General features: G+C 35.0%; 2 protein-coding genes across 7 annotated transcripts; one reads left to right on the forward strand and one right to left on the reverse strand.

Annotated features, from left to right (window-relative positions):
* Nucleotides 1-4,863: 4,863 nt before the first annotated feature.
* On the forward strand, nt 4,864-32,440 carry GNPDA2 (glucosamine-6-phosphate deaminase 2). 6 transcript variants are annotated; one of them, XM_060110470.1, is made up of 8 exons: nt 4,865-4,967; nt 7,940-8,101; nt 12,254-12,355; nt 13,416-13,598; nt 19,398-19,582; nt 25,179-25,353; nt 28,208-28,374; nt 31,524-32,431. In XM_060110470.1, the coding sequence occupies exons 2-7, from the start codon at nt 7,978-7,980 to the stop codon at nt 28,324-28,326; spliced, it is 888 nt and encodes a 295-aa protein (XP_059966453.1). In that variant the 5' UTR covers nt 4,865-4,967; nt 7,940-7,977; the 3' UTR covers nt 28,327-28,374; nt 31,524-32,431. The 6 variants fall into 6 exon arrangements, with proteins under 6 accessions (XP_059966484.1, XP_059966469.1, XP_059966453.1 ...); XM_060110461.1 differs by having other exon boundaries at nt 4,872-4,979; nt 31,524-32,428; XM_060110501.1 differs by lacking the exon at nt 7,940-8,101 and having other exon boundaries at nt 4,864-4,979; nt 31,524-32,440.
* GUF1 (GTP binding elongation factor GUF1) lies at nt 32,146-56,446 on the reverse strand. The gene is made up of 17 exons (XM_060110448.1): nt 56,086-56,446; nt 54,049-54,160; nt 53,746-53,894; nt 53,384-53,464; nt 52,407-52,484; nt 50,696-50,779; nt 47,075-47,139; nt 46,353-46,556; nt 44,749-44,888; nt 43,498-43,621; nt 43,015-43,147; nt 42,062-42,205; nt 40,984-41,117; nt 38,567-38,668; nt 37,589-37,708; nt 36,244-36,280; nt 32,146-35,415 (listed from the first exon to the last, which is right to left on the reverse strand). The coding sequence occupies exons 1-17, from the start codon at nt 56,248-56,250 to the stop codon at nt 35,278-35,280; spliced, it is 2,010 nt and encodes a 669-aa protein (XP_059966431.1). The 5' UTR covers nt 56,251-56,446; the 3' UTR covers nt 32,146-35,277.
* Between the last annotated feature and the right edge of the window lie 15,643 nt (nt 56,447-72,089).

Consider the following 72,089-nt stretch of genomic DNA (forward strand, 5'->3'; position numbering starts at 1 on the left):
TTCAACACTACTCTCTCATTAATTCATAAAATTAGTAACATAAAATCAGTAAAGATATAGGAAATTTGAACACTATCAACCAACTTTACCTAATTTACCTAACAGGGTAATCCACCCCAAAATAGAATTCACATTTTTTTTTCTAATGAACTTGAAAATATACCATATTCTGGGCCACAAAAAATCCTAATATATTTTAAAAGAATTAAGTCATACAAAGGATGTTCTTTGAAGAAAAATGAAGTAAAATAAAAAACAGAAAGCTATCTGGATAGCTTTGGAAACTAATATTTGGAAACTAAGAATACTCTTCTAAATAACCTGTGGGTCAAAAAGAAATCAAAAACGAAATTAGAAAGAATTTTCTGCTGAATGAAAATGAAAAAACAAGATATAAAAATTTGTGGGATGCCACTAAAGCAGTTCTAAGAGGGGAAATATACAGCACTACAAGTATATGTGAGAAAATAACAAAGGTTGCAAAACAATAATCTTAGCTTCCACTTAAGAAACTAGAAAAAGAAGTGAAAATTCAACCCAAAGTAAGCAAACCTTGGGAAATTGTAAAGATCGGAGTAGATATCAATGAAATGGAAAACAAAAAGCAATGCAAAACTCAATCAATCCAAAATTTGGTTCTTTGAAGAGCTCAATTAAATTAATAAACATCTTACCACGGTGATTAGGGAGAAAAAAAATGAAGATACAATTTACCAATATCAGAAATGAGAGCGGTGAAATCACTAAGGATTGCACAGATAACAACGGAATGTTACAGTGTTATGCCAATAATTTTGGCAACATAAATTTTAAAAATACTTGAAAGACAAACTGTCAATGCTTACTCAAAAAGTAATCAATTGAGGACTTCAGCAAAAATGGCAGGGTAAGGATATCCAAAAATTTATCCCCCCATAAAAACAAAAAGAAAACTGACAAACTATAAAAATCTACATTTCAGAAACCTGTGAAGACTACTGAAAGTCTTTCAGCAACCTGGGAGGCTTTTTCATGAAAGTTCGAGGACTATCAATAAGAACAGTCAGTTTTGTTTGTTTTAACTTACCCGTATCCCATCCCCTGCTCCCAGAACTATGGTAGCCTTGGGAAAAACAAAAACAAAAACAAAAACAAGTTTACATTCTAAGTACTATAGAGAGAAAAACTGGGCTGGAGCACTTTCAAACCCTCATTCCCCAAAACAGCCATTATTATTTTACCTCTCTAAGACAGAAGAACCTTGGAAGAAGCCACTGAAAGGCTTGTTTTATTTTGTCTAATTCAGAACTCTTGCCTAGTACTAAAGCCACTCTTGGGGAAAGAGTCATTTGTCAAAAACTATCCAGGCAAACGTTTAGGTGCTTCTGACTGAAAGTCTGTGAACATGACAAGAAAAACCATGCCCAAGTCAGCTTTATCTCAGCAATGCAAGGTATATTTAATATTCAAAAATCAATCACGGGCTTCCCTGGTGGCACAGTGGTTGAGAGTCCGCCTGCCGATGCAGGGGACACGGGTTTGTGCCCCGGTCCAGGAAGATCCCACATGCCGCAGAGCGGCTAGGCCCGTGAGCCAGGGCCACTAAGCCTGTGCGTCCGGAGCCTGTGCTCTGCAATGGGAGAGGCCACAACAGTGAGAGGCCTGCGTACCGAAAAAAAAAAAAAAATCAATCACCATAATTCACCAACAGATTAAAATGGAAAACCACACCATCATTTCAATAGATTCAGGAAGTGTTTGTTAAAACCTAACATTCTTGATAAAAAACAAAATAAAACAAAGCAAAACCAAAAACTCTCAGCGATTAGTGAAATGCCTAGTACTATGGCTGGGGCAGGGAAAATACAAAATGAGCCTAGAGTCTTTTTGTGTCTGGATTTTTGCTGCTATCATACAATCCCCACCCATTCTACTTCCTTCTTCCTAAAACATATCTGCTAGTCTCTTACTACACGCATAAAGCTTAAGTGGTTCCCCACTGCTTACAATATAAAGTCCAACTTGTATGCATAGCCTTCCAGATTCATTTTCTCTAGTTTTTGAAATACATCCTATCTGAGCCATTTGGTAGTCATTCAGAATTCCATATATATGCCTTTTACTTTCCTGCCTGCATACCTTTGTGCAAACTATTTCCTGGGCTTACAGTATCCCCCTCTGTATTCATTCTAGCAAAATCCAGCTTTCCCTGATCTACTCCTGACCCAACGTCAATCTATTCTTTACAGGCATACAGGGTAATTTTTGTTTTACATACAAATCTGATAATGGTATACCCTGCTAAAACCTTTTGTAGCATATAGAAATTGCATAGGCCATAAATTCCAATGTGTCATTTCTTATTTTTCTGTAGTATCTCTATATAATTACAGCTTTAATGTAACTTTTACTTAAATCTCTTCCTCAAGCCCCATTCTCATGAGAGCAGGAAACTTAAAACAGTTATCTTTCAGGTTCATTTAATTGTTTTAGTGTTTCCTTAGTCATTTCAAATGTAAATTCTGTCATTTCTATCCCTCTTCCCCACCTTTGACTTAGGATGGCATCTAAGGTGGGGAAGCTACTGGCATCTACATCGGTGGAGGCATCTGTTCTGGGGCCATTTTCTCTTCTCTGACATCCACTTAATGGATAGGTATTTCTTCTTCTGCATTTTGGTCTTCAGTATATATCCCCATTGGTGTCTGCTGAAACATCTTTTGTCCATCGGCCTCCATTTGCATGATACCTGTTGACTGAAGCACTATTTCAGGCTCTGTATCAGCTAACTTCAGCTCTGTGCCAGCTATCAGGATGACAGGGTATGACTGCTGTTTGATGCTTCTCTTTGTGACCTGTAGTAGACCAGGGCTGTCATCAGGCATATTTTCCTGTCACCTATCTACTTCTACTGTACTGCTCTTATGCCGCTGTAAATCTGTCACCTTCCCTGGGTGATAGCCTGTTAAAATTTTCCTACCAAACTCTTCATCTAAAACCTTGGTTCAGAGGATCTTTCTGTTAATCTTATCATTCCTTGGGGCTTTATCTGGAGGACAAGACACAGGTTCTTTCTATGCTCAGGTCATCCCCAAACATAAAGGAATATCTCAATTAGAGTCTCATGACTGAGACTACTTTCCTTTATTAGGATTTGCTGGGTAATGTCTGTATCCCCACAAGACTCTTAGTTCACTGACAGCAAAGACTGTGTGTCTGTTTTCCTCATGTTGGTGTCTGACACATAATCAGTAAATATTTATTGAATGGAAAAATGAGTGACTCAGCGTACTTGTCCCTGTCCTGTCAAAAACAATTTTTTTCTGTTTAGTATTAAATATTTTGCTTTTGATGGCAGTAATTTCTTGCTTTAATCTTATACAAAGCATGGCATATGGGCTGCAAGAGGTGAGAAACACCAACTTGGGAGAAAAGGAAGACAGGACATGAAACATTGCAATCAAAGCAGAATTAACCATTGTCAGCACTTACAGCAAGGACAGAACTTATTTTTCTAGTGTCAGAAACACATGAAGAAGTAAAACCATTGAGAAAGAATACATTTCATAAATATCCCTCTATGCTCCAATATTCCCTGCAAGGCTCTTTTTATTATTTGTAGGTCTTTTTTTACTACAGTAGATGCACACTAGATTTTTGTTAGATGATAAATTATAGTACTGGGGTGGTATTTAAAACTGTCTTTGTAAACTAACTCAAAGCTATAGTGCCAAAAAACTCTGTCCCCTAGTACCAGTTTGTGAGAAATTTTGCTGTTTGAAGTTTTATCTGAGAAAGGAACATTCTACTCTTGCCTAAAAAATGTGAGCCAGGGGGGTTCATTTGATCCAGAGGATGGATTTACAACCCAGGTGCAGAACTTCAGATAAGGAATTTGGGATCATAGCATTACACATTTATCTTAACTTTGTAGTGTCCAAGGAAACTTGAGTCTGCCTGTCACCCCATGCTGGTAGTCAGACTGAGTTCCTAACAGAACTCTAAACAGTGTTTCTAATGGGACCTGGTGAGGCCACACGACCCTTCCTTTGAGTGACTGCTGCTTTCTTAACAATAACTTCCCCGGCCCTGCTTCCTTCCATCCACCTCATGAACAAAGATCTATGATACTCAGTTCAAAGCAGATGCTGCTTCCTTTACCCCTTTCCTAGAATCCCAGCACAAGTTCGTATCTCATCAGAATTTCCTTCTAGAGTTTACGCTTACTGAGCCACTCCAAGATTTGCCTTTCTGCAGCATGTTAAATTTAACTTTGATGAGCTTATTGATAAAAAGCGCTAAGTCTTCCCTGGTGGCGCAGTGGTTGAGAGTCCGCCTGCCGATGCAGGGAACATGGGTTCGTGCCCCGGTCCGGGGGATCCCACATGCCGCGGAGCGGCTGGGCCCGTGAGCCATGGCCGCTGAGCCTGCGCGTCCGGAGCCTGTGCTCCGCAACGGGAGAGGCCGCGGCAGTGAGAGGCCTGCGTACCGCAAAAAAAAAAAAAAAAAAAAAAAAAAAAAGGCGCTTAGTTGTCATTGTGCTTGCAAAGTAGACATTCAATAGCTTGGGGTGGAGAGACATGAATTCATATTGCTATTATAAGCAGCAACTAAAGTTATGCTTATATATGAGCACTGTAGTCCTACATGCTAAATTTCATAAACCCAAAGAATCTACCCCATTCAACCTCTGAGAGATGAAAAACGAACACCGCCGAGGTGATGGCCCAACAACTTGAGACTCACGGTAAGTAAAGGCTTCCGGTCTCGCGCAACTCACAAAGACCTCTAGGCAGCTCACCCCGGCGAGCCGGAGGCACGCGCATGCGCAGCACCAGCGCGCATGCGCAGCACTCACAGGCCGCTCCGCCTTCCCATCAGCGCCTAGGTTTACATCCGGGTCCTTAGGTTTCACACTCCTCGCGCCGGCTGGTGTTTCTCCGGGCTGAGTGAAGGGTGTTCCCGCTGTTCCAGCGTCGGAAGAGCCGGTGGGTCCGCAGGTGAGTCCACGGGAAGGACCAGGAAGGGGAGTCGGGCGGGGACCCGGCTGGTCGTTGCACCCACCGGTGGGCTCCATGCGGAGACGGGGACGCGGGGCGGATGGGGGTCCCGGGAGCCTCGAGGCGGGGGCCGTGGTGTCCCCAGCTTTGTTCCCCTCCAGCTTGACTGGTCGTCCTCTTCGGGACAGGGCTTCCCTGGCTCCTGCTCTTTGGCGGGCCCCATTTGCATTCGTTAGGGTTTGCGGAGAGACGGGCCCAGCGGCTAGGCAGGTGAGGTGAGTTTGCAGCCCTAGCCTTCCGGGCAGGGGCCACAGCCTTCTCTGCTGCTTCTCGCCCCTCGTCGGGACCCTGACCTGGACCCCTGCTCTGAGAGCCCCCTTCCTGGTCGGGCTTCAGGAATCTTTTGAGGTCAGGTGTAGTGTGTTGTAGGGAAAAAGCTCAGAGCAGGGATTGTGGAAGCCTAGATTCCAGACTCTAGACAGATTCTAAAATAGCTGTGTAACCCAAGTCGTCTAGAAGTTCCCATCCAGCTTTAAAGTTCTGAGGTTTGTGTTTGGCTTTGTCCAAGGGACGCACACCCAAAATGAATCAGCACTAGAGGAAGATGAGGGCAGGGGTGGTGCTGTGTCATTTTTTGAGTTTTATCGGGTTAAGATGTCAGAGAATGGTCGACCGCAGCAGCAGTTCAGATGTGTGAGGATTGGCAAAAACTGGAAAAAGACACATTTAAAAATCTGAACACATGTGGCATTCTACTTTTCTCTGGGTAAGGTGATTCATTTGGGACTTTTGGAACTGAACTGTGGACTTGCGGAAGAGTTTAAGAAAGCAAAACGTGCCTGTACTTGGTCTGAGAGGCTTACTTGAACCTCTGTGCAATGAATTCATCATGTATGATGTTATTTTCCAAATTTATCCTGATTGTAAGAATCACCTGTGATATTTGTAAAAGTGCAGATTCCGTGGACCCCATTTCATATCTTTTGAGACACCATGTCCAGGGAAAGGTCTGGGGAATCTTTTTAACAGGCATCCTAAGTGATTCTTCCTTATAAGGCACTTTTGGGAAGCATGTATCTTTCAGTCAGATAGACCCTCTACCACTTAATAGCTTTATAACTTCAGTAATAAACTTGTGAGTTGCAGTTTTCTTTATCTGAAAAATGAGGATAAGTTCTTCCCCAGAGACTATTAAGTGAGTCTAAGTCCTTTGATAGTAGGATCCTTATCTTTGTCATTTTTGTGTCCAGAGCTTAGTGCTTGGCATTGAATAGGCACTCCCTCACAAGTGTGTTGAACTGAGAAAAGAAATAGCATGCCCCCAAACACAGAAGACACTTGGAAAGCTCTAATGCCATTCCCCCTCCTCACCTGACAGGTTTTTTTTTTTTTTTCCTCTTTTTATCAGTAGTCATTTTGCTGAATACTCTTATTAGAGATAAGTATATCTCTTGATGGTTAAAACAGCCAGGAAATGTTTCTGATTCTTTGGTGTAACTTTGAAATTGTTTCTGCCATTAGATTATTAATGAATTTAAATGGAGGCCAAGTCATCTGTTGGACTGAATTCATTGACTTACTGTGTAAATTATTGTCTGTAAATGATATTTATCTCTTGTTATTGTGCCATAACTCTAGATCATGGTGATTGTAAGTTTTTGTTATGCCAGAATCTAAATCATCATGTTCTTAAGGACATATTTAGATTCAGTGTTTTCATTGTAATAAGACCTCCTACTCCCACTAATGTAAAGATTTTGACTTCTGTATGTATGGTTTGTGGGTACAGAATTCAGGACTGCTGAAACCATTTGTGAAAGGATTGGTGTGGGTAACAAATCCATTTAAATATAAAGCTAAGAATTAAAATCTGGGAATTACGGTTGTAGAATACATTGTAAATGTTATAAATCTTCTGTAATCTTACAGAAATCGGGGTGGGAGGAAGTGTAAGAATGCAATTTTCACATCTTTCATGGTAGTAGGTCAATCCACGTTGTCTAAAATGGAATCATACAGTTTTTAAATCATGCTGATCTCTTAATATTTGTATAATATTTTTTCTTAACCTTAGAGTATTCTTTTAGGAACTGAAATTTCTTTTTGTGAAGATTTTTTTTCCCCCAGAGATCAGCAGTTTCTTTAGTTCACTTTATTTTCTTTTGCTTCAGTTTAATGCAGAAAGAATTCAATTCGTTATGCTTTTTGTTAAAAATAGCATGTCTAGTATGATCCTATTGTTAGAAATTATTTCTATACATCCTATTTATATGTGTGCATTAGATAGATACCTGGAATGATGTATACCAAATAGTAATGAGCATTATTTCAGAGTGGCAGGATTTGGGTCGATTTTTTTTTTTTTACTTCTTTGTATCTTTCTGTATTGATTGAAATTTTTTAAAGTGCAGGTATCACTTTTATACAGAAGGGAGGTTTGGTTATTACATCATTCATAGGGAGAGTTCTGGATTTTAGTAAGTAACCCAAAAGGTGCTGAGTAATCATAACTACCATTAATTTGCAATCAATAAATGAGTGCTGCTTTGTTTGCCTTTAGATTTGTTTTATGTTGCTTTATATAGTATACCTGTAGAGATAGTGCAGTGTGATGTCTTTATGGTAAATTTGCCTTGATATAAATTTCAGCTTTGTCATTTAGTAACTGTGTGAACTCAGTCAAATTGTGTCAGTCCCTCTACTCATCTAAAACTGGATGTTGTGTGTACTTCAGAAGGTTGTTGTAAGAATTAATATTTGTACTTAAATGACCTAGCCCACTGCCCAGAACTCAAAGTTTGTTCAAACGAGAACAGCCATTATTACTATTTTAAAAGTACAGATTGTATTTGTATACATGCATGTCTTTCTTAAGTATTGGCCTTTTTAAAGTCATCAATGTATTTTACTTCTGTTTGACTGTAAATTACTTAAAGTGCTCTACAATGGAATTTTCTCAGGTTTGAACTTATTGTCCTGGAAGCTGTGCATCACTATAATGAGACTTGTAATTCTTGATAACTATGACTTGGCTAGTGAATGGGCAGCCAAATACATCTGTAATCGCATCATTCAATTCAGACCCGGACAGGACAGATATTTTACACTGGGTTTGCCAACAGGTAATGCACCATTTTTTTCCATATTAGGTACTCAAGGTTGTGGGATTGAAGGCTTTTTCTTAGTAAAATATGTTTCCTGTTTATTTCTTGTCATATCACTGATTTAACATATTAGGATATAAAGTCAAATATATAGATACAGACATATCTGGTATCTAAGTTTCATTACTATTTGTTAAAATTCTGTCTCACCTACCACTCCAGAATGGAAAAGGAAATATAGCTCAGGTCATGGTCATGATATTTTTTGTACCTTTTTCTAGTAGTCTTTTGTTTGTATTTAGGGATGTTGCTTTCACTATTCATGCAATTTCTTGGGAGATTAGCCTTCTCATTGATCATTAAGAGCTACCTAAAATACGTACTACTGCCTCTTAATTTTACCTCATATGCCTCATATTATCTTATTAGCCCTTTGCTATTTCTGTGATTATTTTCTATTTTAGAAGTATTACAGGTGAAAAATTGAAGACGGGTATGTCTTCATGACAGAATGAACATAAGCATTAATTATACACTTTATTGGATTTAGTTCTCTGTTAAGGCTTTTCTTAAAAAATAACCAAGTAGTGCCACTGATACATGGTACTTTACTTGATATTGTTGACTTACATAGGAAAGAGTATTGGACCTGGAATCAGAGCTGCTACTTTCTTGGTGACTGAAGGGCATTTATTCTACACCATAATCTTGTTTTCCTTACTTTTAAGGAAGATAAGGAAATTAATAGCTTACAATGCTGTTATGAAGCTCAAATAAGAGCAAGTCCCTTGTATACTGTAAATACTATGTAAATTTAAGGTTCTCATAAGTGTGTTTTATTTAAACTATTTTTTTCCTCTTGCTCCTCCCCCCATATATGTCAACTGTAGAAAAGCTACAATCATAATTGTTTTTCACTTGCATAATTTCCATGAAAGATACTGTTAGCTCACCAAGTTGATTTTTTTGTTTGTTGTTTTGCTTTTTGTTTTTCGGTCCATGGCAGTAGGTGTTGGTAAGAATGGCAAAGAGGAATTTTTTAAAATTGTGCACACCAGAAATGGGCCCCTCAGCACCCACAGTTCTGATATGTAAGCCCCAGTCGTTGAACATGGCCTCTGTATCAGTTTGCCTTCTGTAAACCTAGGCCATGCTCAGACTAGCTGCCTTAATCACTTTGTCTTAATTATGAAGAAATAAACAGTAATTTGAGTATGGGAGCAGAAAGGCTTCAGAGCCATAAACGCCAGCAGTGCTAAACATGTTTTTGTGTATTTTGATATACAATTCTTCTGCTTTATTTTGGATAGTATTACTGCCTAATAATACATCTGCCAAGGGTATATCTCTGGAAAACCTTTGTTAACGTTTTCTACTTTTCTCCTTCATTGACCGATGACAGTGTTAATCATAACCCATCCTTACCTTCCCCCACCCCGTGCTTTTGAAATTTGAACATACATTTCTGTAAACAACATGCTATGTTGTAATTACGCCCCACCAAGCACAATTCTGGGGAATATCTGTTCAGTATATATCTTTTTTAAAAAATTTTACTTTATTTATTTATTTTTGGCTGTGTTGGGTCTTCGCTGCTGCGTGTGGGCTTTCTCTAGTCGTGGCGAGCGGGGGCTACTCTCGGTTGTGGTGTGCAGGCTTATCACTGCTTCTGTTGTTGCAGAGCACGGGCTCTAGGTGCGCGGGCTTCAGTAGTTGTGGCTCGCGGGCTCTAGAGCGCAGGCTCAGTAGTTGTGGCGCACGGGCTTAGTTGCTCCGCGGCATGTGGGATCTTCCCGGACCGTGGCTCGAACCCGTGTCCCCTGCATTGGCAGGCAGATTCTTAACCACTGCACCACCAGGGAAGCCCTGTTCAGTAATATATTTATTGAAGTAATGTTGACAAGCTTGACATTTAAGAGCCTGCATGCTGTGGGCCCAACCTGACTCCCAGACTTATTCCCACTGTTCCTCTACACTGAATCAGGATAGGCAGGTTACACTGCTTGTAGTTCAAAGAACAGGCCTGAACTTGCTGGCTTTACTTTCACTCATGTTGCTAGCATACTGTATAATAAGAACTTTATGAGCTCTGGAACCAGGCAGAATCTCTTGAATATCTGGCTTCACTGCCGTGTGTGTGATATTTGGCACATTCCTTAATTTTTTTACCCCAATTCTTCCACCTTCAAAATGGGAAAGATAATGCCAGTTTCCCAAACTTGTGAGATTTACATTAGCTAATGTATGAAACACCAGCATAGCATCTAGCACATGGTAGGCTTACAAGTGTCATCTCTGAACCTCCTCCCCCATCTTTTTTCTATTTTCAATTACAACTTAACCCATTCTTTGATTACGGGAATTTCACTTCTTCAAAGAATCAGTTGAAATGCCATCTTTCATACTTCCTCCAACGAGCAAGACTATAGTGTTTTCTTCTTTGATTCACTATACTACTCCAGACTTCTTATAGTTTATTTATATTTTTCCTTGTGATATAGTTACTTTGTACTTGTCTATCCGTATTCTGTGAGTTCTTTTAGGGTAGAAACAGTCATAATCTTTGTTTTATCTGAATCATAGTAAGCACTTGCTAAATTAGTTATGTTAGTAAATGAGTATTGCAAAGCAAATATATTAAAATGAAGTTTCTTTTACCAGTTCACCCTGTACCGTATCTTCCATTATTTTTTTTTTCTATTCAGCCGCTTTGATTAAAAAGTAGAAAATGAATGTGTTTTTTATCACTACTGTGACAACTTCTTTTTTTATTCATATGTCCTTAAATTATGGAGGGAGTCCTATAACTATTCTCTTGACACTGAAAGATACACACAGAAAATTTGTTATGCTTCTAGAAAAGGAGAAAGAAGAGCATACTTATCCATCTTTTATCCAGGTTTCATGTTAGTGGGCTGTAGTTCTTTGAGAAGGAATTGTAAGGTTTGACCACATACATTTTAAATTATTAATGACAATTTAAAACAATATGTGTGCTTAACTTTAAGAAAACCTATTAATCTTCTGTTCTGTGAACTTGTCTGTGTGATATTTAGCCACTTCTATTATTCTGTCATCTTAAATGAGAGTCAGTCTTTTTACTACTCTAGATTTTTTTTGTATTTATTGTTTTTTTTGTTTTTCTGTTTTTTTTTTTTTTTTTTTTTTTTTTGCCAGAGACTGCTTAGTTCTGCCATACTTCTTTCTCCCTGCCTCTTGAGTAGAAATTTTGTGTTTGGGTGTTTTATTTTGTTTTGTGATGGTGGGTGGACTAGAAACCAATACTCTGACTAGGATTGTGTGGGCCAGGTTGCTTGTTGTAAGAATGTAGTCAATCTAGTCTTCGAATTTGCAGTTAAAATGAAAAAAATACAGCAAATTTAAAAAACAAAGGGAGGCCATCCTCAAGTAGCTAAATTCATTTATCTTTATTTTGTCGTTTCATGGAGCACTATCAAGCAGATCTTAATTTTATAAAACATAAAAGAATCACATTTATAAAACAATAACGTTAAGAACTCAGATGAAGTATCCAAAGCCAAGATCCCATTTCCTAGAAATCATTTTACTTTATACATTTTAGCTGATATATGCTGAAAATAACACAAAATGAGAAACAGGAGCTCCAGTTAAAAACTTAAAGGATAAACCTCCTCACTCAATCCTTGCCACTTTCTATTTTGAAAGTAGAGGCAGTGTTTAAATTCAGCTCTGGTTTCCCTTTTAATTTCATTGAATGGTCAATAATTGACCTATTTATGTATCATTTATGCTACAAATCCCTCTCTAAATAGCTTTTTCTCTAAAGGTGGGACGTTCATTTTTCTTCTAATTCACATGTGCTCTCTAGAAGTTTCTAATCCTGGAATATACACCATTAATTCCAAATATCCAACGACACAAGAATAATTTTCCAAGCTATAATTTCTGCTGACAGATTCCCAGCTTTATTCAGCAAATTCTAGTTTACTAAAATATTAGGTTACCTTATAGAGAGACTAATTCAACATATATTTGTTAATTGAATGTGTATTGAAATTAATAATTGTTTGCCTAATAAATTAGAAATATAAAATACCATTAAGTAAGAAGAGAATAAGGTTAATAAAAACTTTTTTAAAAATTAGCTTTTCAAGTTATGTTAGAAAATGGAATCTTTATCTGTTTTAGGGAGTACACCTTTAGGATGTTATAAAAAACTAATAGAATATCACAAGAATGGAGACCTTTCTTTTAAATATGTGAAGACCTTTAACATGGATGAATATGTAGGTAAGCTATATTATTTGAATATATTATTTGGACATGTTATATTTTAAATAAAATAAATATATTGAGAATATTAACATTATTTAAATTTGTTTTGAATGTAATATGAATATATTTCTAGAGTATAATGTATTACCTTGCAGTGGGGTTGGGAGTTTATATAAAAAAAACTATTTTTGTAGTGACGGCATGACAGAAGGACCGTGAGACTAGAAATCAGAAGATTTGCATTCGTCTTCAGCTATGCCACTTACCAGTCCTGGCTCCATCGACTTTGAGCCAATTCATTCACATTTCTCATTCTCTCTTTTTCTCTTTTTCTTTTTTTCTTAAGGCAAAGTTAAAACCAGTGTTGTTGTGGGCATAAATTAATTAATATGTATGTAAAAGTAATTAGTAAAATATTTTTTAAATATAAGGCTACTTATATTTGTAGCCTTGAAGCTTTTATAATTTATTGTGACCTTGCTTAACTAGAAAGATCAGTGATACATATAAACTCTGTTAAAATTTAAATTTTATAGGTACACATTTTTAACGGTAGCCTGAGTCATTGTCAAAGAACTGTTGTAATTTAGTATACCTTGCATGTAAATAGGAATAACAGAGGAAGAACGTAGATCAAGATCTCAGTTGTGTGGCCATTTAATTTATGTTGGATTTAACATATAAATCAGTTTTATTGGTTAAAATTTTGTATTTGAGAAGGGGAATATAGTGATTACAGGCACATGAACTAGACTTCTGTGCTCCAGTCCCTCTGTGAGCTCTGTGACCCTGGGAAAGTTACTTTAATGTGTTTCTGTTCATCTATAAAGTGAGATTGATAATAGTTATTTCCATAGACATTGTACACATTAATTGAGTTAATACGTACATGTACAGTGATTAAAATAATGCCTGGCACATAATAAGCATATATTCCGTATAAAAATGCTTTTAAATTGAATATGGTATAGAAATGTTACATATTTTAAATAGCATTTATGGCTTAATCAGAAAAGTAAACTTTAGATTTATTTCTGGAAATAGTTACATTTTTATTTATTAACTTTGTATTTAGGACTTCCCAGAAATCATCCTGAAAGCTACCATTCTTATATGTGGAATAACTTTTTTAAGCATATTGATATAGATCCTAATAATGCTCATATCCTTGATGGGAATGCTACAGATTTACAAGCAGAATGTGATGCATTTGAAAAGAAAATAAAAGAAGCTGGAGGAATTGATCTTTTTGTTGGAGGTACGTAAAACATTTTGTCATTAATCATTTATTAATATTTGGATTAGGTGCTTTAAAAAAAACCCCAAACTTACCTTCGTGTAATGTAAAGAACATCTGTGACTGTCTGTAATACCCATTTATTCAGCTATTGATTTTTATTTTACTTTATTTTCATCAAAAAATAATCTTAATGTTGCAAGTGGGGATTGTTTAAATTATGGCTTGAGAAATAGGTCCTAATCCCTGCCTAATTACCTCTTTAGAACTGATAGTTTACCACATCTTAGAAAACGAGTGATAAATTTCTTTTCCTCAATGATACTCTTATTCTTTTACTGTTTCTTTAAAACCCCAACTCAGCTTTCTTATCAAATTACAGCGTTAAATCTCTGAAAGTTTGCATGTGGAACAGGTGGATTTTAACATTTCTCTACTGATCATTCAAATTGCTTCATTTTACTAAGAAATTAGTTAAGAATGTAAGATTTTTATCATCAGCCTTTAGTTAATATGAATTAAGCTGTATAATTGTCTTAATAAACTCTAAAGTAAGTGTTTAACTAAATTCCACTTGAAATTTATATATATATGTGCACACACAAACATACATATGTGTATGTATATTGTGTGTTCATGATCTACCATTGAAGAGGTGAAAGAATCTCTTCCTTTGTAATGACAATACAGTTTTCTGCCATCAGTATGAAGCATATGAATAGTACATCATCTAAACTGAAACCAAAATTGTTTTTTTTGCCAGATTCTTTAGTATTCAACTAAACATACTAAAGCTCTAAATTAACATTAGATATATAGAGATAGATATATCCATTAGATCTAGGTATATCTTATAATTAATTTATTAAAAGACTGCTCAAAATTATATGAATTAGATTTTCAGTAGACCTGTGTACTAAGGTTAATTTATGGTTGAGGTGGCCACGTATTGTTGAGGTGTTTGGTTGCCTTTGGAGAAAATTGTGTTTTATCATCAGACAAAAATTAGCATCTGTTTTGGCCACTTACTATCTGTGAGATCTTAGGAAATTTATTGATTTCAGTAAATTAGTTCCATATACTAATTCAATATAATTAAGTTATTTGTAAAACAGGATTATATTAACCATTTCAGAATTGATGAGAATTAACCACATTATAACATGTATAAAATGCCTTGTGCAGTGCTTGGTATGTAGTTGGTAATCCATTAAGTGTTACTCCACTCTGTCTTTGAGGTGTAGTTTCTGAAGTAATTTTTCCTTAGTTCATTGAATGTCCTGCTCTTTTACTGATTTACCTCTAAGGCTATCCAGCAAGACTGAAGTTTTTCTCTGAGGAAGTTGTTATCTCTACCTAGCAGAACTAATATCAATTACTTTCTTAAATAGACAGGATGGTTTTTTTATCTGAGCAAGAATCCAAGTTAGACTAGTTTGCTTTTCAAAATAGAAAGTATCTATTTTTTAAATAAAACTTGCTAATATTACTTCACTATTCCTGGAAAACATTTGCATTCCAGTTTTGTCCGTATTGCTCAATTCTGAGATAATTACCGTTTGTGCCTACCAATATCAAGGCCAAGGCAGTAGATATTTGAAAATGTTTAAAGAGTGCACTACCCACGCATTCTTTAGATTTTCTAAACTCTACCAAAATCAAGTAGAATTACTGTAAAATAATATACCTAAACTGTTTATCTTAGTTATATCAAGAAATGTTCTCACTCATTTACCATTATACAAAAAGATATGGCAATTATTAAAACTTTAGTATTAAAAATGGCTGAATGGATAACATAAATAGTATTTTTTTACTTCTTTATGTGAGGACTTAGTTTTTCCTGTTAATTTATTGACCTTACATAAGGATTCTTGTGACAAATCGCTTGGGGTCTCAATGCCAGGAAGTAGAACTTACTTGGGGGAAAAAAAACTGATAAGAACTCTTTAACTCCATTTTGTCCTTTTGCCTACTTTCCAGAAAATATTTTAGCTTAATGTAATGTTTAAGGTTTAATCTCTCTTTTCAGAGATTTATAGTAAACTTTCTTCTTTCCCCATAGCTTTAAGCCACTTCTTGTTTCTTTGTAGCTAAAGTTTTTCAGTGCATTTCCTCACAATAACCCACCTTAGTTCTACCTTTGAAATTAATGGAGCATAATCATAATTATTTATGTTTATCACTGACTCTTACTACTAAAAAGAACTTTATTTTGTTTTTTAACCAATTTTTGTCTTAAACTTCCTCTAGTTCTCCCCTTGCAAAAAAATTTAACAGGATTTCCTTTCCTCTTCCATTAACACCTTCATTGTAGTCGTGGGGTAATCCAGGGTCTGACAGTTTATATTTATCCAAGGGACATATAAGTGTGTATAGGGAACGGACGGTTGGCTTATTACATTTTCTTTGAACTTTTCCCTGTTTGGGATACCCTATTATTGGATCTGTCTCATGAAAGAATCTCATTTGATTCTTCACCTTTGTTGATCTAGGTTGTTATCATTGGATATTCAAGATGAGGCTTGGTATCTGGGTCTTACCACTTACCCTTCTTTTGTTCCAGGGTTTGGTTAATAAAAACACTAAGAACTGAGCCAAATGGGATCAAAATATCAGCTTTATTAAAGGTAAAGTTGGATTAGAGATTGCAGGTTGGGCTTGAGGCCAGAATGGGGTTTCCTACTCCTCCCCTCTGAATTGGAAATAGTAAGACCAGAGAAGAGCTCCAGAGTATTAATCCACCATTGCTCACTACTGGGAAATGGAGCAAGAGTTCCCTTCCCTCTATAGAAAGGAGAAAGGAGGGAATACATACTCAGAAGTTCTTCATCTGATGACAGAATTGTTGGGAGAAAGAATGAGGTATATCATGCAATTCCTGATCCATACCCAGCAATAAAGTACACAAACATGGAAATCTATAAATAGACTCTAAAAGCATTATTAACTTTAAAATTATCTTAAGATAATTTGTGTTTAAAAGGTAAAAATAAGACACTGGGGAAATTTTTAACCCTCTACTTTGGTTACACGATTAGATTCTTTGATTTGCAAGTAAATGTAGTCTACTAATGAGACCAAAAGTGAATTTATTGGAATAATTCTGGGGTAACTCACAGAATTGATATCAGAGTTGGAAAAAACAAGTCTTTAGAAGAACAAGAACCAGGAGCCTCAGATCAACTGAAGCAGGGACTCACCTGATCCTCTCTTGCAGTGCTGTCATCAAATGCCTCAGCTCTAGATGCCTTCTTTCTTTCTGTGTTCCTGGTCAAGTTTCAGATTTATAGAGAGAAATTCTGATTGTTTCAGCTTGGCCTAAGTACTTGTCCTTAGATCACAACAGTTTTGCCTAAACGATATGAGATATACGGTGTTATGATTGGTCTAGCCCCTGTTGTGAGGGGAGCAGAGCAGGGTAGAAGGGGGCAAAAACTATACTGAACATTCTGAAGAATACCAACCATCCATTCATTTATTCAACCATTATTTATTGAGGGCCTCCTGTGTGTCATGTGTTCTAAATAGTAAGGATACAGTTATGAAGAAGAGAAAGTCTACTCTCATGAAGTTTACCTTCTAGCCCACAGAACTATAGACACACAATCCAGACTCAGAGGTTTTAGGGATGTTTCATAAAGGTGTTGATATTTCGGGCTCCCGTGGGGTGCAGTGGTTAAGAATCCGCCTGCCAATGCAGGGGACACGGGTTCGAGCCCTGGTCCGGGAAGATCCCACATGCTGTGGAGCAGTTAAGCCCGTGTGCCACAACTACTGAGCCTGTGCTCTGGAGCCTGCATGCCACAACTACTGAGCCCGCACACCACAACTGCTGAAGCGCACACCTGGAGCCTGTGCTCCGCAACAAGAGAAGCCACCACAATGAGAAGCCTGCGCACCGCAACGAAGAGAGTCCCCACTCGCCGCAACTAGAGAAAGCCCGTGCACAGCAACGAAGACCCAACGCAGCCAAAAATAAAATAAATTAAAAAAAAAAAAGTTGTTGATATCTTAGTCTACACTTAAAGACTGAATAAGAATTAACCATGGTGTTTAGAGTTCCTGATTATTTTTAAGAAAATTTTATAAGGCTTTGTAAAACATTCTGAACATTTTTAAAATATAATTTTATATCAGGAAAAGCTCAACTTTTGATAGTTACTGATAGTAAGGGAATGTATTGACCCTTTTCCATCATGAACCATTCCTGATAATTTCAGCTTTGCTGTACACTTTTGTGTGACCCAAATCACAGGTGAGACCACTAATACTGATCTTTGAGGACCTCCTATTTTTTCTGGAACTCTTATTTTTCTGGTTCCATCCTTTCCTCTATAGAGAAATATAAATAAAAATATTTAAGCAGATGTATACTTAAAGAGGAAAAGCAGAACAGTTTTACAAATCTAGAGAGAGATGCATATCTGTGATTTAAAATAGACAAGCAAAAAATAAAAATAAATAGACAAGCATATATATACTTAATAGTGGAAACAAACCATACATATTAACCACATATAGGTCTGGCTTTATGTACTAGATTAAAAATTAATCCTATATTGTTAAAAATTCCTAGATTATTGTGCTTTGGTAGTTCATATTTGTGTCCTAAGGTTTTCAGTTCTTCATTCAAAACCAGGTTACTCTTTGTCGTATTTTACTTTGTTGTAGCCTGGGAAAAAGTTGTTAAAATTGTGTGTTAAGAGCCAATAAGATACACCTATATATCATTAAATATGCAGAATATAAATATAACAGGTATTTTGACCCAGAGAACTTGTGGGTTGATTTTTTTGATTGAAGTTGCCAGAAATCTGACTAGCAAGTAGGGTCCATGTATATAAAACTTGATTTACTTATGCCATAGAAAAATTCTTGATTTTATGAAAGATTTACCTCCAATTTCCTTAAAATAAGAAATGTCATATTCTTATCTATATTTTAGAGGCAGTCCTAGAATATTTCAGCTGGCAGTAAATCTCCTTAAAGCAGAGTTTTCAAATTATGGTTGTCACACATTATTAGGGCATGAAATCAATATGGTCAGTCACATCCACCATTTCCCTTTGTACGTTTTGTTAATGAAACAAAATGTAATCAAAAGCTTGAATGGCTCCTCGTAAGGGTATTATTTCATGCAATTCTTGTTTTAATTGTATTTATATGTGTACTAGATTGCAGTGTCAAATGTATTTCTTGCAGTAGGTTGCAGTCAAAAACGTTTGAAGAAAACTACTGCCTTAGATAATATCTTGTCCAATCTAAACATTTTTATAAGTGAGGAAACTGTACTACAGGGAGGTCCAGTAGTTAACTGCCCCATCTAGACTAGAACCAAGCAAGTTAAAGTGTGAATATAAAGACCACTGGGTTAGGAATCAGAAGATTTAGATTTTTGTCTTAGTATTTACTAAATTATTACCTTGAACAAATCATATATTATCCTTTAGCATCAAAGTTTCCTTTTGAGCTTAAAAAAGGAGGGAGGTGAGGTAAATAGATATGGTTAATCTGACTATATCACAAGATTGTTAAATATGTTGAGAGGATGCATGTGAAATTGCTTTATTATTATAAAGTGATAATTTTGCTGTTAGAATCATGCTAGCTCAATGCTAAGCATATGGAAAATGTTGAAATACTTGTTGAATCAAATACAGGAACAAATCTTTTACTGCAGCATTAGAAATTCAGCTATCAAATAAAACAAGGTAAGCGTGTTTATGACTATTTCTTTGGTCTTTAAATCATGTTGAACTTCGAGAAACCTTATTTACTTATGTATATATGTGTGTGTATATGTATTTCTTTTGAAAGGAATTGGTCCAGATGGTCATATTGCTTTCAATGAGCCAGGATCCAGTTTAGTATCAAGGACAAGAGTAAAGACTCTAGCAATGGACACCATTTTGGCAAATGCTAAATATTTTGATGGAGATTTATCAAAAGTGCCAACTATGGCTCTAACAGTTGGTGTGGGGACAGTGATGGATGCTAGAGAAGTAAGAATTAAATGTTCTTTGATGTTTTTCCTTGGATGTCTATAGACTTTGGAGAAATTGTGGTGTCAAATAAGTACTATTTTGGGTTTATCCTATTTACAGTATAAATTGTCTAGCTTTCAGTAATTTCTTTCAGGCTCATTGCCATGTTTAGAATTCAAGTAAATTAAGTCTTTGGAGCTGTAAACTAAAAATTAGGCTCCATCTCTTTTGGGGTACTGCTTTACTTGCCTCTTCTTGTTTCACAGTTTGAGGTCCTCAAATCACACTGATCATATAGTCTTGTGAAAGGACTGTTGCAACAAAGATGAAGTCGTAATTAACATTAAACTGCTTTGGGAGGCTTAGGATAATTTAGTGTAATGTGATTCTTGACTGTAGGAGGATAGCTCAGTTGGTTTCCAGTGGAAAAAGAACCCCTTTAGGGCTGGATCTGTTCTAAATTTGGTATGTTTAAGAAGGCAAGAGTTCTGAACAGTAGACTCAAGTTTTTTAGTTTTTAATTGGGCTGTCATTTCCTGCCCTGAGAATAACAGACCAAATTATAGTCAGCTCATGATTATAAGTGGTTAAATTATATGGAAACCCAAAACTCCATTCCCTTCTGGCAGCAGGATTGGACAGGTTCAGAGGAAAGAGTACAGACAAGGTATGGTGAATAAGTAACTGATCTTAATGTAAATATATCTAGACTTGAATGCACAAATAGAACTGTCATTCAAAATGGAGTTTTTTATCTAAAGATAATTGGTTTATGAAAAAAGACCTTTTAAAGACTGAAATTTCATAGTAAATAAATTGAAAAAAAATTAGAGAAATCTTAGTTCTAAAATATGAAACTGAAAGCTATGCAAAACGATTTCTTACATATACCAAAATTAAAGTTACAGTGCAACTCTTATGCTAATTCTTAGAATTAACAGAATTATTCAAACATTGATTTTTTTCTTTTGATTTTTCCAACAAAATTATATGATGCTATTTACCTCACAGTGTTCATTCCCAGCATGACTGTAAAGAAAATTATGTCAAAACTACTTTTATTATTTAGTAGTTTTCCCAAGGACTTTAGTGCTTTATTATAGTTGATTTACAATACTGTGTTAGTTTCCAGTGTGCAGCAGAGTGTTTCAGTTATATATATATTTTTTCAGATTATTTTTCATTATAGGTTATTACAAGATATTGAATAGTTCCCTGTGCTATATAGCAAATCCTTGTTACTTATCTGTTTTACATATATAGTAGTTTGTATCTTTTAGTCCCATACTCCTAACTTACCCCCTTTCCCGTTGGTAGACATTAGTTTCTTTTCTATGTGAGTTTTTTTCTGTTTTATATAGATCAACTTGTATTGTGTTTTAGACTCCACATATAAGTGATAGCATATAGTATTTGTTTTTTTCTGTATGACTTACTTCACTTAGTATGATATTCTTTAGGTCCGTCCATGTTGCTGCAAATGGCAGTATGTCAATCTTTTTTATGGCTGAGTAATATTCCATTTTGTGTGTGTGTGTGTGTGTGTGTACCACATCTTTTTAAACCAATTCTCTGTCGATGGACACTTGGGTTGTTTCCATTGTCTTGGCTATTGTAAATAGTGCTGCTAGATTTTTCATAGCATTCTTTTGAAACAAGTATCACATGATTATACTTAATGACTTTCTTTATCTTCAATTTTAATGGGCTTCATGTGTACAGATTTTCATCTGCCAGTGGTTTTAACTGTGATGTGAGCTGTTCTTCAATGTCATTTTCAATAACTGCAAATATACTTAAAATTTAAATCCATGTGTGGGACAGATGCCACTGTTGAGTGGAAAGTAGGTTTGAATGGGAGACAAACCTTTAAGTGGTCAGTGCATCAATAAGTATCTTCACATTTTGGCACCTCAGATAATGAGGACCTTCTGTACACAACCTGGAAGTGACAACCCAGAAGTTATTACAGGTTTCTTAAGATTTGGGAATTATCCACTAGGTAATGAACCACACAAGTCACTGCCCTCAATTTTCACTCCTTCCTTGCTTTGAGGCCTTACATTGATGTTCATTAATTGTGAAATGTTCTACTTCTCTAGCCCTTGCTTAGCTAAAATGGCACCAGTTTTCAGCTTTCAGAGTTCCATTTTCTGACCATAATTCTTCTAATCAAAATTATTTTTTTATTCTTTTACCAGTTTTTGTTTATAGCACTTTTTGCAGTTTATAATTGTTTCTGTATGTTTTGTTGTTTAATACCTTTCCTCATTAGTTTATAATCTCCAAGTGTTTATGAGTCATCTATATCTAGCACAGTACACTGCCTGTCACATAATAGGTATTCAGTAACTGTTGAGAGTAGTTTGAATGAATTATTTTTGCCCATAATTCATTTTGGACAAAGTTGGTTCTATCCACAGCTTGGCTGTGTACCTGAACCACCAGATCTGATTTTTATTGACTTTTGGCTGTTTGACGAAAGTCAAATTTACCCTCAAAGGATTAAAATTTGTTTTTACTGAGATATATTTAAAGATAATACTTTATAGTTTAAAGGTAACTTCAAAAGAAAAGACACAAATTGTTTTTAATTACTGTAGCATCTTTAGAATTGCTTATTATATATAATAATCTGAATGTTTATTCTTGTGATGACATAAGGAAAAACCAGTAAAACTTAAAAATCTTCTTTTGATTTTGTTGACTTACTGAATGTCACAGCAGTCACCAGTGATAAGTTCTTAATTGTTAAGACCATCATCTTTTCTACAGGTCTTATCCTACTGGGCTTCTTTTCATCATTTATCCCTATGGACTATTTCTTCCGTCATAAACCTCTACCATTCTTCTTTCTTTCTGACCATTCTTTCTCAGTATGCTTCCCTGGCTCTTTTTCCTCCATCTGCCTTTTGAATGTTGTTACCTAGGGGGTCATCTCCTAGCACTGCATATTCACTATGCATACTTCTGGGCAGTGACCTTTTTTGTGTGCGGTTTTGTTTTTTTTTATTAACACATCAATAGCAGTCACACTTTGGAACCCTGTTCTTGGTAGATTTAGTACTATTCTAAAAAGGTCAACTACGCTCAATACAGTGATAACTGCCAGTACATATCTTTAGCCAATTCTTTTTCTGAAGCTGCAGATTTCATATTTCCAGTTGACTCCTTAAACTGTTCAAAATTTATATTCATCTTTCTACCAAAATTGTCTCCCTCCCTTGGTGAATAGCAACACCCTCCATGAAAATTATCTGAACTTGAAACGTGTGTCATTCTCAGCTTCTTCACATCTAATCAGTCACCACATTCCACCATTTAACTTAGAGATAAATAAGGATCCAGCCCTCCATCAGAACTGCCTTCTGGTCTATATCAGTTTTTTAAGGATTATTGCAAACGTATCCTAAATCATGGCTATCTCCATTCTTTACCTTTCCTGTTCTGTATTACAGCCTGAATTTTTTTTCCAAAAACAGAGTTATTACTCATGCATGTAATGAAGAGTCTCTGATTCCTTGCTGCTTCATCACAAGATGATATCTAGCCTCTTTGGTATAAAATGCTCTGTATTATCAAAATTCAGTTTTCAGCCATTTCATTTCCCTGTGCTCAGCCTTACCAGATTACTAGCTTTTTATTGACCACCCCATAACTGTCTGAAATGCCCCCTTTTCTGCTTATCCTTAAGATTTGGTTTCAGATAGGGCTGCTCTTAAGCTTTTTCACAATACAAGAAATACTCTCCTTGAGAATAGTGGAGCAGATAGAGTAGAAATAATCACGTATTATCAACGTCAAATTATATTCCAAGAGGAATTTTCTTCAATTTCTGATTTTCCAGATATTTCTTCTTAATTCTCAATTAGGTTATATATGTCTTATTGTAGTTGTTAAGGATATGGATGCTGGAATCAGACCTCTTGTTTATATAGTAGCCTTACCAAGACCTTGGGCAGGTTACAGAATATCTGTGCCTCATTCCTTATCTGTAAAATATGAGTAAGAATAGTATTTATCTCATGCTGTTGATGTGGGTAGTTAAATGACATAATTCACAAAAAGTGCTTAAGTTCAGTGTTTAACTTTGAAACCACCAAATCACATTTTAAAACTCCTGAAATAAATTAAACTTCAGAAAATATCCATCATGCAGCAATCACTACATATTCTCATTTAATGTAGTGTGTGTTAAAATAGTTTTAAAAAGCCTTTTCAAGTGCTAGCATTGCATACTGCCAGATTGCATACTAATCACTTAAGGGACCCTGATTCTTGGGTCCTAATCCCAAAGATTCTGAATTAGAAGACAGGATGGAGCAAAGAACTTGAATATTTTGTTGTTTTTTTTCAAACTCCTCTGTAACATGTATCAGTCTTAAGAAAAAAATATTAATTTCCAGTAAGGAAAACTAATAAACCCATTAATCAGTGCTGTGCTTACCTTATTATATCAAGCATTGCTAATTTTTTTTAAATGCTTATAATTATAGGTGATGGCATATTAATTCTTCACTGAGCCTAGATCTCTATACTTAAGAAAAAGAAGTATCAATAAAAACAGTAGGAATTCATACATATCTTATTTCATTCATGGGCTTTGATACTAATCAAATATAGCTTGAAAATGAAAAGTAATAATCTTGATCAAAGAAATACAGTAATATCTGGTTCATTGATCTTTAATTTCCTCCCTGTTTTAGAAGGTCTGGTTATAAAATGTGAAATACAGAATTTTTACGTTGTTACAGATATTTTAGAATTACAACCACTTTAACATTCATTTTTTTAATGAGGAAAAAAATCATTTTTAAAGATTTATTACATTACATAAACTGTTTAACTTGTAAAAACAGGATTGATTTACTGCTAAAATTGTTAAAGAAAAGATTCAGACACCTATACACTCACTCACATTTGCACACGTTCTTTGACTTATCTCATAGGCTATCAGGGATTTGGGACACAGAGCTTGGATTTTCTGTACCTAAGGATGGTCTCAGTTATGTGTGTTTAAAGGACAGTTCCTGCATTTAAGTAGATTCTGAACCCTTCTTTAAATCTAGTTTTGTTCCAAAACAGCTTTAGATAGCACCCATTCAGTGAAACAATCTTTAGGCTCATTTCTCTAGATTACTTTTAAAATATCTGTTATTTCAGAGTCTTTTGCTTTTCCAAAGTAATATCTATTGCTTATCTGGACTAGAGCAATTTGGTATATCATTCCTGGTTATATAAATTCTTTGTTGATCTGTAACTCTGCTTTTGCAAAACAGCCCTTTTCTTTTTCTTCATTCTCCCAGGTCTCTCTTGCACATCAGTATTTAATGTGTTAATTGTCATAGGCATTATGGTATATTCAATAATACTCCATTACAAGACACTATTTTACTTTGTTCAGCCAGAAGTAGAGATACACTTTGTGCTTGCCTATTACCTTAAAGAGAAGAAATAAATACCTTGAACTATGAAGAAATATGGAGCTGTTTATTTTTATTTTAACCCTCAGAAAAATATTGGTGCTAAATTCTTTGTTTACAAAAAAAATAGAGCTTTTTAGTCATTTGGAACATGTTTTAAGAATTGACAAGTAATGTTCACGATTTTTCAGGTAATGATCCTCATAACAGGTGCACACAAGGCATTTGCTCTCTACAAAGCAATAGAAGAAGGAGTCAATCACATGTGGACTGTTTCAGCTTTCCAGCAACATCCCCGAACTATTTTTGTATGTGATGAAGATGCTACTTTAGAATTAAGAGTTAAAACTGTGAAATACTTTAAAGGTGAGCACTGAAATTTCAAAAGCAGACTGGGAGAATGTTCCATTATAGATGACAATTAAAACTTAGTATGACTGGGGAGTTACATCCTGCATTGTGGCCTATTGAAAACTGGCACTGTGCTGAGGATTAGAAATGTCTCACTTCGGATAATACTAGCTTTCAGAGTAATTTCCTAATTTTTTTTCTTGAAGAAAACCTCTTCAATCTATATTTTCAGTAAACAAGATGTTTCTTGAAATCCAAAATTAAATATTTTACTTTCGTATTGAATATACAAGATTAAATAGCCCAAAAGGAAATGTATATATGTCCTTTCTAATTTTTTCATTGTTTACCTGTCCCACCCTAATCTCTCAGCTATGTTTAGAATGAAATCAGGGGATAAGATGGGTTGCCCACTATCTCATTTAATCTTCACAATAAATTTTGCTAAATGTCAAACAGTATGGAATAAACTCTACAAGTAAGCAGGAGTTTGCCCAGACTTCTGCATATTTATCTTCCTTTTGCTTCTTCCTACAGTCTAGTTCAGTAATTTTTAAACTTTACCATACCATGTGTGTGTATATATATATATATATATATATATATATATATATATAAAACACCATATACACTTTCTGTGATAGGTGTTTAAGAGATTTTCAAGGACAATTTTGAATACACTCAGTTTAGAAGCCATTCCCTGCTTGAGTCAACTCCACATATAAATACACACACATAAACAAGCTGTATAAATAGGTACTCTTTACAAAGCACCTGTATTTATATAGCTGGTATGAAAATATTATGTAATTAGTCATATATATAGTTCAGTAATTCACAAAGTATGTAATAAGTGTACTACTGATACTATATGAATGAAAATGTTTTAAATCTTTTTACTCTAATAAAAGGTGTTAAAGGTTTCCTTAGTGTTAAGCACTTAGATTACTTCCAGTCATTTATATTTTTATTAGTTAAATTACCAGTTTTTTAACCAAGTCACAGATATACCAAATTAAACTGAAAATTGTTAGCTTGTTAGTAATTTGACAGATAAAAGCAGAGAATAGCTCATTTATGGGTTGTGAATAAGATAGAGCTCTTAGATGGTGTTTTACCCATATATTTCCATGTAGTCCAGGTTTCATCACAAATATTAGATTCCTTGAAAAAGTTAATAGAAGGAATCTTCATTATCCACATATTTTAATAACAGTTTTGAGGAGATTCATTTAACATTTCCATTTTCTGGCACCAGTAATCCCCAGATAAACCCCTATACTTGTCTGATTTTTGTCAGTTTGCTTTTTATCAGAAAATTTTTACATTTTAGTGAAGTAAACATTTAATAATAATAGCCAATAGTTATATGACCAGGTGCTATTCTAAGCATATTATACTTACTGATTTACTTAAATCTCACAATTCTATGACATGGGTACTCTTATAATTCCATTTATAGGTGAATTAACAGGCTTAGTAGGGATGTTAAAGTCACTTAGAAATTATTTTCCAGTGGAGCTGTATATATTTCTGAAGAGATTCAGGACATCAGCCTCTGTCAGGATGCCTCCTTCAATATGGAGAAAAATGGATTTGCGATATTGTTCTGGGCTATATATATAGACCTCATCTTACAGTAAGGTATTTTGATATTAGGTAGAATGACTGTTCATAAATGTATACATGTTATAAATGTAGTTTTATGTATTTGCCATATCCTTATTATTACATCACTGCAAGATATACTGGAGGAGATGAATCCCTTAGTTATAATCTGTAATTCTTCCAATACCATTCACATCACTACTCTTTCTTCTGCCATCCCTTTAAAAGTGTCAACAGGAATCTTAAAGGGTTCTAATTATTTAGCTCTTGAAGTCTAGGTTAACTACGTCTAAAACAATACAAATCATTAGCATCTGGAAGTTTATTTCAGTAAATATCTTTTGAAAGATATAAGTAAATCACAGGAAAACATTTTAATAATTTGTTTTATTCTAGTGTTTTGTTTTTTAAAAAATAAAACCTATGTTTTATGTCCTGAGATAATATATTTTCAAGACATCATCATCATGGTGAACATTCTTTTTGTTTTGTTTTATCCTTTTTAGGCCCTACTCCAATAGCTCCAATAGCTTGATAGAGGTTGAATGAATTCAGATTGAACCAAACTATAAAATCTATTATATTTAACTTTTCTTCTTCAAGCAACATCAGAAAGTCTGTGCATTTTTATCAGTACTCATTAGAATTGACTTCTGTTTATGATTTAAGTAGCAGTTATTTATTTTTATCACATTCATGTGTAGAACGTTGTCAGTTTTTACCTTTAGTCATAGCAAACTCTTGATTTATTATTCAGAAAGCAAGTACTAAAATTTCCAAGATTATTTTTAGTTTGGAACTAGCTTTATGTTATGTACAAGTTACAGCCAGTGTTTAGTTTTAAAAAAAAACTTTACAAAGGAGTTGAATTTTTAAAGTTTATCCTGATGTTTTAAGTTGTGTGTTTTTAAGCTCTCATGTATTCTTTCCATGATCAAAGCTTTAAGTGAATGATAGATGAATTTTATCAAGTAGAATGATCCTCAAAGAGCTGATACTCTGGAAGAGGTAGATCTTCTAAACCACATGGCTGAGATTACCACTGTCTTTGTTGTCCCCTCTCTTAGGTCTCTCCAATCTCCATTTTGCTGCTTTTTACATACTGGTTGTTAAAGTTTTCAGTTAAATATTGTTTTAAATAAGATTGGTTCTATTTAGAGATAATTATCTGGTAAATATTTTTCATTAGCAGATACCTTTTACAGTATAAAAAATTACCCTTTAATGTTTATTTTTTGTAAATGTAAACTATACTTTCCAGTTAATGTCATCAGCCAAGAAACATGGATTACAGTGCCTTCAAGTACATTGTCTCATGTGTTGTTATACCCGAAAGAAGTACAAGTATCCCTGCCTGAAAGTAGTTGGCATTCTTCATAAAACTGGCTCACTAAGTGATTCGAGAAAATAAAATGTAGCTCCATGAAGGTAGGGACTTTAGTTCTGGTTCATTGCAATAGTTCAGCATCTCAAAGGGTACCTACCTTGTACACTGGAGACACTTGGTAAATTCTAGGTAGTTGGGCAGGTAGATGGATGACACATGACATTGATACCATTTCAGTTTAAGTGCTAAATTATGTAAATCACTGTGAAGTCCAAGGGATGTTAAGGGAGAGATTTTTATAGTTAAATAGTAGTTGATGAAAACTTGAATGGAGCTGATGGGACTGAGAGCTGTAGAAGATGGTAACACTTAGATTTGAAGAGAATGCCATAATCAATAGCACAGGTGTAAGGATGAGCTACCACAGTCGCAGAAAAAGTTCCTCTTAACAGAGAACAAAGTATACCGATAAAATGGGGCTAGCTTATACTTTAAAAACAAAATTAAGAGTGAAAAGGCAAATGAGGGCTTGCATATCACTGGCCTTTCAAGAGGGTATTGGAGGGGAGGGGTTATTAGCCCTGAGAAAAATATTCTTATGTGTTAACATTTTTTGAGCAAAGAACAAATGCCAATAAATCAGTGTGCTTCAAATCCAGCCTCGGAGATAGTCTGCATAAAACAGTCTAATGAATGAAGTACTTGTTGGTTTGTCCACATACTCATGGATTTTTATCACAGGCTTTTTGTCTGCACTGGTAAGCATGGAAGGGTTGTTATATAACTTTATGGAACTGTCACTATAGAAACATTCAAGTATCAGAGATTACATTAACTCAGACATATATACCAAACATCATTACAAGACTTTTATGCACTATGTTGAGTACATTGCTTTCTTTTTTAAATTTTTGAGCTGAGGTTACTCCATTTTATAAATAAGGCCAGATGGATAAATGGCTGCCATATACCTGAGGTGGAGGCAGAACCGATCAAGTGCCTTTATGCTTAGTTTGGTACTTTTTATACATAATTCTTATATTTCCTGGGTTAGCTGTGCTCCTTGTTTTGCTTTCTTCAAACTCTTCCCATTACTTATTTTAACCTTTTGACCCTTCTGTCCCTCCAGCTGCATGGAAGGCTTAACTTCAGTCCCTCCACAGTCCTACGTCCAAGATTTTAAATTTATCCTAATCGTTAAGCATCCTTTCATGTCTGGCCGTTCTGCCAGTGCCCTTGATACTTTTCTGTCTTCGGGACCTTGAACTACAGAATCTTGGTCTCTGCTCCCTCCTTTTCTCCTGCCTCCTTTTTAACAATATATGTTCTAGATTCATTTTAAATTTAAAAAAAGCTTCCACAGACCATCTCACTGAATCTTCACAGATTTTTTAAAGTAAATGTTTCTTGAGCTTCCAACATGTATCATGGCCTTTATAGACCCAGGACTTAGAGCAGTAAATTTAAGGTCCTGGACCTCAGATTCTAGTTGGAGACATGGTAGGAAAAACATTTTCTAAGAGTGAAAATTGCTCTAAAGAAAGTGAAAGAGTAATTCATTATAAGGTGACATTTGGGCTGAGACCCAAGAAGCCAAAAAGAAATAATCATGCTTTGCTCAGGGAGAAGAGCATTCCAGGCTGAATGAGACAGCAAATATAAGGACCTTGTACTATAACCAAGCTTAGCCTTTCTGAGGTAATAGCAACAAAGCCAGGGTTGAGTATAACACAAAATGGGGAGAGTGGGGAGGACATGAGATCAGAACAATAAATGAAAACAACAGAATAAAATCTAAATTATATTCTAAGTGACCAGAGCAATTGGAGAATTTTAAGTTGGGAAATGGTATAATCTAGCTTCTGTTTTTAGAAAAATTGGACAATGGGAAGTGATGAAAGTAGGGTGCAGAGTTGGTAATCAGATTAGAGAAGAAAGTGGCTTCGACTAAGGGCAGTGCTGTGGAGATGAAGAAATGCAGCTAATTTGGGATATATCAATATTTTGAGAGTAGTGCCCACCAGTCTTGCTGCTGAATTTAAAAAGGAAAGAAAAAAATCAACAGTGAATTTCAGTTGTCTGGCTTTAGCAGCTCATCAGAGGATAACACCATATACCAATATTTTTTAAAAAATGGTTTAGAAGGGGAAAATGGGTCTGGATGTTGTTAACCAGTTTGAGGTGCTGATTAGACACTTAAGTGAGCTGTTGAGTTAATTAGCATTCTCTCTTTCAATTTCACGAGTGAATATTTTTCTCTCCTCCTTTTAAGACTGTTCCACTCCTGGTTTTTCTCCTACTACATGTATACTTAAGTGTTCTCTGCATGTCCCTTTGCTTATCTCTTAAAAGTGGGTCTTCACAGTTTGGATTTTAGAGTGCTTTTGCAGCCTTTCTGACAAAGTACACCTTCTTACTAACAAGTACCCTGTCTCCTCGATCCAGTAATCCCATTTCCTAAGAAAACCACATTATGAGTCCCTTTCCCCAGCCTCCCATGTTCTTAACAACCTGGTAAATTCAACTGATTTCTTTAACCTGAAAAATATAAAATCTTTAGTTCATTAATTGGGACAATTTATTTCCCCAAAGAAATACGATACATGTGCATTAAGACATGAGTAACTGGAATATATTTCCCAAGAAGCTTTAATAAAATTAAGGACAGTTTACAAGCATACCAATTATAAGATGAAATTTAAATTTACTTGGAAATTGATATTTAGGTTATCTTATTGTTTTAGTAAACCTCTCTGTTTGGCTTGTAATCAACCCCTATTGTAAATACACATGTCAAAATAGTGGAAAATAATTTGCCAGATGAATGGATAGGGTAATATATTAGAGAACTAATGTAACAACAGTTCTGAGCCCTTTGATGGAGTCTGTTAGATTAACTGACAGAGGGTCAAACTCAACAGACTTTTAGATGTAATTAGTATTCAAATTTGTTATTTTTGTCATACTGAAGGCAGTTCTAAAGACAAGAAGTGCCCCTACTTCTGGTTACTCACAAAGAACCTGTACGCATTCCAGATCCATGGTTTCATAAATAACTAAATTGATATTTGCTAGGTAGTTAAACTAAACATTCTGAAACATTTCTATTTGCATTTTTCCAATAAATTTAACTATTTGGTATTAGATGGGAACCAGTATACTTGTATTTTAATATTAAATCTTTTGTTTTCTAAATGAAATACAGTTCAAAATCAGAAATACAACTAGAACTGTGTTTTTTTTCTTTAAGGTTTAATGCATGTGCACAATAAACTTGTGGATCCACTGTACAGTATGAAAGAAGCAAATTGAAAGAGACTGGATCAAAATTCTGCTTGAATGAACAGAACACTTTTATACATAGATGAATTTTCAGCTATGCAATATGATAAAACTTGGAGAATTTTTGAATATTGTCATGTTTGAAGTCTAATATCTATATGTTAAACATTCCATATTTACAATGTGTCCATTTTATACTAGGGTTTAGACGTCATTGGCTCTCACAGTTCATCAGCTAGTTGTTACAGAAGCCACAGTCACTCTGTTACATAGCACAGAAATGAAATGTCTGCCTGTTTACAAATTTTAAGTCATTTTAAAGGTGACAGTTCTGTACATAAAGTACCATGTATATGACTCCAGTGGCATTATTAGATTTTAATTTTTTAATCACAGGAAGACACTCCAAGCCTTTCAGGTATCAAACCACTATCATTGCAAGCCTTTACTTCTGGAATGCTATCTTTATATTCTCTCTGCACAAGCTTTCTGCACGTGGTTGCCTTAGTCATCTTCCTGCAGTAGCATCTGGACATCAAAAGTCCTGCTATATATTGTTGGTACAGAAAATCTGAAGAGACTGCAGTGCCTAAAAGTACAGTTTACATCCTTTTGGAAAGTATATATAAGTGCATGTTTTTTTGTGCACCACCTTCTGTAGCACTTTTTTAAACAAATGTGCTCTTATTTTTAGTTAACGACTTGGGTTCATGCACTTAATTTAAGTATTTTAGCAATTAGGAGCTTTACACCTAGCAACACATTTAAGGAAATTATTTTTTTTGAAGAAAATTTTCTGATTATCCTTAAACTTCATAAATGGTTAGCTTTATTCCTTACATATATATAATGTCTAAAAAGATCGTATGATGAAGTATAATATAAAATTACTGTAAACTATTTTAGATTGCCAAACTTGCATTAAAATTGCAAATAAAAGTATATTGTTTTCTATCTTTAACTCAAATAAAGCTTATAATAAACAAATGTAAGTTATCTAAATTTTATTTCCAACAGTGAAATTGAACACATACATCTGAAAGATTCTAACAACAGTAGCTATGAGCTTGCGTTTACTTTTTATTTGTTGTCATTATGCAATTAGATTTAAATTAAAAGACAGTGTCTCTGCCTATAATTCTTAGTTCTGCTCCTTGGGGAGTAAAATATGCTTCCTTTTCTCTGCATATTTTGCTTTTTGTAAGTCCACCTAGTAGAAGCATCACTTACATACCTGCTTTAATTGCCTATGTGATTGAAATGTATTTACAGTTAAGTTCCTTAAAACATTTAAATAGCAAATTTAAAAAAAAATAGGACTGTTAGGGTAAAATATGCTGCTTTAATTCTAGATAATGAACTAATAGCCTTAAGTATTTTTTTTTTTTTTTTGCGGTATGCGGGCCTCTCACTGTTGTGGCCTCCCCCGTTGCAGAGCACAGGCTCCGGACGCGCAGGCTCAGCGGCCACGGCTCACGGGCCCAGCCGCTCCGCGGCATATGGGATCCTCCCAGACCGGGGCACGAACCCGTATCCCCTGCATCGGCAGGCGGACTCTCAACCACTTGCGCCACCAGGGAGGCCCTAGCCTTAAGTATTATAAATGGTTTTTGAACAGTAAGTGAAATCAGTATTATCTCCCAGTCCCACGCCTGGTAATAAAGTATTGGTTAGTACAAACTACCTTAGAAGGTCATATAGTTTAGTGAAAGAGCTAAAGACTGGTGCACGGTTCAGCTGTTATTTCTGTGCTTTAAATGTGCTAGCTGAAACAGAGTCTAAAATCTCCTTTCCATCACTGCCCTATAAGTTCGAAGTCCATATACTCAAGGTCCACAGCAAACTGCTTTCCTGCCACTTTAACTCCCTAACTCAGAAGCTAAGCTGCTATTAAGCAAAAAACTAAGTCTATTGAAGATATTTCCACAAGAGGCAATAAAAAGCATGGTAGCTAAGAATTGGGGTTTGGAAAAAGAAACCACTGTTTGAATCCCAGCTGTCAAGAGCTGTGATGTTGTTGGACAATACTGATACATAAGTCTGAGCTTCTTCCCCTGTGAAATGGGATGGTAATGGTGCCTGTACCTCCATTGCCATGTAGTTTGAATGAGGGAATTGTCTATAGAGCTCAGCACAGTGGCTGTCACATATTAAACTCAATAAATGGTGGCTATTCTAATACTAATAGTTTGTTATTTTAATGTACACAAAAATCTTAGTAATATAAGGCCCTCTGGGGGATACACAACTCTCAATCATGTTTAGGAGAGTGGCCAGGGGAGATAACTTAAGAGTATGCTAAAAAATCTGGAAAATACTTTTTGTACTACTATTACTACAAGTAAAACTTTCCTAAAAAGTCAGAGGTTAAAAGGGAAAAAAAAGTATCCAAACTGTAAGCATACTAATAAGACACAAATACTAAATAGTAGACACACCGTACTTACTATGTGCCAGGTACCAACTTGTAACTTTCCCCTGGCAATAATGGTAGAACATCTTGTCTTAGAAATTACATTAAAATGCTTTTCTAGTTTCAAAAATACTGCCATTTTCTAAAATATTGATACTTTGGTCATGAGATCTCATAATTCATCTGTTGTACCAGAGCTAGAAGAAATAGGGAAGACAGCTGATTAACTTACGTAACTAGGACTAAGCCACAGGTTATTTAACCTCCATACACAATTTTAGGTAAATCCCCACTATCTGAATTTATAATTATAACAACCTTGCATAAAATTTATCACTGATAGTCTTATCCCTAGAAGACATTAACCTCATTCAATTCATTCAAAGTAAAGGACAAAAATCAATGGCTAAATTATTTTATCTTACTGTAATACAGTCTGCCCTCTGGTTTGTTTATTGACTGAGTAGACATGCTTTGAAAGTAAGAACCGTTTACTGGCTATGTGACCTTAAGTAAGTTATTTACTCAGTCTCCTCAATTATGAAATCTAGGCAATCATTATTAAACTGTCATTAATAACAGCTGCTGCTAATATCAAACATCTATCACTTTGCACAAATGCATTTTAATTCTCAGAATAAGACAGCCCCTATCATTTGAATTTATATGCATATGTAAACTGTCTAGTTTCAAAGTAACATTTGTACAAATTTTATGAAAAACTAGAGCACATGTCTAGATGCTGTTATTTGAATATTTAATAACAGATTCATATATTTCTAAATATATCCATCTAACAAGCTGATACTTAAGGTGATTATGAAAATATTGCATCTTGGGCTTGAAACTAGATAGAATCTTAAGTACGGGGCCTTTTAGTGTGAGTAAGGAATATGCTTGAAAAATTAAGATTCACTGAGCACTCACTGACTAGGTGTCATGCAGTCTTCTGAATATTTTAAACATATTTAATCTTCACAGCCTATGAAGGTAAGTAATAGTATAATCCTGATTTTACTAAAGAGTAAACAGACAAAGACAGGGTAATTTGGCCAATGTCACTTTGCCTAGTGAGTGGTGGAACAGAAATTTGAAACCAGGCAATATGGCTTCAGAACCTATGCTCTTATCCACCCATGACTGTCTTTCAAAGAAAAGCCAAGAGGTTATTTAAAACTGAAAACCTGGAAAGTAACAAGCAAATTTTATAATTTTCATTCTGTTGTGTTCAACATATTATAAATTACGAAGAAAAATTAAAAGATACACAATTTTTAATTTATGAAAATTCCTTATGTTTTCCCACCAATTATTTATCAGATTGTGCCTTCAGAACTTTTATAAAAGCATCTTTTGGAACTTCAATGTTGCCAACTTTCCTTAGTTTTTTCTTTCCTTCTGCTTGTCTCTTCAAAAGTTTCATTTTTCGGGTAATATCACCACCATACTGAAAAACATTTTTAAAAACTACAAGTCCAAATGACTCCACAGAAAAAATAATCCTACAATTACCTAGAGCCATCAATACAATTCAAAAACTTTACAATTATTATCCATGAAGTAGACACCTGCAAAGTGTCTTCCTAAGGGTAACTTCCGAAGTTACCCCCAAGCATATCCTAATTTTACTGTGTTCTCAAAAGAATGATAAAGGTTTTATTTATTTATTTGTTTTTGGAAGAAGATGAAGATCCTCAAGGAAACCCAGTACAATATTATGCATGTCAAGGGAAAGTTATCCATCTCCTTACTGATTCAAGGGCTTGAAATTTTAGATTATATAGCTGTAGTCTAATACAGAGACTCACATAGGCTTAAATGTGTCAGTCCCTATGCTAAGGATTTAGAAAAAGCATTTATCATTTAATTCTCATAATAATTTTTAATAGATGAAACAGCAAACTTGGCAAAGTAATGCAGGAGAGATGGATTTCAATTTCAGTTTCAACACCCATTGTAAGACATAGTTATTGTCTTCAAAATCTGTCCTTATAAATTAAAACAATAAAACATTATCCTGATCATAACTGTTAAAAAAATGTTCTTAGATAGTTGCACATAAGGAAAATTTTAAAAATAAGATGGGAAAATGTGATCAAAATGAGTATGCTATTATTAAAGTCAAGCTGAAATTTACCTATTTAAAAAGAAAACGTGGAGATGAGATAAAGGGTATTATAAAAACCAACAATGGAAACCAATGTATTTATACCCCCTCTGATTCTAAACTTATAAAATAGATATATTACAAAATAGAACACATGTAGATACGTACGCATTTTGCCAAAACATTTTTCCTATAGGCTTTCACACTGTAAACGAGAAAGTTTTGTATAAGTACATAACTTACACTATTTAAAAGTACTTACTTTCAATATCAATCTCCCCTTTAGTAAACATATTAAGATCAGGTCACGCTTATATAAAATTGCCGTAAGCAAATAATTAGATAGCTTAAATGCTTTTGTATTTATTTTCATGTATTTGGAATAAAATAGAAAATTAATTCAACATGAATATCAACACAAACTTTGTTAAGAATTAAAAAAGGTCAAGGCTTGTGGGCAGTCTTGAAGAGGTCAAATTTAAGCATGGTGTGAGCTTGATTACAACAATTATAAAAGGTCATTTCCAGCTCAACCTAAAAATACTACTACTACTACCACTACCAAAAAAACTAAAACGGTTATTATCTCATTACTAACTCTACCGAATGTGGGTCAAGAGTGACTAGGAATGTAAAGAACGATATATTTTATAAAACCCATTTCAGGGAAAACGAAGTAATTTTAATATAGTCATTTAAGCAGCAATAAACGAATCTATTTCTATAATGTATCTGAGAAATTTGGAGGATCAAAATTCGAAAATAGCTCCACTTTTTTGTATTCCATAAGAAGATATAAAAGTCTTCTTTTTCTTTAAGGTATTCTCTACCTCAGCACATTTATGTTTGAATGCTTATTTGCTAACTGTTTTAAATTGCATTTTCCTGGATGTTCCCTTATTATAAATAAACTTCACTCTGCCTAATCTCTGGGCAGATACGAAACACAAAATAACTAAAGCAAAATGGTGTTAGGAAATGAAATTCACTGCAAATACAGGCTTACAATTTATCCCAAGACTACTGCAAGCCCCTGAAGCCTAATATGATACCAGCATTCCTCTCTCACCTTTACAATTTACAACCTGACTAGCTCTGAGGAAGTGATATTAAATGCTTCAAGTAAAAATCATAATTTAGTTTTGTCTTTTGGAAGAATTACCTCCAAAACCTTTTTAATTCCAGTTCCTATTAGTTTATAATCTACTTAAAGGGATAAAACCATAAAAACTTCACAGAAATTCATTAACCATGAAATTCAGTGGGGTCGCTGAATAAAATAAATGGAAATAAAACTCCTCACAGCATATATATTAATAACTAAATAATTATCACCCAAAAGTGTCATATAAGTAATTCAAAGTAACAGTCATCACTTTAGTAGAATTAAGAGATTAATGTATCTATAAGTAGGAATAAAGTTTAGGACAATGTTTTTTAATATTCTTTCATTTTCTATGTATATCACTGCTAAAACCAACCAGGGTTGGTTGAAAAATGAATTTCAACTCACGTTTCTCTTGCAATGATTTTGCCTCCAAGAGCAGCTTGAATTGCTATCTCAAACAGCTGCCTAGGAAGAGAATCCTTCAGATGTTCACATATGGCTTTGCCAGCAGAGTATGCTTTGTCTCTGAGATAGAAAAAATGCAGTTATTCACATATCCTAAATAAGAATATTTAAAGTAGCTTTCTAGTTAATATGCATAGTCAATGAAGGCTATTAAGGAGATACAAATGGAACTTGTTTAACATAAGCATCACTTAATCTCTGAATCATATATGACCTATCTGATTGCAAAAGTAACAATCTATTACAGAAAATCTAGCAAAACGTACATCAGAGAATAAAAACCATCCTTGATGGGCTTCCCTCACCCATAGAATACCACTATAAAACATTCTAGAATGTTTGTTAAACATATATCCCTCCTTGTAGTCATTTTTCTGCATACATATTTATATTTGTTTTTTACAGTTTGGATCATAGTGTTTATGATATATTCTACCCTGTTTTACTTAATAGACATTTTTTACATTACCAAATATTACTCTACAATATAATTTTAATGGCTTAATAGATTTATTATATGGGTGTCCCATAATTTATTTTAACCCATCCACTATTTCTTGGACGTACAGGGGATTTCATTTTTCATTATAATAAAAGTTTTAATGAAAATAAAAAACTTTTTCTCAATTCTAAATTTATCATAGTTTAAAAAACATTTTCTTTTGTCTCATGTGGTAAGGGAAACATTTCTTTCCATGACACTACTATTTTGGCTATTGTAATTCTGTTCTCCTTTTAACAGTCTGGAAAGAGAAGCATGGAAAAAGAATGGAAGGAAAAACTAGTACATGGAAATTTAATTACCTTTAAGTTTTCAAAATGTAGCTGTCAAATACAAATGAGCAACCAATAATTAAATTAAAACATGTCAAAAAGTGGGTACTTTCACATTCTGTGATTAGTTTCTATTCAACTTACTTGTGTACAACAGTTACTAGCTCTTCTACAATATTTCCATTCAGTAGAATATCCATTTTTACAAGTTCTGCAGTCTGGTAGCCTGCATCTTCATAGTCAAAACTAACAAAGAAAAATGTCCAAGTAATAGATAAACATATTTCCCAAGAGATTACATTTTTTTTTCTTTTCAAAATATCTTTTTTCTACCTCCTGCCATATCCTTCCCAAAAGATCTAACTTTCAAACAAAATGTTACATATAAATTTCAGATGAATGGATCTACATGACCACGGTAAGGAACAAACTTCCTTATCTTTTTACATTTATGAAATTAGGTACAAAAATCAAGGGGAACATGCTCTACTGAAGGAAGGGGGAAAAAACTGTGAAGCCAGGCTAGGAAAATGGATCACTGAAAGAAAATGTCACCTACCCAATGTTCCCTCCTAGCAGCTGGCTGGCTGTAGACAACAGTATATTCTAGTGAGTCATTCTCAGACTCATGAGTTGGGTTTCTTTTTAGTTTTCTATTACCAGTTAAATAAATGCTGACAGTGCTAAGCAGCCATTAATAAATGAGACTTCTGGACTTCATATATGGCTCTTCAGTGTGAACCTTCACAGGGCTTTTTTGAGAATGAAATGAGTTAATACATGTAAAGCACTTGAACAGCCTAATACATAAAAAGTGTTAAGAACAGAGCCTAGCTGACCACAATATGCATTTAGTAAGTGTCAACTATTTCTATTAATATGGTGAAAGCTTAAAGTGCTGATCAAGACAGGTTTATCTTACAAAACTGATGTCTTATGAGAAAGAAAATTTCAATTATGCTTTCATGTCTCCGCAATTATGGACGAGAACATGTGTATTCCTCCTGCCTTAATTTTAAACAAACCGGTGCCTAGAGTTGCAAATGTTTGGCTTCAAAAGGTTTTCAGCAGGAAGGTCACTAAGTGACGCTAATACTCTCTAAAACCTGATTACTGTCTAAAGTGTTGCCAAAATCCTCTCTTTTTTCAACAAACATCATTAATCATATACTATATAAAGGTACCATGTTAAGTACTATGCAGAATAAGAGGAGCTAAGACACAGACTTAGTCCCTAAACTTTCCACCTTGTTTACAGCTTTATAATTTTCTATGCTCCAAAATCTTAGAATTTCAATTTTTTAGAATGTGAAAAATTATCCACATGCATTTTTTAACATAAGAATTACCTTAATTTTGTAACCTGGATTTTTACATAGTTCAAAATAAACCATGTTCTCTCATTTAATGTGAAATATATTTAATTTTCCAAGCTAAAAGATTTTTAAGACCACTTAACTCAGAAAGTGGTACCCAAATGCAAACTAGAATTCACAGACTTTTGTTAAAAGTGTTATAAACACTTAGTAATCATTCTTTTAATTACAGTAATTGTTTAACAACTTGCTGCCTCAATTCAGTTTATTTTAAATTACATTGCTACTTATTTGCTCAAGCTCTTGTCTGAAAGAAGACATAGGAAAAAAAATTCGGTGACGTATTAGAAAAAATAAATTCTCAATACAAATAAACAAAGAATATTCCTTTGTATCATGAGTTATGCTGACTCTCTTCATTGAAAAGCTCATTTCACAAAGTAAACTTCCAGGTCACTGGAGCATGTTCTTCAAAACGCTGGGATTTTTCTTTGAATGTTAATTTTAAGTATGAATGCACATTCATGCATGTTTTACAGATGTGAACATTCACTTTTCCATCAACTTCCCCATTATATTTTACACTTCCTTTATATCCTAGTATATGCTATCTAGTAATGTAGGATTTTAGGACACTAAGGGCACCTAGAGTTATTTGCCTTAACAAAAAATACTCCCACAATGCTATACTCTTCCTTCAGTTTTACCAGGCTGTTCCTCCATGTACTTTTATGGGATAAGATAATGGTTTTCATGATGCAGACCACTTATTCCTGAGAAGACCAAATTATTGAAGTGTTCACAAATACAGGGGCACACCTAGCATTTTTTACAGACTAAATGTGTACTTCTATTTTCCAAATGTACACAGATGCTCCTAGGATTACATAACATACAAATACATTTTGAAAGTGTCACTGAGGTCACAGTAGCTTTTTCACATTATTATAATTTTTAATCGACATACAGGAGTACAACTCCTCTCATGAACAGGGCACTAAAATTTTTGCCATTAAGAGAGGAGTAATAGTTTGATGAATCAAAGAAATTCATTCTTCCATTAAGCAAATTACAAGTACTCTGTAACACCTATAAGGTTGCTCCGAGCTTTTCTAACCTTACAGTGTGATTCTCAATCATCTTCAAGATCACTGAGATTAAATAAGTGGAATATTAGTAAACACTTGCTGGTCAATATTTCAAAAAAAATTGTCCAAGTATCAGAGTTTCCCATTAAATTTTTACCTAGCATATCCAGAAGACAGAGATTTCAAAGAATCATAAAAATCCACCACAATTTCATTCAAAGGGAAGAGATATTTAAGCATTATTCTATTTTGATCAATATACATCATATTCCTCTGAACTGCTCTTCGAGCCTGAAAAGGGAATAAAAAATGTATTGAATGATAACCTATTTAAATAATGGTTTATTTAATGAATATAGAAAGAGGTCAGTTATCAACTTTAAAGAATGGGCAAAATGAAGGAATATTTTTTTAATGATCTAGTAAAAACATCTGACCAATATTTATAATACAGGAAGAACCATTTTGTATCTCAATTACAATATATTTGCTACGAAAGCTTTTAATCCTTTGTCTTTATCAAACTACTTTGTCTTTTTTAAATTATACAGTATTTCATTTAACAATAAATCAAATTAGCTACAGATAAAGTCAAAGTTCTAATTTCTTATTTTACAAATAAAAGAAATTTAGGCCCAGAGAAATTAAGCGACTAAAGTTAAATTTTTTTGTGACAAGACAATTAAAATTCAAGTCCACTAGTCATTTGAGAGTTCTTTTCAATATATGTCAGAATATTTCAAATACGTACTTTTTAAGGACTATGACTATATCAAATTTGTGGATTAAATCATTTATTACAATGTGGCAAGAACTAAAGCAAACTGAGGAATACCTTCCAAACAAAGGTCTCTAAAGTATTATAATTATCTTTCAAATGATACTCAATTTCAAATACTCAAAAAGGCGAAAGGAAATTATACTTTTATCTACTCAAGTTAAAAGGGCATCAAATTCTTTTCCTTTAGGCTAAAATATCAATTCAATAAACTAACACAGATGATCAAAAATTCTGGCTCTATTTTCTTATTTGAAAATCAAAAATACTGTAATTATATATATGTATATCTACATGTATAAATAGGTAAAATATATAAAGATATAGATCTTTATGAAAATTTCTTTTGTTAAATTCAATGTGCACTGCCGAAAGAAACAATTCAAAACCTAAGCTGGGTACCACTGTTTGAGAAGACTAAAGTTTACTTTTGTATCAAACAGTATTACATTTATACCTGGCAAAGCATCATTATTTTTCCAGTATATTCATCTGGTGTGATAATGGTGCCCAAAACAATCGGCTCCAAATATTCTGTTACTTTTGACTTATCAGGGAATTGTGAAGGATTGATGATTGTAATTTCCTTTTCTCTGTATTCCTAAAAATAAGAAAAATCACCAATAGTCTAAAAGAAATCATATTACAATGCTTTAAAATTTGTTATTTATAATATATATTAGAATTTACTGTTACTGAATGTGTTGGAATAAACACAAAAGAATTCTTAAAGGTTAGAATATTATCTTAACACACTTTAGATTAAGACCTCTCCAACTGTACTTTAACATTAATAACCATCATTAATATATTCTGGTTATTGACATTTACTAAAACACCTTGTGTACACCACTTAGAAAAATATGATGGAAGAATACATTTTAATCTGCCCCTTATAAGGTACTGTAAGTAGTTTCCCAAGTTAATTTTGTTGGAAAATATTTACAGATGCCAAAGTTAATATTTATTTAAAATGAACAGATTGCCACTTAGACTGAATACAATATTGTCTCTACTGTTAACTTGAAATCTAAAATTTCCTACAACCACATAGCAGAGAATGCTTTACTTTTCACCAGATGAATTACTTATGACTGAAATTATACTCTTAATCTTTGTGCTGAATTTAGAACAGTATTTTCAGAACTCTACTTTTTACCCTTAGTAATAGACTAGTATTGATAATTTGGAGGTTTTATCAGGTTAAGAAAAATACTGCATAAATTAGTTCTCAAGTAACTTCTCCATCATAAGGTAATTCAACTTTTATTACTATTAATCAAGAAATATTTAGTTTTAATAGCTATTCAGCTACTGGTGTACTAAAATATTTCTCTTGTATTCTGAACACACATACACACACACATACATTTATTGAGTTCTCCTTTGTATGCCGACTCACAACAGTACCTTTATCAATTTTGCTGATGAAAGGACAGCTTTATATGGAACAGTAGGTGTTGTCAAAATAACAGAAGCATTATATTCTTGCTCAAGTCGCTGGTTGAAAACTTCCATATGCAAAAGTCCAAGAAATCCTAACCTGGGGGAGAAAAAGCCAAACTCCAAAATGTTTATGTCCCACGGGCTGTATTTTCTTTGATGAATATCCTGCTACTTTGTGGGGGAGGAGTGGAATCAAAAGAGTCATTCAATCTATCACATCATAATTAAATGCTAACATAAATTCATTAAATAAGATAAAATCTTCCATTGGTAAAATAGCTTTAAAACTTACCCACAGAATATGAATCCACAGTGAGAAATAGGCAGACACTGTTTAGTTCATTTTACACTAATATGAACTTATCTTCAGAAATGTTAAAGAGCAATAAACCATTTAAACTTTACTTTTCAATAAAAATGGAACACTACAACATAACTGAATCTTACCTCCAGCCAGCACCTAGGGCAAGGCTACTATCCCGATGAACTGTCACACTGGAATCATTTAGAGTCAGTTTTTCTATAGCACTCTTCAGGTTATTATATTCAGATTGGTCTATAGGGTACATTCCTGGGGACACAATGATTTCTAATTATCACATGTGAAATGCTGCCTAGAAAAGCTAATATGCACTGCTGCCAAGTTCAAAATTAATCGCTTAGCTTTTAAATTACTTTCTGTATTTCACTGGCCAAAATACTGGTTTGCTAAGAAAACTATAAATATTAAGTTAAATCGGCTTCAAAGTATTTTGCGAGTTTCATAAACTTTGAATTTACCACTAGATTCACACTCAAAGTGATGTTTTTGCTTTTGCAAAAAATACAGAGAAAACAAAAAAGAACCATGGGAATTAAGCCTATTAGGAAAATACATTGTGTTTAAGAAATAAAAGTGCAAGACATCCACAACCACAAATGAAATTCCATTAGCAGATAAAAAGCAGAGGTAGAAATTACAACAAGAACTACTGATTCATCAGATTCTCTTTCACTTCAAACCCAAGTCCTCACCTCTTAAGTTCTTCAAAATCCAGATGACTGACTTTGTCTTAACAGGGGCAAGGAGAGTTAAACAACATTTATAATTTCCAATGAGAAATACAAAAGGGAGAAAACAAGGACTGGATACCCAGTACAGAGTAACCAGATGACCTTCAATCAGGTCTTCCTTTTTCAAATGTATGAATATAATACAGAAATAAGAGGTTCTGAAGTTATGCATACATGAGGTGACACTCTTCTCTGCCATGTCTACACTAGTATAATACAGTATTAAAGAAAGGCCAGCTAAGGGGAAGGCACTCAGTAAATGTCCACTGATAATTAGTAATAAAAACATCCTAATCAGAAAAGTATTTCAAATACAATGACCTACTCTCTAGTGAAACAAGAAGGAAGTTCATATTACTGTGTTCTTCTAATATATCAGAGGGCTTGTTTAAAAGGTTAATTTTTAAGAAGTCCTAAAAAAAATTTAGGAAATTATCTCCCACATAAAGTTTCACCATACATATGCAATTAACTGCTATGTAAATAGCACACCCACAAAAAAAAAAATTAAGAAAAACAGAGTAACAGAGTAAACAGAGTTATTTTAACAGGAATTAGATGTTCTTTAAAATGAGAATTTCTAATAATTTTTATTTCAATTTAGAGTAAACTGGCCCTTATCCTTTGAATATGTGCGCTCCTCACCTGCAAATACCATTGGCTTCGCTGATTTAAACCCAGGCAAGGGTTCCACTGGTTGTTTATGTAAATATAATGTATCTCCTATTTGTGCTTCAGTGACATCTTTCATCCCAGCAATCAGATAGCCCACCTGTCCTGCATATCTAAATAAAATTATTATATGGAAATATTTACTGTTTTCATGTTTCATGTGCACACTCACAATTAGCTCTACTCTCCTAGGAAATGATCACACTTTCCAAACAAAACCTCATCAAACTGAAACTAAGTGCTACATATCAATTCTCAACTCTAAGAATCGTCAGCAAAAGAACATCCTATGCCTTACAATCCATTACCAAGGACCTCTGCAATACAATAAGCCTAGGGACCTTCTTAATGACTCTGCCCACCTCTGCATATTAAACAACAGTGAAACTGATAAATGCAGAAACATAAAACGCTCCTTGTAATATTTGTTTTATTAGTGAATTATATTACAAATGTCCTTTAAAAAGGAAAAAAACAATTTTAACCAAGCAAAAAAATGTGAACTCTCAACAAATCTGATTATCTGTTTGATGTGCCTCTTGCAGGAAAAGAGCAAATCCAAGATTTCAGAGTTGTAGCTTTTTTTTTTTTAAAGCAAACTTCCTAAATAATAATTTCCATTTAGGATGAGGTACAAAAATCTTTACTAAAGATGCAGTAATTGTCAATATATATGCGACACAGTATAAACAGACTTTGCATAACACAGGGAATTATAGCCATTATCTTGCAATAACTCTTAATGTATAATCTATAAAAATACTGAACCATAATGCTGTATGCCTGAAACTAATATAATACTGTAAATCAACTATACCTAAATAAGAATACAGACACATTTTAGAAATATTTGAGAAAATTACAAGACTTTATGACTTTCAATTACATAAAAAATGACAAAATAGTGCAGTTTTAGACATACAACATTAAACTATCAATTGTGACCTATATAGTCACCTGGTTAATACCTTGAATTTGACAAATGATGAAACAAAGACCTTAGAAAACTATGTGCCCAAGGTAATCTATCTTAGTATCTGGGGTACTGATGGAATAGGCACTCAATAAATATTTGTTTTATAAGTGAACTCAGAACTCAGTTTTATAATGTACACTACCTTGCTAACCTCACACGCCATAAATTCCTGTTAATCAAAGTTTTACCATGAATTCCACACTAAAGAAAACAATTATCGAATTTTCTTCACTATTTTATGTTGAAAAATCTAATTACAAAAAAATTAAATGTCAAAAATTGACACCCAGTATGGATATGGATGAGAGAACTATCTCTTTCACCGTCTCATCAAGTACATCAATGTTGGACCCAGTCTGGAACCAGAATATAAAATTAGTTGTGGCTAGTCAAAAGGAATAAAAAAATACATCAAATTCCTACTGTCCCTCACACATGAGATTCTTTTTCAAAGAGGATTCACTATGTAGTTGCATTCAATAATCAGGTTTTGTTTTTTTTTAAGTTACCAAATTGGGATCATTCTAAGCACACCAATTTAAGAAAGGCTGTGACAGAAACACATACAAGTGTCTTTTAATTACTAATGCAGATTACTTACAGTTTGTGAGTTGGCTGCTCATTAGGATTCAGAACTCCTACTTCGTTAACTTCATATGTCTTTTGAGTATGCGCAGATACAATTTTATCTCCTTCGGAAACCACTCCATCAAATAATGCTACATTGGCAATCACACCCCTATACTGGTCAAAGGTGGAGTCAAATACCAAAGCTCTCAAGGGATTTTTGCGATGCACTTTAGGACTATTAAAAATAAGTAAAGAACAAACACTAATAAATTAAATTTAAATAATAAATAAATTAAAATCTTAATATAATGCCTTTTTAACTCAAATATTATGCTTAATTTATTCTAGTACTTGAGAAAAGTTGATTAACTGACAGCCAAAATAAAAGGGCCTTTCTATAAGGTATAATGCCTATATTTTAATTTGACCTCGTTTTAAATACATTTTAAATGACTGTTTTTAAATTACTTATGAAACTGATGAAATATATTTGTTCAGGATTAAGAAAAAAAAACAATAATTACCAATGTATTCAAGTCTATTGCAATAATTGTTAAGAGATCCCTATCATCCTTTTTTCTTTTATTTTTCTATATTGTATTTGCCTTCTATATGTTACTAAAAATAAATTAAAAATTTATTCTCACTGACTGCAAAGAGTACATTTGCCGTAGCTACTAAGCTAAAATAGCAGATCAAATTGATGGACCTTGTACTGTTAAACAAATAGTATAAAAAGAGCAAAATACATACGGGGGTATTCTTTTGATGACTGCCTGAAGAACGCTTTCAACATTCATTCCAAGTTTAGCAGAAATCTAAAAATATGTATGTGAAACAAACACTGAAAAAGTTGACTTCACTTTTCTATCCTTGTGACTGAGCTTTATAATTAGAAGGGAAAAAGAACTCTAAAAGTTATCAATTTGCTTGAAGAACTTGGTAAAAGGAAGCACAAAGCATATAACATATCAACAACTGCCCTTCCATTACAGTTAGGTGATTCTCTGGTATTAAATTACAAAAGCATTCTGATTATGGTATTGAAAGAACAGTGGACTAAGAGTTCAAAAAAATCTGGGTTATAATCATCACTCCACATGTAATAAATGACTTCAAACAATACACATTTCTTTAAGCTTCAAATTCTTCATCTGATAAATGAACTGATTTTTCATATTTTACCTAAACCTCAAGGTTGCTGTGTGAATAAACAATATATGTGGATATCATACAGGTAACTGTAGGGCATATTATTACTATTGTTCTCACACTGAAAATACAGGCCAAAAGACTCAAAACACATGTGCATCTGACTCACCTTTGTCATTACCAGTAATTGAACTTATCTCGGAAATCTTTATTTCAAACCCAATTCCGTGAATACTTCCTCTTACCCTTTGAAGTCCCTCTAGATCAGAGTTTCTCAACTCGACACTAAGAACATTTTGGGCTGGATAATTCTTTGTTTGGGGGGCTGTTCTATGAACTGTAAGATGCTTAACAGTATCCATGGATTCTCATCTACCCACAAGATGCCAGTAGCATCCATCCCCCAGTGTGACAACAAAAAGGACTTCAGACATTGCCAAATGTTTCCTAGGGGCAAAACTACCCCCCCTAATGAGAACCACGGCTTTAGACTCTAGTACATTCTTTGCAACAATCCTTTAAGATCACAACCTCTAATCCACTGAATAGGCTACTTTCTTTTTCATTACCCATTCAGCCCCCTGCCTCTTTTCCCAGCTGAGACTCCAAGGGTCCACTGTTTGTAATCACTCTGTTTAACTACTTTTTATTCTCTATCCTAAGCAGTTGGTAAAACCTCAACTGTGACTGCATCCAGCTATGTGCCTTTTCTATGCTTATAATCAGAGCAACTTAACATTGCTGGAGAAAAGTCAAGTAACTGGTCTGGTTGGTTTCTGTAAGTTCATGACCACAGATCTTTTTTTTTTTTTTTTCCGGTACGCGGGCCTCTCACTGTTGTGGCCTCTCCCGTTGCGGAGCACAGGCTCCGGACGCGCAGGCTCAGCGGCCATGGCTCACGGGCCCAGCCGCTCCGCGGCATATGGGATCCTCCCAGACCGGGGCACGAACCTGTATCCCCTGCATCGGCAGGCGGACTCTCAACCACTGCGCCACCAGGGAGGCCCCATGACCACAGATCTTAATGTGCAGTTAACACTTCCTGGTAGTCCCAGGACACATCCCTTACTAAATTCACATTGTCACTCAGTAAGATAATTCACACCACCTTCCTTTTCAATCTACACATTTTCCCTATGGCCAATTCACTCTCAGATACATTTGCCTCTTACTTCATTTAAGGAAACAGAAAACATCAAAAACTCCTTTACCCAAACATACAAATCCATCTGCACCTGTATACACAACCTCTTTGCCTTCTCTCTTGTTACAATCTGTATTCTCACCTCTCTGAAAACTCAATCCTTGCATCCTCCTCTTCTGAATCCTACTCTCTAATCCTTCTTAAATTCTTACTCAAAACCCCCTACAAATTGATAATAATGTAGTCTGGCTTCTAGGACCTCTTTTTCTACCTACACTTCCTCCCTAAGAAATGGCATCCATTTCTGTGGCCTCAATACTACATACATGCTAAGCCCTCTCCACAAATGCCAGAATTGTAGAATTATGCAATATCTCTACTTGGATGTCTAATAGACATTTCAAACCCACTATGTCCAAAACAGAGCTTTTCATTTTCCCACTATGTCTGTTCCTCCCCGAGTCCTCTCCATATTAACAAATACAAGTATTCAACCAGTTGCTCAAATCCAAACCCTCCATGATTCTTTATTTCACTTCCTTACACATAACACACCAGCAAAATCTACTGTATCCACAATATACACATCAAATTTGCCCACTTCTTCAACATCAGCAGCACATACTTAGCCACCACCCTTTTGCACCTGGCCTACTACTACAAGCTGGTTTCCCCATATCTCCTCTTACCCTTTTTTAATCCATTCTCTATAAGGCAACCTGAATGATCAGCTTATTTTCCTCTCTTGCTTTAAAATTCTTTCATTATCTTAAAAATTTTAAACACTTTAGCACAGCAAGAGTCCCAGAATGACTTGATTCCCGCCTAACCTACAAAGCCATTTCATCTAACTTGGCTTCTTTCTGTTCCTTAAACATGCCAAACCTTGCCAAACATGCCAAGCCTTTACACTTGCTCCTCCCTCTTCCAGAAATGCATTTCTCCCAACTCTTCATTCCTTCAAGTCTCAGTTCATCAGACAAGAATTCCCTAAGTTACTCTGCATCACAGCTCCTCTCTGAGAAAAAGACTTTTTTCATTGTTAAGTATGGTAATTCCACCTGAACAATACACTCCGTTAATGTATTTCCTTGATAACATATGTCTCATTCAATAATTACTATACTTACTTCTCTTTTTACTTATTCAATGAGTGCCTCCCCAAGCAGAATATAAACACGAGACAGAGGTCTTGCCTGTACTGTTCACTGCTGTTGTCCCTAGCTTGCACACACCAAATTAAGTATATGAATGAATTTTGTAAAGATTTATTAAAATCTGAACAGTTAATTATACTTCAATATAACATAATCCAAGTCATGATACCGTAATTTCAGAACTGCCTTACAATGAGGTCCCTCTTCATAATAAAAACCATTAAATTCTACATATATATCCAAGAAAAAAAATTATTGCTTTTTCTAGTTATTACCAAGTTTATATAATCATCCAATGTGTTAAAATTTTAAAAACCCACTTCATCAGCTGAAACTTGCTTTTTCAAAACTCAAACAAGATTGAAAGTGGAAGCTAAACATTATATTACTGCACTGACAGACTTACTACACAAGCATGTAGCACAGCACAGTTCAGCGATGGCTATTTAACACCCAAAGCACCATTTAAAAGATAAATTTAAAAATTCAAATTTAAAATAGTATCAACTTTGATATAAATAAAATATATTTCCAGGAATGATATGTACATATGCCTTGAAATTAGTCTGACCCTGCTCTTCAAAGAGAATATTTCCATAGAGGCAAAATGGCATACAAGAAATAATACTTGTATTAATGAAGAGTTGCAGGAGGCCTACATTTTAGTCCTGGCACATTAGCTAACTAGGTCTATAACCTTAAGAAAGTGATAAAATCTTTGACTCTTAGTCCTTTCAACTGTATCATAAGAGTAATTTCTATCTGTCCTAACCTTATAATAGGGATTTTTGGCAAAGATCAAATGAAATATCAGTAAAAAGAACTTTGCAGAACTGTAAGATAATAATATACTTAGGCCAATTACCTGCGCTTTTTGAAAGTAAAACCAAGTCTTCTAAAAACAAAAAAACAGTATTTTACCTTAATACATTCATCACTTGGAATATCAAACACCTTTTCAATTTGTTTTTCAACACTTTCAGGATCAGCATTCTTCAGATCTATCTTAAAAAAAAAATTCATTATGTCTTAATATAATTAAATTAAAATGTATTGCATATTAGTGGTATTTGGATATAGATAAAAGCATACCTGCTTTTAAACTAACTGACCCCTTTATGATTTTATTTTCAAAAGTATTAAAATAATAATCTAGAAAAAGGCAATATAATTTTAACAAGCATGGCCACTGAAAATAGGCAGACAGCAGAGCAAGCATGAAGCTGAGGCAGTTAGCTATTCAAGGCAGAAGAGTTCAGTAACACCATGTAAACCGATCTTATAAGTTAGATATAACTTATAACAACAAACTGTCTTACCTATAAGCAACCTTGCTTCTTTTAAACCTAACTTCAATATCAAAAAATAAAACTGAATGCCATGCAGATTTTTAATTAAGACTCTTAATTTATTAATTTTAAAATATAAAAGTTAAGCTTTATCAACAGTGCTCAGTTTAGTACTTAACTGTTAAGTGTCCTGTGTTACACTGTTTCATCCTAGTTCATAAGGTCCTTTTCTTTTCCTTTATATGGTTTAGTCCAACACACTATTGTGCCTGCCCTGCCCTTTACTACAGAAACAGCCCCCCATCACTCCATGTAATTCAGGGAGACTATCTTCTCAACTACATGCCAGGGTATAGGAGTTTGAGTTGCAATTTTATCATATGCAATTCAAAGAAATAAATCCCACCAATATACAACTGACCCTTGAATAACAAGAGTTTCAATCGCACAGGTCCACTTGTGTGCAGATTTTTTTTCAATAAGTATGTAAAAATACACTTGTAGAACATCATGTGCAAGACTTGTATTGAGTGGATAGCCTATCCCTAGCAAAGGCATAAGATGAGTGATATTTAACATAAAATTAGTAATGTGTTGGTTTTCTTACTGTTTTATAACTTTGCTTTCAAAGAATTACATTACCATACAGTATGCCTCTCATAACTGTAGAAACTGCATATCAGCCTATAATTATATATAAGCATATTTTTTTTAATTTAGCAATGTTTCCAATACTGTTATGAATGTGACTGTAATACTGTATGCCATAAAAACTTTATAAGGATTCATTCATTAGTGTATATGCTAGGTTTCCATGAAGCAATCACATACAGTATCATACCATAAAGCAATCATATTTCTGCTTCATTATCAATGCGTTAATCATTATACCTGCAAATAAATATGAAGATCTTTTTCACATTATGTTTTAATTTTTTGATGTCTGGTGTCGGTAATACATATAACATCTATGGTGTTTTGTATCTATCACCTAAGACAATATTGATGTAAGTACTGAGAGATGATTCACCTTATAAACAGATGACATAAACTTAGGGTATTGATAAATAGAGTACTGTAAATATATTTTCTCCTCCTTATGATTTTCTTAGCATTTTATTTTCTCTAGCTTACTTTATTGTAAGAATATAGTATACAATACATATAACAAAGTATGCATTAAGAGACTGTTTAAGCTACCAGTAAGCCTTTGGTCAACAGTAGGCCATTAGTAGTTAAGTTTGTGGGGAGTCAAAAGTTACACGCAGATTTTTGACTTTTCTTTTCCTTTATATAGTTTACAAAGTAAAATAATAAATAGCACTGTTGTGCTAACAAATTACCTTGTTTATGACTGGAATTACCGATAGCTGTGCTTCAAAAGCAAGAAAGAAGTTTGCTACAGTTTGGGCTTGAATACCCTGGAAATACCAAGACACAAGACACTAAGATGATCATTCCACCACTTATGGCAAAAGTTGTAATTCAAGACCATTCCACACATCCTCATCAAAAGCAAAGGTACAAGGCAAACTATGGTATCTATACTTCCATGCATCTGGATCATTCCCTGTGAAAATTTCTTTCAGTTCAGGAAGTGTTTTTTAGAGGGCACTGTATTAAGCTTTGGAGACAAAGCAGTAAAACACAGATCCTTAAGGACCTCTAAGCCTCCCAAAGGACTCTTGTGACATATTTTGTAAAGCCCAGTATACGTATGTAAGGTAGAGACTGACTCTCCCTGACAGGCTCAGGGAAGATTTAATACAACAACGAAAAAATCTTTGGGTTTTGAATGAAGAGTCTATGAGAAACTGAAATATATCAAAAGCTTAAATAGTATATCATAGCTCTTATATTCTCATCTCAATATTTTTTTATGGTTATATTTATACCAGAGAACTTGGTAATGTTATTGACATGTTTCTTTAAACCTAACACTTTCCAAATTATTACCTTAAAAACACCCAAAATGACCTCAAAAATAAAGATTTATTTTCAAGTTCTGCTGAAACATTGAAACCTCAGATTAAGAACTGCTTAAAATTGAGGGTTTTTTTGGTAGGATGTATATATAACATGACATACTTCAAAAATCTCTTGAACAATTCCTCTTAACATTTTTAAAAGGATGAATGAGTCAACTTCAGACAACTTTAGTGTAATAAAACTTCAAATTAACAGGAACAAAACATAACTTTAAGTAATAAAATAAATCTTATTTTCTTCAAACACAAAAATTCTATTTCCCAAAGCATTTTAAGGAAAACCCTGGAACAACCAAGTAGCATATCACGTCATATAAAATTCAAGTACCTACCTCATTTGCATCCACCACAAGTAAAACACCCTGGCAAGCTGAGAGTGACCTGGATACTTCATAACTAAAATCAACATGGCCCTGAGAAACAAAAAATATTAATGCCTCTAAATGTCAAAGTTTAAATGCTTCTTAGGGAGGGGCACTATGGTATATCTATTGACTCCACTGGATAAAAAGTTAATAGGTTTCTTTTTTAGCCTGTGCTTGTGAAACAACTGACACTAACATAAGAACACTGAGAAAACAGAAAGCAAAGTGAGGTGTTTAATGTTCAGTTCAAAAACTGAAAATAGGATTTGTTTGCAGTATTAATACAAGGCGGACTTTAACAATAGAGAAAAAATTGATATTAAATTTACCGGTGTATCAATGAGATTTAAAAGGTACTGCTTTCCTTCATAATCATAGAAGAGAGACGCTGTCTGTGCTTTAACAGTGATTCCTCTTTCTCGTTCCACTTGCAATTTATCAAGGACTTGTTTATTATTTTTTGTTTTATCAATTGCCCCTATAAATAGAAATGTTTATTGATATTTCTATGAGCTTTTAAAAAGAGACAATACTACATATACAATTAAAACCAAACTTTTAAAAAGCATGGTAAAAGTAATTATCAATTATTCATTGCCATTAATTAGGTATAGAATAAAAAATGAAAATACCTGTTAGTTCCAGGAGCCTATCAGCTAAAGTACTTTTGCCATGATCCACATGTGCAATGATACTGAAATTTCTAGTGTTTTCAACAGGGAATCTAGACATATCAATTTTTTCCTAGAAAGGGGAGAGACATATTACATTTTTGAGTATAAATTGTGCACAATATGAAACAAGTATACTAAATTAAAGAATGTTCTTTTAGCCTTCTTAGAACAATTTCATTTATAGCATTAATATCGTTTATATTATTCCTCTGACAGTAGAGAGACATATGGCTAAAGTCGTATTACAAGCAATGGATTACAACAGGACCATCAAAAACATTGGTTTCACTGTCAAAGGTGACCATATAGCTAAATAAGTCTCATAATATTTCCATCACTCAAGGGCCAATGAGGAACTGAATGTATTTTCACGAATGGAGAACACAAGATACGTAGAACTCCTCTACAGCCTTAGAGCAGCGGTCCCCAACCTTTTTCGCACCAGGGACCGGTTTCATGGAAGACAATTGTTCCATGGATGGGGGGCAGGGGGAGGTTCAGGCGGCCATGCGAGTGATGGGTAGCGATGCGGGGCAGCAGCTGAAGCTTCCCCCGCACTGGCCCTCACCTCCTGCTGTGCAGCCCGGTTGCTAACAGACCTCAGACCAATGCTACCACTGCCTTGGAGCACCTGGTCTAACAAAATCTCTTGAAACAAAAAAGCTACAGAGAAGCTGAAAGAACAAAAGGAGAAGTTTTCGCCCCCATCACATATTTAATCAACAGTCTACTTAAAAATCTGTGCTCCTAGTAGAGCCTTCAAAAGTTTAATTTAGATGATTTTGTTATTTGACAACTTATTTGGAGAGAGAGAAGGGAAAAAAAAAATGACCACATCAGGAAAAAACGCCTCTTATTTATCACTTTAATTCTTAAAATATCTTGAAAGTTAACTTCTGATTTTTAGTTGCATACACCTTTACTGTTTTACTGAGACTCACTGCAAATTGCTAAAAACTGGTATTTAAGTAGATATGTCAGTTTTTTTGCACTCAAAACATTTCATTTTTCGAATCAAATTTTTATCTCCTAACCAGCAAAAAAAAGTGAAATTACAATGAAATACACAACTCTCATGAACTTAAGTTTCCTTTTTTTTGTTAAGTGCTCCAACACAAGGCGCACAGTAAGAGTGCAACTACACCTGAAAGAAATTCTGCAAAAAAACTAAACCTGATTTGTTTGCCCCGTGGATTTCCGCCCCCCCCCCCACCATTCAATTCAAAAGATATACAGTCCTGCACCATTTTTAAGATCTGGGAATTGCAACATAAATCCATTTTACATTCCACAGGCATTTTAGAAAAGGGTAAAACGGAATAATTATAGTCTTTTTTATCCGCAGTTACTCATAACTTGCATTCAGTTACTTTACTGCCTAAACTGTTATCTCTTCACAGTTATCAGACAGTATAGTTTTTAGAGTCGCTGAAGCCCCACCTCCTCCAACCACAGGAATAGAGTCAGAACTGCACAAGCCTGCTCCGGCTGAGGCTAAACGAAATAATCAAACAAACAGAAGCTAAGGCATACCCAGCACTCCTTACAGTCTAGGTACTGGGCTAAGAGGTCTGTGCCTTACACCGTGCAAGCCTCACAAACAGCCATTCGGAGTTTTATGAGCATCTCATTCAACAACGAAAGAAACAGTCACAGAAAGGTCAGGTAACTTGCTCAAGTCCCTTGGCTAAAAAGTTGCACGAAAATGAAACGAGCAGCTTCCCCAGTAGGCTTTTAAAAATTAAATACATGCTGAGGCCTCGCATAAACAATAAAAAAGTTCTGATATCACCAATGAGGAAAGTTAGGGCGTGACTTGCCCAAGGTCACACTGGTGAGCAATGGAGTCAGAAACCCGAGCGGAGCCCGCGCCCTTCACAGAAGCGCAGCCTGCGTTCACAGATAGTCCTAGGAAGGCCAACACATTCCCAAATTCGCCAGGAGCCCCCTCCCAAGTTTTAAAACTTGGCTGACGAGAAACTCAGGGGCGGTCACCTTGCGGTCCGCGGAGCTGTAGCTCCTGTCCGGAGCCTTGAACTCGGCTGCAGCTCCTCGGGTCGGCGCGGGGCGAGGCCCGGGCAGCCCCCGACGCGCCGCCCGGGTGGCCCAAGCCGCGAGCGCGCGTCTGCGCCAGCAGCCTTGACCCGCAAGCGTCCACATCCCCCCGCGCAACAGAATCGTCAGGAGAGGGTCCCGAGACGCGACGGCGCCATCACCCCCGGCTCCGTTTCCTCCAAGACGCCCCCGCTAGGAGCTGACAGACAGGATTCAAACACGCTTTCGGAAGCAGTGAGGAAGAACTAAGCTGTGAACCACCGCCCAACTAGCGGCTCCGGCAGGACGCCCAAGACGCTCGGCGACTCGCTGACGTCCAGACGTCGTATGACGTCTGGACGTCAGCGTGCCTCCGCGCGGAGCTGTAAGGAAGTCACGTGAGGGAAACTTTCGCGGGCAGTGTTAGCAGTGCTCTTAGCGAAACCTTGGGGGTTAACCTACCAAGTGGCAAAGTACGAGAGTAACTTTTAAAATCTGGAAGCTGAGGTGTATTCTCCAATGTTGTTTGCGGTATCGCTAGTATTGAAGTGCATCCGAATGGAAACGGGCAGTAAAATTACTGCAATAATGTATCCTAGGAAAGTTTGGGCCAGAAGTGAAGGTGGAAAAAAATTACATCCTGAAAGCCCTCAATCTCTATCACCTTCGGGTTACCACTTGAACAGTGTTTACCTTGTGGGGCAGGCAGAGCTCTAAGGTGGAAGATAACGATAAGAGATAATGAAACCTGTATACCACATCTAGTGTCTGTCTCCCACTATCTCCCGTGGGCTTTTCTGCAATATCCAGGGTCTGGTACAGAAGAAAAGCAGCAGCTGTGTTGAGTTCACCATTGTACTGTTTCTAGTTCTTTCTTGGGACTACTGTAAAACAATACTTGATACATCACTAATTGCTACTGTCATCTTACAGAATGAACTTAATAGCTACCTTGAAATGTATTGAACACAATCGTTTCTAATAATTCATATAAGTTAGTGTTGCCCAAATTTCAGTAATTTGCATATTATCCTCAATGATTTTCACCATGTCCTCATGCCGCTATTATATACGTGATATTTTTCTTTAAATCAACTTACCTTTTATACTTGAATGAGTTTATTTTAAAAGAAAAATTTGTATCATTTTCTATAAATGGAAAAAGCACTGTCACCTGTCCTAAATTTCTAAGTAAAAATAAGTGTAATTAATAATAAATGTGATTCAATTCTAAATAAATGTTACCTGATAAAGGCTCAGAATCTCTCTTGATTAAAAATGGGGATGAATAAGCATTAAAGAATTTTAAAACATAGCACCAAACTGAGATAATTCTTCTTGACCTAATCAGCAGTATCCAAGTAAAATTGAAAGAAGAATTTTCTCTGTATGATTCAGTGTCCTTAATGCCATGTCTATGTTCAACCTAAAATTATCTTGGTACCTCCATTAGTCCCACACTTTGGGAATACTGCAATATCTTATGTGGTTGACATTATACTCCCAGACCCAAGATGAAATATGTATTTATTACAAAAATACTGAGCATGCCTGTCATGTAATGTACTAGTTGTGCAAGCTCAGACAAATTAAGCAAATTGTCTGAAATTGTATAATAGGTAAATGGAAAAAAATCTATTTTTGAATTCAGATTAAAAACCAAAGCTCAAACCTCTACAATACCTTTGACAACACAAGATCATTTAGTATTCAACCTGGGAAGAAAGGGGAAGTGGAGTCACTATAAGTTTCAAAGTTGAGGTATCATTTTTTTTCTGGGCCTTGAAGGATAAAAGGTTTTGCTGAAAGAGATAACTGGAGCCTAATCAAGTAGAGGGATCATTGCCAGCATAATTGTACTTACTATGTTCCCAGTACTATTCTACACACTTTGTATATATCAACTCAATCCTTACAGAGCCCTCTAATGCAGGTATTCTTATGATTGTTTCTACTGTACATGTATCTGAGAAAAATGTGGCCCAGGCTTTTTAAGTAACTGCCTAAAGTCACAGAGTTAGTGATGAAGTGGGCTGTGAGCCCAGGTGGACTGGCTCCAGAGTCTACACCCTTAACCACTCCATTAAACTCTGCTGAGCGAGGATAAATGAGTAAAAACGTATGACATTGAGTTAATGCTCAGAAGAGGAAAATGGCCAAGATTAGAACCTCGGCATTTTACTTGAGGCAAGGGTTTCTGAAGAGCACACATAATTAAAAACATATAAATGGAGGCTCATTTCCCCATAGAAGGGAATGTATAATAGGGAAGTTACATTCTTGCATAGTACAGTAATCTGCAACTATTGTATTTATGTTTTTAAACATAGTTGAAGGGTCTATTGATTTGCTAGGGCTGCAAGAACAAAGTACAGTAGAGGGGGTGGCATAAACAAAGAAATTTATTTTCTCACCGTTCTGGAGTCTAGAAGTCCAAGATCAAGGTGTCAGCTGTGTTGGTTTTTTCTGAGGCCTTCCTCCTTGGCTTATAGATGACCATCTTCTCCCTGTGTCTCCATGTGGTCTTCTCTCAATACCTGTCTGTGTCCTAATCTCCTCTTCTGATAAGGACACCAGTCATATTGGATTTGGGCCCACTCTAATGACCTATTTTTAACTTAATTACCTCTTTAAAGACTTTATATTTAAATATGGTCACATTCTGAGGTGTACTAGGGGTTAAGACCAACATGTGAACTTTAAATATCAACTCAGCGCATAAGAAAGGGAATAATAAATTTAAAAATTATATATATAAACAATAATTTTTATCACCTCTAAATTCTGTTTCAAAGTTACTGATATGTTGGAGCATTTTTAACAGTAATACCATTAATAAATATTTAATATCAGTTCAATAGTTATCACAGGTACACACACAAACTTAGAGCAACTTAACATGATGTTAACAAAGGATCTGGATCTCCAGAGTTGCTATTAACCAGCTAAAATGGTGCCCCAACATGTCTACAGTGGAAAATACAGCTTGGAATTCATGTTTCAGTTAGTTTTATAAGTCTCCTGTGATTTATTTTTTTGAGTTTCATATTGTTTTTCAAATTGTGCACATAAATTAAGGCTTTATAAATATTTTTATATCAGAAAATAGCAAGTATCTGGGGAAAGGAGGAGAAAAATTGGCTGGTGTTATATATGGAAAGAACAATTTCAGCCAAGTTTCTGAAGGACCTTGGATAGGGTCTTTGCTACTTACTGTTTCACTATCATTCAGTGCAGAAGTGATTGTAAGGAAATAACACAGGTTTTCCTTAGGAAGCCTACTATGACAATGGTGTGTAAATGAATTGAAGAGGAAAGTGGATGAAGTAATGAGAGAGAAACAGGGGCAGAGAGAGGAGAGTCTTCTATGTTATAATCTAGGTGAGACACGGTAAGAGCCTGAAGGAGTCACTGGAGCAAATAGGGATTAAGGAGTGATTGGTAGACATTCTGAGATAGAATTAACTGAGTTCATTTGATGTAGAGAGAGAGAGGGAGGCATCCAAATTTTCTACCTCTGCTAGATCAGAGAATGTAATTGCTGTTTACCAAAATGTGAAGCATAGATATTAAATATCTCACAGGTAGTTGTAAATGGAGCTTGGGAAAAAGTTCAGGGCTAGAGTTTTGGAACCATATATAAAAAGGTAATAAAACAAAAACAGTGGTATTGAGTGAGTTTTTGAGGTCAGAGAGTAGAAAATAAACTAGTTTAGAAAAGCACTTGCCATATCTTAGAGTATCCTTTTGTGAAATGAGAAAAACAAGCCTTACAGTCACAGAATAGCTTGTATGGTGTGTGTTGACATTATTCAGGAATTTCCTTAAGTATCCAAGAGTACAGTATTAAGCCATGAGGATGCAAACATGAAATAGATATGATTTATTTATATACATTTATAAAGAGCTAACTATCTGTCACGTACTCTTCTAAGCATGTTATAAATATTACCTCAATTAATCCTCAAAACAATCCTATGATTAGTATAATTGTCCGTGTTTCACACTTGAAATGTATCAACTGGTCTCTGATTTCCACTCATCACAGGTATTATCTACTGGTTTAAAAAATTCACTAGGACTACAAGGGAAAAAGCAGCATTTCGTTCCATTTTTCACTGTTGAACTTTTGTGGTGGTCTTGTCAGATGAAAACCAACCCGATTACTTTCTAACTTCATGGGATATAGGTCTTTATGATTTAAAAAGATCCTTAAAAGCAAAGCTTATTGTCCACAAATTTCTCAATGAAAAATTGATTCAGGGATTTAGAAATAACTAAAATGACTTGTCTTTGGCATTCTTACTCTTACTGTTTGGGGTGTATAGAAACCTATTTGATGCCCCAGTTTAAAGTCTTTGACCTGCTGAGATGATGGGGTGCTCCTGCATCAAATTAAGTCACACACGAATGGCCCAGAGCTTTGGTTCTCAGGCAACTAACTTCCATAACCCCAAGGGAAAGCTCAGTGTTCTTTGGACTGCCGTATGTTTGGGTGCACACAGCTTCACTAGGAAGAAGGTGAAAATTATGTCCTCTTCCAAAACTATGTCAGTGAGCAACTGTGTTTCATTTAAGAGGACTTCATTAAGAGTTTTGATGGATTTTGCTATAAAAAAATAAATTACTTATAAGTAATTTAATATGGATGTTGGTGTATAATTTTTATCTTCATAAAATGGGGGGAGGCATTAGGATTAGAAGTGTTTAAACTGAAAAAGTATCCAAACCCAACAAGTACAACAGTAGCAAAATAAGAGACAGCAATAAAAGACACATTAGCTCTTACAATGTTTCTACCAGAAGGTGTACTGCCATTCTAGTCAGAATCACATGGCTTTCACACAAAAAGTCAGCAGGGTCTTCTTCAAAGGAAAAACTAGGTGCTGATAGGAGAGAAAAATGAAGATGGATACTGGGGAACAATAAATGTTCATTACAGGGATGAAAGGATTCGTAAACAACCCAGCGGGGTGCATTTCTAAGTGTACAAATGCCAAGGAAAATAGATATTTATTCCTGAAGGGAATTAATTTTTCTGTGAGTTAGTCTTAGATAATCACATTAGCGTCTAGTTCTTACCTGCTTTATTTTTTGCTTCCCTGACATCTTTTATTCTTTCATTGTGAATCATTACTTGCTGATTAATTTGCCTCTTCTAATTGCTTTGATTCTTAATGTTAGTTTTAGATTTATTAAACTCTTCACATAAATATTCATTTATTTGAAAGGGAGTTAGTTACCTTAAGGACAGTATCATTTCCAAAATTTTGTGCTTATCTCTCTTTGGCAGTTGTAGAACTTATTTCTTTCTTGCTCCCAAGGAAAGAAATTGTCACAACTAGAGTAAAGAATAAGAAGAATAAACTCTTTTAAAGTTGCACTAAGAAGATGAAAAAAGTAAACAACTGTCAAAAAAAAAAAAGCCTAGGGGCTCTACTGAAAAGCATCTCGGCAGATTGCAGTAGATTTAAGTTTGCAATAAAATATGTGAGCAGAAATTGTTGGCACATTCAGGCTGTATATCAAACAGCTTTGCATCACAGGTAATCTGCCATCAGAATCTTCTGCTGTGGCTACATTAAGAGTGTAGCCTTTTATTTATTTATTTTTTAAGGTACACTTACCTGCAATATCTCAGTAGTTATAGGAGATGTTTTTATACATCATATAGTCCAAAAACTTCATTCTATTGATGAGAAAACTGAGATCCAAAGAAGGTAATTAAATTGACTGAGGTCAAACAGTGGGGAGAAGGCAGCTTGTGTTACTGGATGCAAGCCTACACGCTTGCAGAAATGATTGCTAGGGAAATCTCGGAAATGAAACTCAGTGGCTGTCTTAGTGGAGAAACTTGATTCTGTTCTTCCAGAAAAAGATGAGCTGTAGGTCCTCTGGTATCATTTCATTGGATGAATGTGTCTCCTATTTCCCTTCTTTGTCAAAATAAATGATTTAGGGAAAAATAGTGTATCTGACATTAAGAGGAGACATTATAATGGGTATCGGTTTGGCTTGTCAGATATATTATCTGACCTTCTTAGAAAATGAGAGATGCAGAATGTGTGCATGGTATTTGTGAAGATGCCCTAACTGGATTCTCTGCTTCACAGCCTATCACCAGGCTGCAATTAAGCTGTTGAACTAAGATCTCATCTGAACTAGAGTCTCAAGGAAAGTCACAACTAGGAAAGGATCCTTTACCAAGATCACTCAGTGATTGTTGGCAGCAGTCAGATCCTGTCTGCTGGACTGAGGACCTCACTTCCTACCTCTCTGTTTACTGGAGATCTCCCAGTTTCAAGCTACCTGGGCCTCTCCCACATGCCAACTTGCATCATCAAAGTGTATAAATCAAGAAGGCAATAGATTAGAGTCTCCTAGCATGATAGAATAACTTAATTACAGCCATAACACCACATCACCTTTGCCATATTTTACCAATTAGAACCAAGTTACTTGTCCAGACTACACTCAAGGGAAGGTATAGTACAAGGCATGAACACCAAGATGCTGGAACCAATGGGAGCCATGTAAGATGCTGCCTGTAACAATTAGAAGGAAGCATTTCCAAAAAGGCCTGTAGGTGTAATTGTTATTCTATGAGAACCATAGTGTGATATCCACAGCCTAACATTCACAGCCTAAAAACTTGCTTAGCAGATTTCCATATAGAAACACTGATGCAATGGAAAGTAAAAGGAAAGTAAAAGTATTTGGCAGATAATTTTATTGTATTTAAAGCATATAATTATTTTGGCAATAAAAAATGCCAGAAATTATTTATAACCTACAATCTCTTATTTCTCCAACCAAAAAGTTAATCAAACAATTATTAATGACATTTGAATTGTATCTATTTTTGAGACTTTATTTTTTAAGAGTAGTTTTAGGGTCACAACAAAATGGAGAGTAAGGTACAGAGATTTCCCATATCTTCTGTGTGCTGCATATTAATTAATTCTTCCTCCTCCCAACCCCTGGCAATCACTGACTGTTTTTTTTTACTGTCTCCTTAGTTTTGCCCTTTCCAAAATATCGTATAGTTGGAAACATACAGGATATAGCATTTTCAGTCTGGCTTCTTTCACTTAGTAATAAACATGTAATATTTCTATATGTCTTTGCATAGTTTGATCACTTATTTCTTTTTAGCACTGAATAATATTCCATTGTGTGGATACACCACAGTTATTTATCCTCTCACAGACTAAAGAACATCTTGGTTGCTTCCAAGTTTTGGCAGTTACAAATAAAGCTGCTGTAAACATCAATATGCAGGTTTTGGTGTAGACATAAGTTTTCAACTCCTTTGGGTAAATACCAAGGAGTGTGATGCATCTATTTTTTAATAGAAATGTTTGTCTTTAATATTTGCTGTTATCAATTAATTTATCAGTTTTGCTAATTACTATGAGTTATTACTGTTTCTAACTCCATGATCTATATATCACATGATCTATCTATCTATCTATCTATCTATCTATATATATATATATACTCAAACAAGCTCATGTAAGTTATAAAGGTCATTACATGATGTGAGAAATATATTTTAAATGGTCAGTCCTGAAAATCAATTCTGTCAAATGAATTTGGGAATGTATTCGTTATTAGTCTTCTTTGTTAAATGCTGTGAACAAGAATAATGGATATTCCATTTATCATTGAATCAATTTATCAGTTAATTGGAAGCACAGAGAAGTAAACATATAAGTGAAACAGTTTTAATAAACTGCAAATTGGAAATGACAGAGAAAAGAGAAAAGTTAAAATTGATGGGGATTTCACTATGTTATGTGATATTTTAGAGTATGTTACTCTGATAAAATGTTAAGAAATCCTGTTACACAATTTTTATTCATAATGCATATACATTAATCTTGACAAAATTCTAAAAAATGATACAAAAATGTTCAGTTACCTTAGTTTTCATTAACTCAATAATTTTCATTGAGCATTGACTACATCCAGGTACTGTGCTATATACTATGATGAAATACAAATGTAATTAAGCTCTAAACTATTGTCCCAGAATGGAATATAAACCCTGGATATAATTATGGCAAGTGATAAATTATGGCTGTAATGAGATATGTAAAAGAAAGATTTTCAACTTATAACAGTAATTGCCTGTGATATATTTAGCTTAAATTCTGTGTTTCACCAAAAATGCTTCTAACCAACTGAAGCTATTAGGCCATCATGTACATTGAACTTTCAGCAGCTATAGCACAAGTGATATAATTTTGGGCCTGTGGTTTTATCTTTAACACTGGGCACAACTGAAAGACCCTTTCCTGACCAATGTACCATAGGGCTTATTTTTAACTAACCTTGTAGAGACTCACGTACCCCTGTGCTTTATCCAGAAAATAAACACCAATCCTTATCTAACATAACCACCATGAACTCCCACCACTTCCCTAGCTCATAATGCTTCCTGCAGTTTCCCTTCAGAAAACTATTCATTGAATTTTTCACAGGTGTGTGTTCTCTTACTTTGCCAGTCAGTAAATTCTGTGCTCACTTTGATGATCACAATAGTGGTTCTGTTGTTTCCTCCCGGGTTTTGGAAATCAGAGCCAAAACATTGCTCTCTTAATGCCTAAAATCTGTCTGTAAGAGATGAGATCGTGAATATCCAAAACCACTTCAAGAAAAAGGAATAGTGTACAGGTTAGAATGGTTGGTATAACTTAATAAATGGTTTCGGTATAGCTGAAGAAAAACATGCATCCATCAGAATGAAGATAAACAAGAAACAAAAAAAGAAGAAAGGGTTCAAGAAGCAAAGGTTGACAGTACCTTTACAGGGTCCACAGCTGTGAGTTCCTTGAACTAAGAACTTTATCTGCTGGCCAGACGTGGAAGCATAGAGAGCTGAAATAAAGTCCCCAGGATCTGATTCCACCTCACTAACTAATCTTCCAATTATCTTCTGCCTTGCATATAGATTTCTCTGCAACATTCTTGGTCAAGTGTACCTTTTCGGTTTGAAGTTTAAGATTTGAAGCCCAGTAATTCTCACCTCTCATGAATGATGTCTCCTCCCTGGTATGAAAGATTTAGGATTAAGGGGACGACACTAAGACACATATGCACTTTTTATAAGCGAATACAAATATACATATTGCAACAAAAAGAACATGTACTAGTTGCAAAGTTTGTGTAAGAATTCTTACTGTCCAAAAATTGTACCAACTTCCACTGAAAGTACAGAGAAGTATCTGCTCAGTGAATATGCTGCCTCCCTTTTTGAGTTTTTTATGGATCGATTTATAACCAACCTCACAATCAATATTTCTTCCCACTACAGTGCCTTTTCTCACTTGGGCCACTCACGTGGCTGCTGTGGAACATTAACATTCCTAAAATCCCTATAGTTTAATTGAGAGGGTCTATAACTGTAGTGTAAGCCCTGACATTTGGGTCTTTTCTTTTTTGTAATGCAAGTGCCTGACTTAAGCTTTGAATGAGGAGGCCTCTACGTCAAAGATGGCTGTCTCAAATAAACATATTGCCAGGCACAAAATTAGTTCAAGAACCAGGCCATGCCTGATCCCCTCCTTTGTTTCAGAGACCTTAGTTAGTTTTGATAGCTGACCACTTGGGCCACTTGGTTTTTTTCTCCTCCCACACTTTAAAGTCCTGCTCTAATGTTTTAATTCGCCAATAAAAAGTGGGCTCATGACTCCTCAGTCCCCCACCCTTGACCCTAATAAATGTAGAACCCTAGGCCCACGTTCTCTCTCTCTCTTTCTCTCTCTCTCTCTCTCTCTCTCTCTCTCTCTCTCTCTTTCTCTCTACCTGCTACCTCTCTGTGTGGCCCCAGTTGTGCTATGTAATTTCCAGAACTTGTAAGTAATAAACCTTGTTTCTTTCAAAGTTTCCTGTCATTATTGCTGAGGGCATCTGGCAACATAAGAATGCCAAGGGCCAGTCCAGCCACAGTATTGGTGTAAAATCTAGATCTCCAAGGGTCTCAGGAATCTTACTAAGTCATTTCTATGGGTGGGCTGTCCTTGTGCACTTGTTCCTCAATGGTTAAAATCATTTTTCTTGGGAATTCCCTGGTGGTCCAGTGGTCAGGACTCTGTGCCCCACTGCAGGTGGCCAGGGTTCGATCCCTGGTCTGGGAACTAAGATCCCACATGCCGCACGGCATGGGCAAAGAAACCAAAAAAACATTTTTCTCACTACAGAGTCCTCAGCTTTATCATAGAAATTTTGCCCAGACTCCGGTAACAGGTGATTCCAAGTATTTTCAGATAGTGGAATACTGATCATTTTTCTAAACCACCATAGGTATTCTGCTGGGAATTGTGAAGTAATTTTGTAGTCTAGTGCCATTTTAAACAAGAGACTCCAGATTTTTTTAAAGAAAATAAAGTTGTATTCAAAATTTTATTTTGTTACTCTGTACGCTACTTCCCCCAGCTCATATTTGTGAATGAAAATATAAATACTGCAAAGAAGAGAGATTTCCTTGATAGGGCTCCTCTGTATCAAGGCAATGTTTGAGTAAACGTCCTATTAAGTTAAAACTCTAAGCTGTAAGTAGTTCGTGAGGTCCTCATGCCAAACGAAGGTCGTGATATCGTTTTATGAAATAGAATTTGTACATTGACAGTTACATTTAGATATAGGCCATGTCTGATAATTTTTTTTTAATTCTGTAACTACCTTCACCCAGTGAATATAGTAAAATATTCAGTTTAAACTTGGAATATCTTGGAAAAAATCTCAGTAATGGTACAGTTGCAAAGGTATAATTATGGCAGAGCATTGGGAAAGAGTTTGCCCTTCACTGATGAAAGCAATATAGGCAGTATATGCTTGTGTCTTTACTGATTGGTGCCTAAGGGAGTTTAGTAAAAATAATAAGGGATATCTTGGCAATAAAGTTCATTCTTAGCCTTTCTGTTATTAGAAATTGTATTTCTTTATTAAAAAATAAGAGATGTATGCTGAAGAAATGTTTTATGTCTATAGTAATCACAACCTGTCTACATGACAATGTAAGTACTCTTCCCACCTACCACCATCTTCTGGGTAAAATGGATTTTTCATACAAATTTGTATACTATCAAAGTAGAGTTTGCTAAAAATATTTATGTGTTGAGTGACTGTGAATAATGAACACAAGAGTAAATATAGGCACCTTCTATTGATCCAACTTCTTTTCCACCTAGAAGTTGTGGGCCATGAACAAAAAAAAATGGAGTCATTTATGTCAAAATGGAGCTGGGAGACCACTAGGGAAGTGGAACTGACACATGTCCACATCTGGATGCAATATAAACTTTTGATTAGGCCATCCTGAGACCACCTGGGACTTGTTTTCTTTACTCTCTAGAGACGGCAGCTTAGCAACCAACCTGCTACCAACAAGTGACTGAATGCCTGCGACACCAATCATAGTTCTGTAAAAATAACCTTCTGTGGAAAGTCTTGTAAGTTGCCTTTATAAACTCCTGCCGTTTTCCATTTACCTCAGAGCACCTTTGAGTTGCTATTCCAATCTATGCCTCCTGAATTGCAATACTTAAAACCTCAAGTAAACTTTCTCTTATTTGCAGCTTTTTGTGTGTTTTTGTTGTTGTTGTTGACAAGTGTAATCATCATAATCATAACAGATAACATTTATTGAGCATTTGCAACTTGCCCCTGCTTGTGTTAATTGTTCCTGTTCAAAATTCTGTTTAATCCTCATATTTTATACACAGATTTATTTACACATGTACATATATACACACGTATAAATTATATATATGTATCTATTGATTAATAATTTAGGTATATTATGAAACACAGGGAAAAATAAAATTAAGTTCATGAGATAAAGATAAAATACATAGTAGCTACGAGGTAGGAAAAAAATTTATTCTTGCTTTATGAATGACGGAGCTGAGGATCCGTGTGGTTAGATAACTTGTGGAGGAATTTATGTAATTCCTAGGAAATTTTCCTATAAAATTAGTTATATCAGTATGCTAAATTTATATTGTATGTAAATTTAATTCATTATATTTAAGAATGATTATTATAATAATATGGCTACTAAGAATGTACAAATTAACTACTGCTCATATCAATTTTCATAATTTCAGGTGTAAATTATATTTTGCTAACAGTTAGTAGCTATCAAACTAAAAACTTGTAAGTGTTCAGTAATAATTCTGCCAGATTCCAATTTTTTCTTCTAAGACAAAAGTGGAAGCTAACAAGAAATAGCCAAATTAAAAGTCAGGTATAATTATGTTAGCATTAATGAAAGAGAACCCTGTAATTTTCTTTTCTTTTCTTTTCTTGTCATAGGACACATTGAACTCTTTAAAATTCATGCAACGAAACAGAATTTTATGTCCACTTTCATATGACTGTGTAATATTCAGGGCTGCAGTTTCAGGCTTATAAAATAGAAGCAGCATGGTCTTTAAAGGGCAGATGATCAGGAACAAATCTTATGTGGTATTAACAAAAGGAGCACGTAGAGAACACTGAGCAAAATGTATTTTAAAAAGTAATGGAACACAACATGTATTGTATTTTTTCTGCCTTAATAAGAGTAGTAATTTATAGTATAATGCACATTAAATTGCAATACAGACTGCCAAAATAAGTACTTGATAAACACTGATAACCAACAGCCCATTTGTCTTTCGGCAGAGGTAGAAAATGATGACATATTTTTCTCTTGGTTCATTGGCAGCTCTATTCAGCTGAAAATAATTTGTTGGAGATTGTGAGTAAATATCGTTTAGTATTTTCAAACAGATACATCCCAAAACTAGTGTTTCAGACAGCCATTGATAGTCTTTTTGGGGAAACAGTCTGAGTTATGAAAGGAAATGGGGCTGAGTGAGAGAAATGATTTTCCAGATTAGGCTCTGTCACATATTAGTTGTGTGACTGTGCAGAAGTCAGGCTCTTGGAGCCTCTATTTTTATATCGAAAGGTTACAGTAATGGATGTCATAATCATGTGATTCTTAGAAAGACTTACACAATTGAAATACTGGTTTTTGAGTAGGCGAGATTAATAGTAGTGATTATTCATCCAACCATCTAAACCCTAATCCTTTAATATAACATAAATATGTATGCGTAATTGTCAGGTACAGGGCAAATTATTTCAGATACAGCTGTTGATCAACTTACAATCTTTTGACACTTGACAGATCACCAGAGAGAGATTAAGAAATTACAGATGGGGATTCTTCTCCTTATTCCCACTGCAAATTTCAGTCAGCAACCACAGAAGAAACTTTTTCCTGATTTGGCAAGTCATTGTCCATTAATGGTATGATTTTTACAGTCTTTATTATATACACTTGTATGACCACCTACTGGATCTGCTACTTTAAAAGGAGTATTTCACTTTATTGAATAGTTACAAACAAAAGTCTAAGTGGGAGAATGCAGATGCAAACACCAGGGTGACAGCAGTTGAGATGGAGTTAGTGGGAGCTATATTTTACAGATAGAATCAATACAATTCACTGAAGGATTAGATGATTTCTGATTTGAATGAGTGGTTTGTATTGCCATCTCCTGAGGAGAAGAGAGAGTTGGGTTGGGGAAGGTAGAGATTAAAAAAAAAATCAGTTTGGATTATGTCGTTTGAATTGTCTATATGATATAAATAGTTTGGAGCTGAGAAAAAATATGAGGGCTACATATGTGACTTCAGGAACTCTCTCTATATAGATGGTCTATAAAGCCAGGGTAATGGATGAGATCACCCCAGAAGAGAGTTTAGAGAGAGGACAGAGAAAAGGGAGAAAAGGATGGCGGGAAGGAGAAAGGGAAAGGAAAGGAAAGTGGCTGTGAGTAGAACATGGTGCTCTTTACATCGGGTGAGAATCCTTATTCATATTATCCAGTCTTTTTGATCATTCAGAACCCAGAAATAATTATTTAAGTAGATGAGCTAAATTAATCAATTTATCAGACTGACTATAATATCAATTTCAACTCTGTCCTTCAACATACATTATAACAATTGGGTAATTCATTAATGGAAATAAATATTTAAATGTATGTTTTATACATATACAGTGTTACACGTATAAAAGTAGCTTCAAAGTATTCTGGCACGTATTAATGGAACATTAAAGCACTTGTCAGGAGAATGAAGTCATTTGGTCTTCAATGTTTCATGCCTTACAGTTCACTTGAGGCTTAGATTAATTTCATTTTTATATGCCATTTTTGCTTCTCATTTTTCTGCAATTCATTTATTCAAGCTGGTTTTACATGAAGAAAAACTAAGTTGAAAATTACAAAACCACAAAGTAAGTTTAAAATTTAACTAAATGGACTAAGATTGAAAATATTATCTTTGTCAAACTTTTCAATGACTTTGTACATCAGAAAAAAAGAATGCACTCTGAGTCCTTGCTGTTACAGGGAGGGACTTATGTTCTCACATAAAAAGCTTTGAAAGGAGGAATAGAAAGCATGATGATCTAAATTTGGCTACCGTAGAGCAACTTGGCCTTTTTCCATAATGCTGATACACTAGGATGGGGAAGTTGTCAGGATTCTAGAAATCATCTTCAATAATTATCCCTCTCTTCTCCCTCTTATCCAATAGAAATTAAACCCTATAAAATCTTCTTTCCACATATCTTTTGTATCTGTTTAGTCCTCTCCACCTGCACTGGACCCTCCCCAGTTCACACAACTTCACATCATTTCCCTGGAATGAACTCTCTCCCTTACTTTGGCACCTGCTCTGGTCCTGACCCTTTCAATTCATCCTTCTGTAACTGAAAGTGGAGTCCTGCTGCTCGCTGCTCAAAAGCCAATAAAGAGACCTGGTTGATGGAAAGGAAAGTTTGCTTTATTTTGGATGCTGGCAACTGGCATGGTGGTGGGGAGGGGGGACTCCCGTCCAAAGGCCGATTCCCCCCCAACCCCCGACAATCAGAGGGAGAGGCTACATGCAGAAACAGCATACTCAGCTCTGACAGCCATCTTGAAATTGGTCATGCAGTGGTCAGACCAGCGTCATCTTGATTGCTTTAGGTACAGTTAGTCTTCAGTTTGAAGGTCCGTTTGTTCTCATTTCTTTGAGGCCAATTCTTGGAATTGTGGCAGCTTATGTCATGGCTACCATCTGGTCATCATGTAGTTAACTTCTTCCACCTGGTGTGGGTTTCAGTATCTGTAAGACAGCTCACAGGATATGGCTCAGCATATCATCTACAGCCCTTGAGGAGGAACTAGAGGTCCTTGACTATGTTTAATGACTAAACTATTATTATTTGGTCTCTTTTGACCGTTTTCCTTTGCTTCTGCATTTTCTCACTTCTCTGATTAAATTTATTCTTTGGTTAAAGTTTTTCCACAGACAAAAAGCAGGCAGGACACAGGGGGTGGGGGGAGGACCATAGGGTCCTGCTCCATTTCACTTCCCTCAGCTGCCAAGACTTTTCTACCAGTTCTCCCACTTCCACTGCTACCCTAGTCCAAGCCACTTGTATATCATGCATGTGTTACTGCCACAACATCCTCCTAACAAGTCTCCTTCTGCACAAGATTGATCATATCATCCTATGCTTAAAAACCTGCAGTGGCATCTTATTTCAATCATAATAAAATCTAGACTCCTTACCATGGCCTTTATGATCTGGCCTCTGCCTACGTCTGTTACCTCATCTCCTTCAACTTTTCTTTGATTCAAAATCACAACCACATGGCTTTTTCCCTAAGCTACAAACTGCCAATTCCTTGCCATCTCAGAGCATTTGCTTTATATCCTTTTCACATAATCTTTCAAGTGGCTTCTTCTCATCAACCAGGTCTCAATTCAAATGACCTTCTTAAGAGGACTTCACTGAACACTCCAATTTTCTCCCCTTTTCACTCTCCATCTTAATAGTATATGATTACTTCTTGATAGATTTTGGTTAATTCATGAAATTGTCTTGGATAAATTGTGAACTCTGGACTCAG

The sequence above is a fragment of the Mesoplodon densirostris genome, chromosome 1 (genome assembly GCF_025265405.1).
Source record: "Mesoplodon densirostris isolate mMesDen1 chromosome 1, mMesDen1 primary haplotype, whole genome shotgun sequence".
Lineage (NCBI taxonomy): Eukaryota > Metazoa > Chordata > Mammalia > Artiodactyla > Ziphiidae > Mesoplodon > Mesoplodon densirostris.

Coding starts and splice junctions, on each gene's coding strand:
- GNPDA2 (XM_060110470.1), top strand. CDS start 7,978: ATGAGACTTGTAATTCTTGATAACTATGACTTGGCTAGTGAATGGGCA. Junction 12,356..13,415: donor TAACATGGATGAATATGTAG/GTAAGCTATATT, acceptor CTTTGTATTTAG/GACTTCCCAGAAATCATCCT. Junction 19,583..25,178: donor CAGTGATGGATGCTAGAGAA/GTAAGAATTAAA, acceptor ACGATTTTTCAG/GTAATGATCCTCATAACAGG.
- GUF1 (XM_060110448.1), bottom strand. CDS start 56,250: ATGTGGACGCTTGCGGGTCAAGGCTGCTGGCGCAGACGCGCGCTCGCG. Junction 47,140..50,695: donor CAAGTGATGAATGTATTAAG/GTAAAATACTGT, acceptor ACATATTTTTAG/ATTTCTGCTAAACTTGGAAT. Junction 41,118..42,061: donor AAATAATGATGCTTTGCCAG/GTATAAATGTAA, acceptor TTCCCTTTTCAG/GCTCGAAGAGCAGTTCAGAG.